This window comes from Setaria viridis, chromosome 5, assembly GCF_005286985.2.
Source record: "Setaria viridis chromosome 5, Setaria_viridis_v4.0, whole genome shotgun sequence".
Taxonomy (NCBI): Eukaryota; Viridiplantae; Streptophyta; class Magnoliopsida; order Poales; family Poaceae; genus Setaria; species Setaria viridis.
In genome coordinates, this window is record NC_048267.2 from 28789432 (window position 1) to 28850379 (window position 60948).

The 60948-nt window shown below is 48.9% G+C and overlaps 6 protein-coding genes and 1 long non-coding RNA gene across 9 annotated transcripts; 6 read left to right on the forward strand and 1 right to left on the reverse strand.

The window, feature by feature from the left end:
• Window positions 1-26410: 26410 nt before the first annotated feature.
• On the forward strand, window positions 26411-30011 carry LOC117856120 (vacuolar protein sorting-associated protein 32 homolog 1). Its single transcript, XM_034738557.2, has 8 exons — window positions 26411-26634; window positions 26980-27093; window positions 27446-27545; window positions 28061-28146; window positions 28225-28316; window positions 28402-28516; window positions 28607-28799; window positions 29653-30011. The coding sequence occupies exons 2-7, from the start codon at window positions 27010-27012 to the stop codon at window positions 28793-28795; spliced, it is 666 nt and encodes a 221-aa protein (XP_034594448.1). The 5' UTR covers window positions 26411-26634; window positions 26980-27009; the 3' UTR covers window positions 28796-28799; window positions 29653-30011.
• Window positions 30012-31231: 1220 nt separating this feature from the next.
• LOC117856119 (zinc finger CCCH domain-containing protein 8) lies at window positions 31232-38530 on the reverse strand. The gene is made up of 12 exons (XM_034738555.2): window positions 38078-38530; window positions 36627-36868; window positions 34218-34271; window positions 34048-34146; window positions 33899-33958; window positions 33605-33814; window positions 33169-33206; window positions 33014-33060; window positions 32221-32354; window positions 32038-32088; window positions 31786-31929; window positions 31232-31639 (listed from the first exon to the last, which is right to left on the reverse strand). Exons 1-12 carry the CDS (start codon window positions 38415-38417, stop codon window positions 31469-31471), a joined length of 1590 nt encoding a protein of 529 aa, XP_034594446.1. The 5' UTR covers window positions 38418-38530; the 3' UTR covers window positions 31232-31468.
• A 1511-nt stretch (window positions 38531-40041) lies between these two features.
• On the forward strand, window positions 40042-42632 carry LOC117858555 (uncharacterized). Of its 3 annotated transcripts, XR_011898166.1 has the most exons (4): window positions 40042-40268; window positions 40692-40774; window positions 41118-41277; window positions 41742-42632. It is a non-coding gene; the product is annotated as an uncharacterized lncRNA (long non-coding RNA). The 3 variants fall into 3 exon arrangements; XR_011898167.1 differs by having other exon boundaries at window positions 40687-40774; window positions 41118-42632; XR_004640990.2 differs by having other exon boundaries at window positions 41118-42632.
• Window positions 42633-43988: 1356 nt separating this feature from the next.
• LOC117856399 (uncharacterized) lies at window positions 43989-45833 on the forward strand. The gene is made up of 3 exons (XM_034738775.1): window positions 43989-44192; window positions 44310-44814; window positions 45073-45833. The coding sequence occupies exons 1-3, from the start codon at window positions 43989-43991 to the stop codon at window positions 45831-45833; spliced, it is 1470 nt and encodes a 489-aa protein (XP_034594666.1).
• A 1699-nt stretch (window positions 45834-47532) lies between these two features.
• Window positions 47533-48555, forward strand: LOC117856400 (uncharacterized mitochondrial protein AtMg00810-like). Its single transcript, XM_034738777.1, has 2 exons — window positions 47533-48028; window positions 48503-48555. Exons 1-2 carry the CDS (start codon window positions 47533-47535, stop codon window positions 48553-48555), a joined length of 549 nt encoding a protein of 182 aa, XP_034594668.1.
• A 531-nt stretch (window positions 48556-49086) lies between these two features.
• On the forward strand, window positions 49087-50556 carry LOC117854908 (small ribosomal subunit protein mL103 (rPPR7)). The gene has a single exon (XM_034737170.2). The coding sequence runs from the start codon at window positions 49152-49154 to the stop codon at window positions 50262-50264; it is 1113 nt and encodes a 370-aa protein (XP_034593061.1). The 5' UTR covers window positions 49087-49151; the 3' UTR covers window positions 50265-50556.
• Window positions 50557-52580: 2024 nt separating this feature from the next.
• Window positions 52581-55029, forward strand: LOC140222872 (uncharacterized). The gene is made up of 4 exons (XM_072293998.1): window positions 52581-52780; window positions 53771-53940; window positions 54037-54464; window positions 54727-55029. Exons 1-4 carry the CDS (start codon window positions 52581-52583, stop codon window positions 55027-55029), a joined length of 1101 nt encoding a protein of 366 aa, XP_072150099.1.
• Window positions 55030-60948: the final 5919 nt, after the last annotated feature.

The window sequence follows — 60948 nt, forward strand, 5'->3', positions numbered from 1 at the left end:
TTAAAATTTAGCACCTAGGGTGTTTGAATAGGAGGCTAAAATTTAGCACCTAATAGTGAAAATGACTCCCATGCCCCTGCTTTTCTCCTCCCGCCCTGCCCCTCCCGCCCTCGCGCGCTGCCCCTCCCGTCCTCTTGCATGCATGCGCTGGCCCCCCTCGCTGGCATGTGTGTTGCGCTGGCTGTCCTGGCCCTCCGTTCTCCTCCTTGCACTGCATGCATGCCTCCGTTCAAGCGATATGCACTGCACTGCATGCATGCCTCCCTTTCTTCTTGATTCTTCTCCACTCTCTTCTTCTCAACAGTGCATAAGAAGGGAATATTATGTCTATTACAATGTCCAATAACTCCAAAATTAAACTAAAAATACATTATCATTACAACATTGAAATCAATTTATTTAAGACCTATTGTATAAGGCATGAGCTATTTCATCTCGAAATGCATTCATGTTGCTATCTTCATCTCCTCCTTGGGTACTTGTCCCACCTCCTCCGCGGTTTGAAGTTCCGGGCATTGGAATAAAATTTTCATCACAATCGTACAAATCAAATTCCCTATCGGCAATACTATTCTCTCGAATAAAATTGTGAATTGCCATGCATGCCACAATAATTTTGCTTTGCTTGTGCAATGGAAAACTTGGTATACCCATCAGTATCCTCCACTTCATCTTCAAAACTCCGAATGACCTCTCGATAACATTTCTAAGGGATGAATGTGCATAATTAAAGGTCTCTTGCATACCTTTGGGCATTGGACCATTACGAAACTCCGGTAGATGGTACTTCATACCCTTGTAAGGTGCTAGGTAACCGGGACGGTTAGGATACCCCGAATCAACTAGGTAAAACTTGCCTACAAATGAAGGCAAACTTGTTAGGTAAAAAAACTAGACAACATATAGGTAAAAAAAACTATCGTATAGAAACTAGTGTACCTGTAGGAGGATGTGGAAACTTGCCACCGTATTTTTCTATGGCATCACTGAACACTCTCATATCATGGACCGATCCAGGCCATCCACTAACAACAAATGTAAACCTCATGTCGAAGTCACAAATAGCTAGCACATTCTATGAGGTATACCCATGCCTCCCTGTATATTGCATGACCTTTTCACTTGGCACCACGACTGGAACATGTGTGCCATCTATAGCTCCTATACAGTTGTTGAAATATGGAGCAAACCGAGGGTTTAGTAATCTCTTGTGCACCGTATTAAATTGAGGGTCGAGTGGTCTAATATTATCTACTGCTAGCTTAAGAATAGTGCATAACACTTTATCGAACGTACGACTTATTATCTCCAACGACCTCACAAATCGATCCTCAACTTGCCTAAGTGACTGCGGTGCACCAAGTATCCATAGGAACATTCCTAAAGCCTCCACTGTTGACATATCTCGAGTCCCTCTCAAACCATAGGAGTCAACCAATAAATCATGAAGTTGATGAAATAATGGGCAACTCATCCTAAACATGTTATAACAAGAGGTCGTATTTGATAATGTTTCGTTTACCCATTAAAGGCCCGTCACTGTTGCAACCCTCCTTGGAGCTTTGTGTATGTAAGATTCATAGTACATACCGAGGGTTAACATCATTTCGACGAACTCCCGATTCCTCTTACGACAGTGCATTATGAGCTCCATAGTTTCATCTTCACTAGATAATTCTTCCATAATATGATTATCCTCATCATCACTTGAAAACTCAGTTGAAGAACTAGCATCCTAAATCATAAACAATGCAAAAGGTTAGTACTATTTCATCATAAATCAGGAACACTACTCATTTTATTCAAACAACTCGGTTCAAACACAGACAACTCAGTTCAATCAACTCAATCAACTCAGTGCAATCAACTTAGTTCAAACACACTAAGATAGCAAAGTAGCAAACAACTCAGTTGAACAGGCCCTAAACTAGTACATCTTGTGTTCCTCGCACCATCTCTTCAAGAAAATTAGCCTAGCTTCAGGACTTGGGATATTGCAGAAGAACTCCCTGTGCATTCCATCTTTAAAAATGCTCAGGCAAGCATAGTACTCAATACTATCAGCAGCAGCACCACATTCTAAGGCCAATTCTTGACACTTCTTCAACTCTGCTCTTTCCTGCATCTCCTTGCTCATTTTGTCGTCCACCTTCTTCTTCAATATCTTGTGGTGCCTAGCATCAGATTCAACCCATTTATTCAACATCTTGTCCATAACCTGAACCATAGGACTCTTGGACTTCTTTCCAGGACTTGTGGCAGTGGACCTAGTGCTAGTACTACTAACCCTCTTCCTGCTATTAGTACTAACTGGGCTGTCATCACAATCAAAAGGGAGCCCCTGCTCTCCAGGAAGTTCTTCATCTTCTTCTCCAGGTTCTTCAGGAAGTTCTTCATCTTCTTCTCCAGGTTCTTCATCTTCTTCTCCAGGTATGAAGGAGGTAGACCCATCTACTACAACCTCATGGAATATCTCCTCTAGCTGATCCATATACTCTGGAACACCATATCTGAACTTTTTACATTCTGATTTGGGACCCTGCAAAACAAATGCAATGGTGGTTAAGCACATAACTATCTCAGAGCATAACATAAGACAGGAGCACATAACAGTACCATTTGAAGCTGTGACTTACCTTTGTGTTTTTCTCCCACCACCAATCTGGAGCTGTGACAGAACCATTTGAAGCCCTTCCCAAGCCACTTTCTGTCTGCAAGCCCCTCCATAAGGTGTACAATGTTTTCAATCCATGTAGCCTATTCCTGAACTGCCTCTTTTTATGTCTCAATCCAGTTGCAACAAAATATTTTTCTTGCACTATTTTGTAACCTCTTGCGGACATGGTAGCTTTGTCACAATTCCCTTCTCTAATTTGCTCAACGCACAAATTACAGAACAAATGTGTATTTGGTTCTGACCAATATGCCTTGTCATAGGTAATCTAGTGCAAACACACAAGGATATGAAAAAGTCATACAAAACAGCTTAGCCACTCTTACTAGCTTAGCTACTGCTGGATTACTCATACATATGCCAATGAACATGTCTAGAAAATAAGCTTAGCTACTAACTTGAATTACTCATACATATGCCACTGGGTTACTAGAAGAATCAGGAATCAAATGAATCAGCAATCATCAATCAAATCAACATGTCTAGATTACTACAACAATCACCAATCAACAATCAACAATCAACACATTGCAATCAGTACCTTAGAAGTTTAGATCAGTACAATCAACATTCAACATGAGTTTAGATCAGTACAAGTTTATCTCAGTAATTGCATACAAGCTTCACAAGTTCATACATCTGGCGCAATTCAAGTTCATACATCTGGCCCAATTCAAGTTCATTGCATACAAGTTGCAGTTCAAGTTTAGAAAATTACCTTTGAAGAGCCAGGAAAGATCACTTCGACGCCATCAGCAACCTCTGGCGCGTTTCCTTCGTCAGCGTACAAGAAACCTTCGTGGTCACTGCCTCCACGTCGACGACGCCCACCGGCACGTCCACCGCCGCGTCCACCGCCGCCGGCACCACCACCATCAGACGCGGAACCAATGAATAGGTTCCTAGTCGCACGCCCACCACCTCTGCTACCGCCACTGCCGCCGCCACGGATTGCGCCGCCACCTCTGCTTCTCCCGGCGCCGCATCCTCTGCTCCCGCCGGCGCCGCGAACCTTGCTCCCACCTGCGCCGCCACCTCTCGTGGCGCCTTCTCCTCTGCTGTCTCCACCGCCATTGCGGGCCACGCGAAGCTCGGGGGTGCGAGCACCGCCCCCTCGAGCAACTCCGCCGTCTCACCCCGGAGGATGTTGGCGTACGAGCTGAAGGCGGGGAACTTGTCGAAATGCGAGTTCAGATCCAAGGGCTGCATCCCGGATCGTGGTCCTTGGTACGAATCTGCCTGGGAGAAAAGGTCGAAGGCGCCGGAGGGGAAGGGCGGATCCGGCTGCGAGAAGTGGTCGTCACCGTGGCCGTCCATGACGATGCGCGAGTGGTGTCTCTGGATCTGGATCTGGAGCGGCGTGGGGTGGGGACGCCGCCGCCGCACGTGGTGGGGAGGGACGGACGGCGGCGGGGTGGCAACGCAAGGAAGGCGGCGGGGTGGGGAAGAAAAGGAGGGCGACGGCTGAGAGAAGGGAGCTGCGGAGGCGCGTCGGCGGAAGGGGCACGGTGAGGGAAGGGAGCGGCGGAGGGGGCGCGGTGAGGGAACTTTTAGGCGGAGGCGCGTCGGCGGAGGGGGCGCGGCGGAGGGAGCGGCGGAGGCGCGTCGACGGAGGGGGCGCGGCCGAGGGAGCGGCGGAGGCGCGTCGGCGGAGGGGGCGCGGTGAGGGAAGGGAGCGTCGGAGGGGGTGCGGTGAGGGAAGGGAGCGGCGGAGGCGCGTCGGCGGAGGGAGCGGCGGAGGGGGCGAGATCCAGACGGGAGTGGATGAGAAACGGGAGTGGCGGCGCGCGTGCGGGAGTGGGAGGAGAGAGGATGGGTGCGGGGTACCGGTGGAAAAATGGATGAGAGGGACCACTTTTAGCACTTCTAGTCCATTTTAGCACCTCTTGAAGGGCTAATGGATTATGGGGGGCTAAAATTTAGCCCCTCCATTTTAGCCTAGGTGTTTGAGAGGAGGAGGGGCTAAAAGTGACTAAAATGAGGGTGCTAAAATTTAGCACCCCCCTCCCAAACACCCCCTTAATTTGGTTTTGGGTCGGTGCTTGTGGTTGCAGGCGTTACGAGTTCAACTTCTTGTTCTTCTTTTACTTGATGCCGCTGCCGCTCGAAAAGGAGAACGGCCTCGCGTTCAAGAGTTGTCCGTGTATTTGCTTTCCTCCTCGGTATGCTTCGACTGATTATGGTGCTGCTACGATCTGCATGCAACCCTCTGAAAAGTTGGTACCTACTGTTGCTGCCCAGAGCAGTACTAACACGGTAACGCTCAACGGCGCATAATTAAAATTGTTTACCTACTACTCTTATTTATTTAATATTCTAACACAAGATTGACTTTTAATTGGTAATTATTCCATACGCTTTTTCATCCACATTTATACTTTTTCATTTTACAATGCTCCTTCATACATTTCGTTTAATATGAAAATTATTTTTTTTCATTGCTTACTCCCATACATGTATAAATGGTTACACGGTGGCACACATCATACATATAGAGGCTGCTTGGTTGGTGGCCACTAAATGCCACGCCAAGCCTGTGGCCGCCACCAACCTGTGGCGCAGGAAATTGGCACCTCAAAAACCTGCTCCAAATGCATGTGGGCACTCTTCCGTGGCAGCCATCATAGTCGCTATGGCAAACCGTGACTGGAACCAAGCAGCCCCATATACCTTAACTTAGTATTTCTATATTAATTAAAACATAAAAAAGATAAATTAGAATCATATACAGTTTACTTTTGGATATTTATGTATAATGAACATGCAGATATTTAGATTGAGATTTAGCTGTTTACTTTAAGTTATTTTTAATAACAATGTACGTGAATAATTTAGATACAAATTTAGAAGGGTATTTAAATTAATTTTCTATAATGATATGTACGGATAATATAGCTTAAGATTATGTGTTAACTTTAATTATTTTTCATAATGCAAAGGTGGATAATTCTGGTATGGGTTTAGAGGTTTACATTAGAATATTTTTATAATGATAGTGGTGGGTAATTTTTTTAGAAAATATAATAAACTAATAGCTATGACTATTAGAGTCTACCGGATTGATACCCAGATATTTTTTTTATTTTTATTAGAATTTTTAGTATTTATATTTTTTCCTAGCGCATCTAATGAAAATTAATGTGGAGTCTCTAACTGAAAAATAGCTAATAATCAAAATTGTTAGCTTGAGCTCTCTCATTTGTTAAATATTCTAACACAATCCTTATATAGATATATAATTATTAATAATGGTATATGTAGATAATTTTGATGCAAATTTAAGGGTTTATTTTAAATTATTTATAATGTTAGCGGTGAGAAATTTAGATGCAAATTTAGAGGATTATTTTAATATTTTATAGTGGCATAAGTGGGTAATTTAGATGAAAATTAGGGGGTTACCATAGTTTAGTTTATATAATAGTAGAGGTGGGCAATTTAGATATAGATTTAGGGGTTACTTTGGGCTATTTTCATAGTGGCATAGGTGAATAATTTTTTAGAAAACATAATAGGTCTAATGGCTATGATGATTTGAGCCTACTGAATTGATGGGCAGATGTTTTGCTTTTTTTAAGAGAATTTCTCTTTTTCTAAAGTATCCACCTAGGATTTCTAGGTGGCTTCATGTGGAGGAAAAGGAGCCTCCAATTAGTAATAGCTGGATAATAAGATGTTAACGGCCTAGTTTTCCTTGAACTTTGCTGCATTTTTCTTCTGTTGCGTTGCTTTTTTGGAAACGAACTATTTTTGAACATGTTGTGGGCTAGCTGGTTTATTATTTTTTTATGTTGCCACAGCTTGGTTAGGAGTATTTTGGTTGCTGCAATGGCTATGCTATGCCTGCTTATATTTTGGTACTGAAATGGAGGTTAGTATAGTACCAGTCTACCTGATGCATGACTACCATTACCGAAGTGTGGCAATCTTCGGCAGACCATACGCATCCTTGTCCCATAGGTGAAAGAGAGGTTCGTGCACGCTCCAGGCGAAGACGATGACGCAGGGCCGCGGGGGACGGATACCTGAGCGTCCGACAGAGACGCTGTGCATGGCTCATTGGGATCGGAGCTAAGCTAGCCTGACAGAGGCTCAAGCATGCGAGCTGGTACATCCAGGTTCCTGGCTCGCCTGGTCGGTCGCTAGCCCGGCGGCTCCATCTGGCAAACGGCTCCCTGCATCATCAATCAGCTCTCCGATCCCCTGGCTGACTGGCTCTCGTCATGTGTCCCCTGCACTGCACTTTTCTCTTGCCTTTTGCGTTGCCTCCTTGTCTATCCACTCACTATCTTCTTCGTCCATGGGGACGGCCATCACTTGCTTTGCGTCGTCACTGCTCATCATTGTCAGAGAGGGGGGGCTCCCCACCCGACGAACGGCTGGTGCTGTGATGATCGGGAACGAGTGGAAAAGCTGCAGGAGCCAGACCGGGCCGGGCTTGTTTCGAAACCGGCACATCGCGACATGCCTTGTGAGTACGTGACTCCGTGTAATGTGCTTGCGAGTCAGCACTCAGCAGCTGGTAGGTTTCGCGTGGAGAGACCGGCCGGTCGTTCTCGTTCATGTACGGAGTCCAGGCGCCGCCGACCCGGCCACCCGGGGGTCCATCGGCCGCCGCGTACGGCACCCTCTGTCTGTCAGGTCCTCGCCGTTTGCCGCGTGATCCGGTCCTGCCGCCCACCACCGCGCGCGGGTCCGTTCGGCGACGCCCTGCATGCCTTCCCTCGTTTTATCACTCGTTGAGGTCTACTCCCCCGAGCCCGTCGTCCGTCGACCAATATGGAACGGAAGCATGCTGATCCTGATCGATCAGAGCTGGCCCGTCGTGCATGCGGCGATTATTAACGTGTCGAGGAGGACGATGGACGAGTGTGACCGGCGACCGTCTCAGGGAGGCCCTACAGCCTACGCTCCTCTCCTCCCATCATCTGGCCTCCGTTTGATTCTCTCTCTGTTGCTTTTGCTTCGTCGATTCATGTACAGCGAGGACGCTAGCTTCTAGCTGCCGCGAGCCGATTTTACCATCGCTTTCTCCTTCCCGGATCCCGACCGAGCCTCCAGATCCTCTCTGCGTCACCCACTGTCCTATCCTACTCGCTCACTGCCGAGTTGGCGATCCGATGCAACACGCCTCGGCGACGGCGAGTGGCGCTAAATTTTAGAAGTGTCACATCAAATATTTGGATGCTAATTAGAAGAATTAAACATAAGTTAATTATAAAACTAATTACAGAACCTTATACTAATTTGCGAGACGAATCTATTGAGCCTAATTATGAATTAATTAGCATATGTTTACTGTAGCAGGACTAATTAGGTTTAATAGATTCGTCTCGTGAATTAGACTCCATCTGCGCAATGAGTTTTATAAATAATGTATATTTAATACTCCTAATTAGTATCCAAAACATCCGATACGACGGCGCCGTGTGTCGGCCGTAGGGCAAGCGCAGGATGACACTTGCGGCCACGCAGGACGGAGCCCGTGCGTGCTGCTGCCGTGCCAGCCCGCCGCCAGGCCCGTGCCGCGCCGCCCGGCCAGGGTGGCCTGGCCGCCACCTGCGCTCCTGCCGCCGCGGTAACCTGCCGTACCGTACGCCCGTTCGCTCCCGCCTGCCGACCGCACTCCCTGAGCGCTGCGCTCGTAGCCGTCTTGCAAAGCTGCGAACCGTGCTGACGAACGATCGGTGCCGGTCTCTCCTCCGTCCTCCCAATGCGAGGTCCCGCCGGCGAGAACGCCATGCCCAGGCGCACCGCCACCCGCGCGGCCACCGCGCCGAGCCGCCATGGCACCGCAGCACGTCCCGCCCCGGTGCGCCCCCCCACGGCCGCGCGTGTCCTGGCCTTGCGCGTCCCTGTGTCCAGGCCTTGCGCGTCCCTCGCGAGCCTCCCCGCGGCCCGAGCTGAGCGCGGGCGAGCCCAGGCCGACCTCCGCGCCGAGGAGCAGCGGCGCCCGACGACCGGCGAGCTCCCCCACCGGTGCCCCGGCAGCCTAGCCCCTGCTAGCAGCGCCGCGCCGGATCTGGGCCGATAGCCACGCCCTGGGAGCACCGCCTCGGATCTGGGCCGGCGCCCGCGGAGGACCGGGTGCGGCACCCCGCCGCCGCTGCTCTAGACCCGCGCCGGAACCGGCCACCGCCGGTCGTGCCCTCGCCTCACCAGCCGCCGGATTTGGAGGAGAGAGAGAGGGAGAGAAGGGAGAGGAGAGAGAGGAGAGATTTTTTTTATTCATTCTGTACCTATCTGATGGTCTCACGTACACAATACAGCGACATGACTTTAATTCTGCTCACCTGACATCACGCACAAATCTCGAAATGTACATAAAGTGCCTGCATCTCGGGAGAGCGGCGCTAAATTTGATACTAATTAAGAGTATTAATTAAAATTATTAAGTATAAATTAATTATAAAATTAATTGCACAGATGGAGTTCTAATTCGCAAGACGAATCTATTAAACCTAATTAGATCAAGATTTCTATAATTAGTTTTATAATTAGCTCATGTTTAATCCTTTTAATTAATCGTCCAATGTGATAAGTTAAAGTTCAATGCGAGGATCAAACGCTCATAGAATCTGACCAACTTCCATGCATGCACGTTGCTCCGGCATGGGTGACTACTACGTGCCGCAACTAGCGGGTAGATGGAAGGCTAGTGCTGCATCGCATATTCGCATCCAGATCCTCCTTTGCAGTTCGTAGTAGCCTGCAGGCTCGAGGACGGACCACTCGCTCTCTCTATCGCTGTCAGCCAGAAAGCAGGTGACGAGGCACACAGTGGCGATCTGCCCATCTCAGCAGGCGCCATGCCGTGCCGCCATATGTACGAACCGGAGGACGCGGCATTGCGGCAGGCGGTAGCGCAACCCGGCAAAGCAGGCAAACTGGGTTGCTGCCGGGCCGCTGGTGCTCTGCCGATTTGACCGCCGCGCCCGCCCATCACCCGTTCAGACGTCCAGGGCAGGGGAGCCACTTGGAGCTGCGCCGACCTGGCCGCCCTACGCGTGTACACGACACGCACATTGCGCACGGCGAGTGTGCCCCGGTAGGTATGGTCTCGACTCTAGATCGGGCTGGTCCGATCCAGCTCCAAAACCTTCATCGGCTGCGGCGCGGGAACCGGGAACTGCTGGAGCAGGCGAGCAGCTGCGCGTGTCTGCTGGAAGAGGCCAAGGAAGCGTTAGTTGCTGCGTGCACTAATAGGCAGCCTCGACGGAGTAACATGACTTGACACCACCACGTCGTCTCTAGTACTACTACTAGTAACTAGCCGTAAATACCACCGGCGCACTGTTCCGATCCGTTGAAACTGTACTGTTCCGGTGGTGGCATCGTACTTTTCCAGGTCAGCCGTGGCAATCAAAGCGCCGCCGGATCGGATGTAGCCGCGCGCAGCGTCGGTGGCGCCGCCACTGGTTGCGCGATTTGGGAGTTGGTGCTTGCCATTGCCGGCGTTATTACAAGTTATCTTTACTTCAACTCCTTTTTTTTTCCTTCTCTCACCTGCTGCTCCGAAAGGAGAACGCCTTCACGACGTACGTGTTAATTCGTTTGGACCTGCAGGAGCTAAATATTGTCCGTCATATGCTTTGCTCCTTAGTACTGTTGTGCGCCGCTGCATGCACCGTGGAATCTATTATTTATCTTGATACAATAGTAATACTAAAGAAGTCACCATATTCGTCGAGAGGGTTTACAAATTCCTACGTTAATTGAAAAAAAGAAAGGAATATACATCGTCGGATTTTATGAAGATAGTCTAGCCTAACCTAAAGAGTCCATATCAAATACGACTAATACATATATGAATTTGAAATTAAAACAAAGGAAAGTATCTACCAGATATGATAGCTAGGGTATAGGATTGAAATAGACATCCTTGAGCTCTGCCATCCTACGTTGATTAGATATGGTATATGAGATGGAAATAAAAATGTATTTGGAAATAGATTTTTTGTTGGATAAAGAAAAGAACCCGAGAAGCAATCAAACACGTTTTCAAATATTTTTTAGGCCTGGTTTGGTTAGTTTGCTTATTTTTAAGCACCCGTCACATCGAATGTTTAGATACTAATTAGGAGTATTAAACGTAGACTATTTACAAAACTGATTACATAAGTGGAGGCTAAACGGCGAGACGAATCTATTAAGCCTAATTAGTCCATGATTTGACAATGTATTGCTACAGTAAACATTTGCTAATGATGGATTAATTAGGCTTAATAGGTTCGTCTCGCTGTTTAGCCTCCACTTATGTAATGGGTTTTGTAAATAGCCTACGTTTAATACTCCTAATTAGTATCTAAACATTGATGTGACACTTGCTTAAAAATAAGCAAAGGGAACCAAACGCCCCCTTAATTTGCCTGTTGTATGCGTCTTGCATTCTTGCAAGGCCTACGTATATTCTTTTCATACCAATATTTTTTTTCTAATTTATGTGTCCCAAACACTTTCTTTTTCAGCAAAATAGCACGAACACCTTTCTTTTTTAAAGGAAAAGCTAAAGGTCACCGGCTATTTCTCCCACCCTCATCATCCGAATTTCTGTCCGTCTGAACTTTTCTGCATGTCACCTGTGAACGTGTGATCCAGCCTTGCTCTGTCTCTTGGCTCTTTCCTTTTTCTTGCAGACAGTCTGGCCCTGCATGTAAGCACTGACTATTTGATGTGTTGTCTCTTCATTTTCCTCGTCGCCATCGCAAGAGCAGAGACACGAGGCGACCCTAGGGTTCGAAAATCCCTCCACTCAATCCGTGTGTTCTTCGTTGATTTCTGACCGAATCTCTTGTCCTTGTTTGTCAGTCCTGGTAGATCTGCATTTTTGCCTGGTATTTTTCTTTGAAGAGATGTTCTAGCAGGTGGAATCCTGGAGGTTTTTGTGTCATACGTGTGACTAGCCTTTTGATTTGCCCGTTTGCTCAGATTTTAGTTCGAAATGTGGCCGAATTTGTGATTGGGTATCTGGATAGTAAGGTCGCAAAGCCATTTACTAGGGGATTTGAGAGCTCCCTATTTTGGAGCAGCAGCTAGCTAACTAAATTTTTATTTAGGTTTTCATTTGCTTGTTCTCAGTTTTGTATATCTAGATCTGCTTGGTGCATAGTTTGATTTGTTGGATTAGTATTTGATATTTTCTTTTTATTTCTTCAGAAATTCAGTGTGTCGTACATACATTTATGGATCTAGTAGAAGGTTTGGATAGTTCTAGATATACGGCTGGACACCGAGACGTGTCAGATATGGAGACTACGGTGCAGGACGGCGTGGTCTACGTGGCAAGATAGGAACTAGTCGAGGATTAGGAAACTACTCGTAGCAATTAGAGTAGGACTCACTAGTCGAATCCGACTAGCATTCTTGTAAACAACCGACCTGTAACCTAGCCCCGATAATATAAGGCGAGGCAGGGACCCCCTCCAAAGCAATTCAATCCAACTAATACACAGGACGTAGGGTATTACGCAATATAGCGGTCCGAACCTGTCTAAATCGTGTGTTCGAGTTCACCTTTGAGTTCCCGATCTCGGGAGCCCCACGCACTAAACACTACCTCGGGCATCCCCTCGGTAGGTTGCTGGGTCTAAACACTGATAGCTGGCGTGCAAGGTAGGGGATCTCGCTGAGAATCTACTTGCGAACTCGATGCCCAAGTCATCATCAAGTCAACCGTCGCGTTCGAAGCGGGCGCGACATTCATCTTCAGCTCATGGGTTTGCATCGCAGATGGGGTTGGAAACTTCCACCACCACATTGCGCCGGTCCTGGAAAAGAAGCAGCACGCCATGAAGTTCCAACGTCAAGTTCTGGAGGATTTCGTCGAGAAATTCGACAAATTTTCAATTTCTGACCTAGTCAAAGTGTTGGGGGGAAGTATTAACGACCCCCTTATGCTCCTTAAACAACGGTCATAAGGGCCTGGGCCTACCTACGGCGACAGTGATCTCCGCCGACTTGGCACGGACAGGAAATATTCTACTTCGCCTCGCCGACCCATGGTCCTAGGGTCCGACGTGCCGACCCCTCACCGCAAGGCTCCGCCTCGCCCGACCCCGGGCGCAAGGGGTCGGGCGCCGCAAGACTCCGCCTCGCCCGACCCCAGGCGCTAGGGGTCGGACACATCCGGGCCCACTTCGTCTCGCTCGAGGGCGGGTGCGGACCAGCAGATGAGGGTGCAGATCTCGTGAGCCCCCACCGATCTTGCCATAAATGCGACCCGTGGGGCGCCTACCCGAAGCGCGGCTCTGACGCGCAGAAAGGCGCCCGCGCTCCTCGACGTGACCCGCCATAGTTTTTGGGTGGTACACTGTAGCCACGACCGCATGGGGCTACAGCTGCACCGTCCTAACTTTCCACTGTGACGTTCGCCATAGGGCACTCATTGCCCATGCTGCCTAACAAACGAAGGAGCGCCGCCCGGTCTCCCGCTCGGCCTAACGGCAGAGGCGTGTAGCCGTGCCTCCCGGTCAGCACGCGAGGCTATAGAGGCCGACCATCCCCCACGACGTGCACAGCTGCAGCGGCCGGTCATCATCATCATCATGCATGGCTACAGCAGTCGAACGCCGCGTATACCTCGCACGCTCGACTACAGCGGCCGACCGGAGGGTCGTCTATAGGGCTCAACGACAACCATCCCCCTCCAGCGGTCATGCTGATAGGAGACAAAGATAGTTGGCGAAGGCGGCGACCCCGAGGACTCGGTCCTTCTCCCTGTGCTTTACTTTACTTTACTTGGTTATCTCTTTTACTCCTCCTGACTCCTGGCTCAATTGTAACTCCTGTGTCTTCCTTGCGCTATAAAAGGAGGACCAGGAAGCCCGAGACAGGGACGGCTCTCGAGCAACCCAAAATGCCCAACTCACCATCCCTCCAGACGAGCATCAGTGCACACCCAAGAGACTTGGGACCAGCTTCCCCCTCTCGCCCGTTTGTAACCCCTACTACAAACTCTGCACGAGTAACACGAGCTGCCTCTCATACTGGACGTAGGGCTATTCCTGCCCGAACTAGTCTAACCCCGTGTCCTCTCGTGCAAACCATTCGAGCCTTACGCGCATAAAAATAAATTCACTCACCGTTGTCTTGACTCGTAATTGTTGACAACGACACAAAGGCTGGGGGATGAGTCTGAGTACAACTTGACTTCTCCCACTAGTCGGACTGGTTCTCACGAGTTGGCGTTTAAGCCATCGTGCAAATCGGACTTCAACCCAAGTCGATTCCCGTTCGGACTCTGAAACATGGGTGTTGCCTACCAAGCTACTCTGTCTAGATCATAATTCAACTCGGATTTGATCAAGAACCTTGACTACTACTCGGATCCAGACGACGAGACTCCATTATCAGGTCCACAACAAGGCTTGGTGATTATCTCAACTCCACAAGGTAGATCCGTCTACTGGCCTGACATGAAGCCACTTGCTCTCGCCAAGGATGATGAGTCACGCCTTGTCGCCTACCTTGATACCCCCTACTAGGAGGGAACTCCTCTGTCACCTATCTATGAAGAAGACGGCTCCATAGAGGTCATCACGTCAAGTTCGGGAAGCTATTCTCTGGAGTGGGAACTCTTCTCCCTTGTCGCTGCGCGAGAAGGCGAGGATGAAGAGCAACCAGAGAGAAATCTGCAGCATGAACGCCATCCAGATGATGTCTTGCAGGATGAACTCACAGCCAACATAGTCGGAGAAGAAACTGAAGCTCAAAGAACTCGACGACGAGCAAGGAACGTTGCAAGAGTAGAGTGTCACCGCTGTCTTGCAGCCAACTTGCCAATTATGAACCATGATCATGCATTTGAAGCAGTTCAATAGCGTCAACACTGTACTCCTCTCGCCACCGTCGCATCCATTGATCTTATGACCCGGGCAATGCCGCTGGACAAGTGTTGAGGGGAAATCTTAACGATCTCCTCTAGCCCATGGAATCAACGAAACGTAAAGGCCCAGGCCCACCTAAGATGGCAAGATTGCCATCGGCCCAATATGGGAAGGAGAGACCACGTTCCGCCTCGCCCAACCCGGAGTCCCGGGGTCGGACGTTCCCGACCCCTTGGAGACTAAACTCCGCCTCGCCCGACCCAGGGGACCGAGGTCGGGAGCGCCCGGCCCCTGCCACAAAACTCCGCCTCGCCCGACTCAGGGTGCGGGGTCGGATTCATTTGGGTCCACAAGACGAATATCCGCTGCAGGTGCAGATCGGAGGATCACGGTGCTGATCTCGTGGGTCCCCCTATCGGCCTCACCATAAATGCGCCGCGGCCCTGGCATGCAGAAAGGGGGTGGCGCCCCCAGTGTAACCTGTCATTAATATCCATGCGCGACCGTGCGGCGCGAGCTGCAGTGGCCGCGGCTCACTCTGATTTGTCATAGGATACTCATGGCCCGCGCTGAACGGCACAGGAGGGCGTTCCGCTCGTTCTCGCGCCCCGCGCTTCCGATGACAGGGATGCGACGTCCGCGTCTCACGGGTGATCAGTGGGGTAACGGAATCGGCCATCCTCTCCAGTGGACACAGATGCCAAGGCTGAACATCATCATCGTGCTCCGCAGCAACGACGACCGGGGAGATCGACGACAGGATCTGGAAGAAATCACCTCCCCTCGACGGCCGCGCTGATAGAGATTGGAGGCCGGAGCGAGGAGTGGCGGCCCTGGGTCCCTCTCCTTATGTCATATTTTACTTAGCTTATCTCTTTTTACTTCTCCTCATGCCTGGCTCATCTGTAACTCCGAGCTCCTCCTTGCTCTATAAAAGGGGGACCGGGGGTCCTAAGACGGGGGACTCTATCTCAAGCAAGCAGAAGACACCCGCACCCACTTAGAGCACCAACGCACTCTCAAGAGACTGGGGGTCAGCTCCCTCTCTCGCACTCCTGTAACCCCTACTACAGAACCCCGCGTGGGTAACACGAGCAGCTCTCGATACTGGACGTAGGGCGTTCCTTCGTCCGAACCAGTCTAACCCCGTGTCTCCCACGCCACCATCCGAAGCCTTACGTGCATAAAACAAATTTACTAATCTAAGTCTTGATCCGCAAATCTTGACAACGACAAAAGTACACAAGACAACTGGCTGAACTGGCGGAGCGCGCATACGAAAAACTCGATCAAGAAAATCCAATACATTCAGTTTCTCACACCCCATCCCACCATGACAGTAGCCATAGATGCGCTCCATCCAAACCAAGTCAAATTGGAGGTGCTAGACCAAGTCAAGCTGGAGCAGAGGGTAGTCGGGCGGAACCCTCGGGAGGCCGTAGCCACCGTGGGCTCAACCCAGAGCCTGAACGCCCTGTACGGGATCTCCGTCAAAAGATCAATGCCACTCGTGACGCTCGTACAGTTATTGACGGGTGCCACCGTGAGCGTGAAGAAGAAGTCGAGTACCCGGGAGAGGATTCTAACGGGTTTCCCGCCTTCTCGAGAGGAGTAAGGAGGATAGTTCTCTCCGAAAAATTGAAACCTCCGGGTATCACCAAGTATGATGGCAAGCAGGTCCCAGTCCAATGACTGCGGTGCTACTCATTGTCAGTACAAGCAGTTGGAGGAAACGATGACACCAAGGTCATCTATTTTTCCATCTGCATGGAGGCAGCGCCACTCACGTGGCTCGAGTCATTAGACAAGAACTCCATCGACACGTGGAAGGATCTCAAGGTGGCGTTCACCAACAACTTCGCAGAGGTAATGCAGCGTGTTGGTAATAGGATCGACTTGTCTCAAGTCAAACAACAACAAGGCGAGACCCTGCGCAGTTACCTACATTGATTCTTCGACAAGAAGGCCACAATCGTGGATATCACAGAGCGCGATGCCATAGATTGCTTCCAGAATGGTCTCTATGACTGCCGGATGTTCCAAGATTTTGGTAGGAGATGCCTCAAAGATATCAAATCTCTTAAGATCATGATACAAGTGTGGGAAGATGAAGAAGACAAGAAGATCGAGAGGTTTGAGTTTAGTCACAACAAGAGCCAGAACAACAACAATCAAAGTAATGGCCAACGCAATGATAAGAACCGCATTGATCATCCCAACAATGACAACCGTAACAACTACTCGGGAGGTCAGAATCGCAAGAGAAAGCCAGACAATACTATCGTGGAAATGTCCCAGTTATTCAAGAAAGGCAGCAGGAATTAAGAAAGGACTCCGTTCAGCGAGCTCCTGAAGAAGCAGTGCCCATGGCACCCGTATCATGAGCACTCTGCGATGGATTGCTACAGTCTGCGCAAAGTCACAAAAGATCTTCCGAAACCTTCTGAAACAAAGGACAAGGGTAAGGCCAAGGAAGACGAAGACAATGACGACAAAGGCAAATTCCAGAACCCGTCCAACACCGTCAATGTCATCTTCGGCGGCACACCGGGTATTGCTACTAAGCGGTCTTAGAAACTAGCCCTCCGAGAGATCATGTCCATCGAATCAGCGACACCTACATTCCTTAAATAGTCCAAGGTGCCAATCACCTTCTCCAGGAAAGACCAGTGGACTAATTTCTCAGACCCAGGATGGTACCCTCTCGTCCTGGACCCAGTAGTCGTAGGTTCCGGACTCACCAAAGTACTCATCGATCGCGGTAGCGGTGTCAACGTACTCTTCACCAAGACATTGAGGAAGATGGGTCTCAACATTTTACGGGATTGTCTCAGGAAACATGGTTGTACCCCTTGGTTAGGTGGTTTTGCCAGTTACCTTCAGAACCAAAGAACACTACCGGACAGAGTACATCCATTTCGAGGTGGCAAATTTTGAAACATCCTATCATTCTATCCTCAGAAGACCTGCATTGGCCAAATTCATGGCCATCTCACATTACATGTACCTAGTACTCAAAATGCTGGGACTCAAGTGAGTACTCTCTCTGTGCAAAGACTTGAAGAGATCATACGATTGTGACACAGAAGCTGTGGAGCTAGTAGCGACTACTCAAGTGCCAAATTCGATGATGCAAATCTTCGCCGCTTCCAAGAAGCTGTCTCCATCAGAACTCGAGATCCCACAAAAGAAATCAGAGGCAACCAAGGTCAAGCCGGGAAGTGAAGTCGACATCAAAGCCATTGACCTTGAGACTTGCGACATCTCCAAGACAGCCGTGATTGGCTCAGGTCTAGATCCTAAATAGGTAGCCATGCTTGTCAGCTTCCTCTGGGCCAACCAAGACATCTTCATGTGGAAGCCATCAGATATGTCGGGGGTACCCAGGGAGTTGATCGAGCACTCACTGAATGTGGATCCTAAAGCTATAGAAAAACGACTACGACTACGTCAATTCGCCCAAGACAAAAGAGAAGCAATCAAAAAGGAGTTGGCCAAACTATTCGCGATGGGCTTCATAAAGGAAGTCTATCATCCAGAGTGGCTAGCCAATCCTGTCTTGGTGCGAAAGAAAAATAACAACGAGTGGAAGATGTGTGTCAACTACACAGATCTCAACAAGCACTGTCTAAAGGATCCCTTCGGGCTCCCTAGGATTGATCAAGTCATCGACTCGATAGCTGGATACGCCCTACTCTGTTTTCTCGATTTCTACTCGGGGTATCACCAGATAGTTCTTAAGAAAGAAGACCAAATCAAGACCGCGGTCATCAACCCATAGGAAGCCTTTTGCTACACAACAATATCCTTTAGGTTGAAGAACGCATGCGCTACCTATCTACGGGCAATCCAGGAGTGCTTTAAAAAATAACTACACCGCAATGTAGAGGTGTACGTGAATGATGTGGTCGTAAATACTAGAAATCTCAACGACTTGATTGCGGATTTAGAAGAAACCTTCGCAAGCTTGCGAGATTTCTGGTGCAAATTAAGCCCAACAAAGTGCGTTTTTAGTGTACCCTTCAAAAAACTACTCAAGTTCATCATCAGTCATCGAGGGATTGAAGCTAACCCCGAGAAAATCTCCGCCATCACCAATTTGCACGCTTCATTAGTCACCGATGTAATCTCAAGGCTTGGAGAACGGGGACTACCCTTCTTCAAACTACTCAAGCGGCAATACAAATTCCAGTGGACCGAGGAGATAGATCAAGTCTTGCAACCGTTAAAGGAGTTCTTATCAAAGCTACCAGTCCTCACGGCGCTAAATCCCAATGAAGACTTGATGCTCTACATCACTGCTACCACTAATGTCGTCAGCACGACGATTGTGGTTGAAAAACCAGAACCAGGTCATGTATACACCATTGATCGAGGTCAAGATGCACCAGACCGAGAGGTTATGATGATCGATGTAGACTGGAGGACACCCTTCATCGACTACATCAAAGAGCACAAGTTACCTCCAGACAAATCAGAAGCAGAGCAAGTCTTATGCGTGGCAAGAATTATATTCTAGTCAGAGACAAGCTCTACAGAAGAGGCGCATCATCTGGAGTACTCATGAAGTGCGTCTCATAACAAGATGGCAAGGACATTCTGGAGGAAATCCACAAGGGCATCTGCAGCAATCACGCATCCTCACGAACGATCATGGGTAAAACTTTTAGAGCAGGATCCTATTGGCCTATAGCTCTCGCTGACGCCGAGGAACTAGTTCGCTAATGTCAAGGGTGTTAATTCTTCACCAAGCAACAACACGTCCCTGCCTACAAGCTGATCACCATACCACCCTCTTGGCCCTTCGCATGCTGGGGGCTAGACATGATTGGCCCACTGCCTACAATGCCTGGAGGATTTAACTGAGTACTGGTGGCGATCGACAAGTTTACCAAGTGGATCGAGGTGAAACCAGTGACCTGCCCCAAGGCAGACAGGGTACTCGACTTCCTCGATGAAATTGTCCATCGATACGACTTCCCGAACCGCATTATCATAGACCTGGGCTCCAATTTCAACAATCACGAGTTCTAGAAATATTGCGAGAGTAGTGGGATCGACGTCCAGTATGTCTCTTTTGCTCATCTGCAGGCAACCGGCCAGGTTAAGCATGCCAACGAGATGTTACTGGAGGCTCTCAAGAAAAGATTACACGACATTGGAAACACCAAAGGGGGCAAGTGGCTCAAGGAACTACCCAATGTTCTTTAGAGGCTTCGCACCGAGCCGTGTAAGCCTACAGGGCAATTGCCTACTTCCTGGTCTACGAATCAAAAGCCATCCCTTAAAAGGAAAATTTGGAATCTTTTAATTCACTCAGGGATATCTCTCAGGGTAAAACTCACATAGGTCAATTAAGAGCACTTTTGGTGTTGTCAATTAGCTAATGTTGCATCCCTCTTGATAGTACGGCATACCTATACTCAAGGGTAAATATAAATACCATAACATCCATTGTAAGTCTTCATTCTTGCCATACTTTGATCTTTAGATACTTGAGGGCTTTCAACCTAACCTTCAACTTGAGCACATCCAACTTGATCTGGTGACTTGAGACTCTCCTTTGTCCATGATAAAGTGTGCTTGGAATCTTAAGTCACTCCATTTCATCAACCATGATAGATTAGATGTGTTGCATTGCTTCCCTCGGTAAGGCCTAGAAATGATACCTCGAAATTCCCCGGATACTAGCTACTTCACCCTAGCAATATGCACATGGCACAAGCCATCACTTATCCAAAGCTTGCTTAGTCCCTCGTCTCTAGTACCTCATTTGATTTCTTTACCCATTCTTGCCACATTAAGTTTAGCATTGCTTTTGACATCAACAAATGAAATCTCATTTGAAATTCTCTTCAAATGCTTGATCTAAGTTGATGAAGAATCTCTCATGACTTGCAAGCATCCACTAATAAGACCAATGAATAGATCATAGGCTCGTGTCTTTTAGCATGTCCTCGTGAAGTCTTGCAATTTTCCTTCTTATGAATATTTCATACTTTTCTTGATGACCCCTTTTCTCTTGGTAAGACAAGCCATCAAGTTGCTTGGAGAGTTATAGATCAACCTATGAAACTCATCCCCAAGCTTCATTCAACTCTTGCTTGTTGTTGTTCTTTTATTTGTCTTCAAGTGATCACATACTTGCTTGCTACCTTCATTGTGACCATATGATACCCATTCACTTGATGAGTTAATATTACAACATGAGTATAATAATATAAACCTGCTCACAATCTTAGGCAACAAGTTAGTCCTTTAATCGTTTTGTCATTCAATTCACCAAAACCCACTTAGGGGCCTAGATGCACTTTCAGTTGGCCATTGGCGAGTAGGCCTACTAGTTAGAGCCAAACTATGAAGGGAAAATTTGCACCCGCGCAGGCCTAGTGGTCATAAAAACCCACAGAGTGATCATAATTATTGCTAATAATTGGGGGATAGTGTGACAATGGGACACAGAGAGCGCATGAGTTGGATCTAACAATAGCGTTGTTGATTTGCTGGTGGAGCAACTTGAGGCGATAGCACTAGCTGCAAGGTGGCGATTCGAAGATTGGAGAGGAGATGGAGGGTAGCGAGAGCGAGAGGGCTAATGTGTGGTAGGGCTTAGGAGGTGTTGGGATACGAGGTAGGCTACACTAGCGCAATTCAAAAATTCTACCGCGTATAACCATGAAGAACTGCCGTATAAGGATCACGGGATTACCACTCGACGCACTACTGGTGCGGAAGATGTAGATATGTGTCGATGCAGTGAAGACGATCACGTAGTCGTACGTAGTCGATCACGTCACGTCCAGCAGCTCTTCAGCAGGTCGTCCACGTGCAGCAAGATCGCCCTCGTGCCGCGGCTCGTCGTCGGCTCGTCGTGGCTCGTCGGCGGCTCGTCCAAGTGCTGCAGGCGCAACACCTCCAAGGTATCCACACGTGCAGGGAGGAAGCGTCGCAAGCCAGACTGCTAGATCCGCGAGTTGCAACAGGCGAGGGCGTGGGAGGCGCGGCAGATGTGTTTCGCCAAAAGGTGTAAACCCTAGGGCGCCCCCACCCCTCTATTTATAGAGGTTCCTAACGGGCCTCTGGGTCCGAGGCCCATTAGTACTTCTAAACCTAATCCAACTCGGATCAGATCCGAATTGGGCTTCCAACCCCTTAAGTGTGTGACCCTATGGGTTCGGATACGTATAGACATGGCCCGAGTACTCCTACTCGGCCCAATAGTCGGTAGCGGCCTCTAGCAAGACGTGCCAACTCCTATACGCACACGAAGATCATATCAGACGAACCATCACAACATAATATACATGCTATTCCCTTTGCCTCACGATATTTGGTCTAGCTTCAAGCCGACCGCTCTTTCTCGATCCTGTGATTCGGAATCCCTTTGTAGGTTAACTCTTAACCGTACGTAGCATGGCCATGCATTTTCGGATCCGATCACTCGAGGGGCCAAGAGATATCACTCTCAATCAGAGAGGGGCAAATCCCATCTTGATTGACCATGTCTCATAGCATGCTTCTTGACAAACCCGAAAGCTACCTTTATAACTACCCTGTTACGGCATAGCGTTTGATAGCCCCTAAGTAGGTCGATCCACATCTAGAATACATGCGACAATCTCAGGTCTAAGGACAAAGCGTATATGTTGTTTAAAGAGAGAACTACTTCTCGTGTTGGGTCAGTCCTAGCACATGTCTCCACATGTGTCCACATTATTAGTTCAACATCTCCATGTCCATGACTTGTGAAACATAGTCATCAACTAATACATGTGCTAGTCTAATATTCATGTGTGTCCTCACATGAACTCTGACCAGGGACAACTTTAGAATAACCATACAAGTAAAGAGTTTCACATACAATTCACATAATTGCAAATCAATTCAAGTAGCCTTTAATGGATATTCAATGAACACAATATACAAATCATGGATACAAATGGAATATCATCATCTCCATGATTGCCTCTAGGGCATACCTCCAACAGGAGGTGTCATCATGTACAAGCGAGACAAGATGTGGAAGCTGATGGTATCGTGGAGATGAGAAATTGGAGAGTTAATATGCAATCACATCCACATGCATGGATGCCAAGATGAGAAACATAGATAGATATAGCTAGATGCCTATATTTGGTAGCGAGAGTAGAAATTCCACATAGCCCCAAAGTGTACTAGGAGAAACAAGCATAGAGAAAAATGTGGAAGCTAAGGGTTGGTCACCACCATGGAGCAATAGAAATTCTAGGCTATTCTTCTAACATTATTGAAGCTAAGCAACACGTTATTAGGTGATCGGCGGATGAAGTAGAACCCAACCTTCTTGCGCAACACATAAGGAAGATTGTGTTGTCACCGGTGGAAACAAAAAGTGGAGCGTCTGTTCATACATTAACAAATGTGGTAGAGGTAGAGCGATGGGTGTACGTCAGCCATCTGATGAGTTACTGCGATTTGAGGTACCAACGATGATGGCCTTTAGAGATATGAGTAACTTTAAGAAAAATCCTTATTTAAAAAGAACATAGAGCTGCTATGATGCAGAAGAAGACATAACAATTGCATGGTGGGGACATCATGTAGATGCAATGCGTTCAAACTAAAATACGATAAGGTAGTGCATAATTTAGAGAGCACGATGACGACCACAAGGAAAAGTGTTAGGGTAGCCATGGAGAAACACAACTTAACACATACTGGAATAATTATGATCAAAAGAAATAAAGAGAAGAAAATTAAGATCAACATAGGTGACATCCCGAGTGGATTGTCATGAAGGAGTTAGCGTATCAGCATCCGAAGAACAAGTGTGCAAGCAAAATATAGAATAGAAGAGAGGCAGAGCACTATGAGCCCATTTGGATGGGTTTTCCCATGGCAAAGCTCCATAGGAGCGGAAGTAGGAAAGAGAGGGATGAGCACAAATGATAAGGCTATACTTGGCTAGCCACAACAAAAAAATTGTTGACTTGAAGGCAAAGTTCATGTGTGAAAAGGTGTAGCAGTTGTAAGACCATATGGAATCATTTATGTATGGGTTATAGAAACATGTGATTAGTGAACAAAGAAAAGAGAGGATAATTGGATATGATAAGAACTAACGAGAATACATCCATATCTCATTAGTGTTTAGATTCAAACACAAAATTAAATTCTAATTATTACTTTTGGTGGTATAAATTGAACGATTCATCCAAAAAATATATAAGAATAATCTACAATTGTAACAAACACTCACGAACAAAAATGTACATCGCCATAAAGAATATAAAAATATATTATGTTAAAAGCATATAAATTTTTTATTGCTTCAGCAGATAAAAAACATCTCTTAATAAAGTATTCCTTTTTCTTTTGAATTCAAGTTTGTCAAACAATGAGACGACTAAACACAACTACTTACATTCTTTTATTTTGAAATAAAACGCCTAATATTGATATAGAAAAGCCCGCCTGCTATTTTTTGATACGCAAGTGTTTTCTGGTAAAGACTGTTGCTGTCGAAGGTAGTCACACGGTATCATACAAGTGCCTTTTGGAAACGAATTTTCTACTGTTAACGGCTAATTTTTCTTGAACTAAGGCTACATTTTCCTTTTGTTGCATTGGCGAGTCATTTCTGGATACTACATTCCTACTCTAGGATTTGCAATCTTATTCTTTTTTACCCCACTTAGCCTGTGTCGTTGTGAGCTAATGAATCATTATTGTTCGTTCTGTTGCACTTTTGGTGCTAAGTTGCATGTTTGTTTTTTCTTTTTGCTAATGTCGTTGTGGGTGATTCTGTAGATATTGTGGAGTATGTTTTGTCGCCCCTTTCGACTAGTAGAATATTTACTTTCTTTCTATTTGTTCAGATTTCAAAAGCTAGCATACGACGGTATGTATTTCCTTGTTCTAATTGGTTCATGATGAAGAGATTCCCCTTGCTGAGCAAAGTTGTGCAAGTATGCAACGAGGCCGGTTTATTCAAAAAGACAAGGAAAATAAAAGATCAAAATATTTTGAGAGTGAATCCTCAAAAGCGCTTGTGCACATAAACTTAGCATGGCAATTAAATTGAATGCCATTTCTTAAGAGAAACAAACCGAATCAACCACGTTAAACAAAGACAACAATAACTTAAGTTGGGAAAGTATTATTAACTGGTTAATAAAAGACACATCTTTTTTTAAGGTAATAAAAGACACATCTTTGATAGTCTACATAGGCAGAAATGAAGAGGACTGTATACGATGGTTAAACGTTATATCAAAATCTACTGACTTCTTTCTTAGATATGACAAAGGCACATCTAAGTTGGACCCTCGTTCAATCTCTCACCTATCCATTGCCCCTGCCTCCTTGTTATGAGGTGCCCTCTTGCCTTGCCACCCCTATCCCAACCAAGCTCGTCGCTAGCAGCACCTTGCCACCTTGCTTCGACCACTACCTTCCATAGAGGTTGTCACCCACCGTGAAATTCAGATATGAGAAATGAAAAGGCCGCTAGAACCCAAAATCTCTCCTCTCTAACCTAGCTGGCAATCCACTTCATCGCTGGTGTTGGCCCGCAACAACAACACAATATGTGTTTCTTTTTCTCTTCTTCTCTTTGCAGAATCAATCTCCAATTGTTACGCAAGAGAGATTGACCACTAGAAATTTGATTGAGCAGTTGACCAATGCATAGTAGTTGCCAGGAGAGCAGCTTTGTATTTTTAGTCATCCTTTTCTCTTGGAAAACTGTTTGAAAACAAATGTTTTCACCCTTTAATTTCCTCCTCACGCAAAAGCGATATGAAAATTTTGACTGAATTGAAACAAAACCAACCTTGTTAGCTAGACAATCCCGGGAACAAATGTATGTTCTGCGCCTATGGGACACCTTTATATAGGATAATATAGGCTACTTAAAGTCTAAACAACATGATTTTTTTTTCGAAAGACACCGTAACGGTGCCTCATATCTGATTTATATCATGGAAAACAAAAGGTGACAAAAGGTGACGCAAATGAAGGACAACTTAACACAAAACGACCTCTGAAAACTAAAATTACATTGAAGAGCTTTCTGATTGTCTTCTTCCTTCGATTGTTTGTCGTCCATCGGAGCTTGAAAAATGCACTGGAAAGACAACAGGAGAAAGGGACACCTGCGAACGCCATCACCACACAAGGCTTTGAAGACTAAAAAACCACTCGCTGCTAACAACGAGATCTTGAAACCATTGGAAAAAAACATCGGTTGGGGGAACACCCCAAGCAACGCATGCTTGCAATCCATCACCACCAAAACAGAGGGTTGAAGAAACCGGATCTTGTCGCAAAACAAATCGAAATAAAAGGTCGAAGTCGCCACAACAAAAGACAACCAACTGCATCTCCTGATTGACACACCAACTGCAAAAATCTGGAGAGAACCTACAGATCTGGCAGAACCAACTCTCACTGGCCCTTCATCGGATCGGACATCGTCGAGGTAGGAAGAGGCCAGAGAGACCTTATTCCACAACGTCATCGTCGCCACCACCTCGACAATATTGCTAGAGAATCAACCCTAAAAGAAAAAAGATAAGACTAAATCTGTGAAGAAGATAGGTCCCCACTCATCAACCTACCGACGAGGCCGCCGGAGGGACGGAAGAGGGGACCGAGGTGGCGGCGACGAGCGTAGGATCGAATCTTTGATTGATATTTTTTTAAAAAAAAATTGCAACAGCAACAAAAACTCCATCACTACCTTTTTCAGAAGTTACATTTGAAGAAAAAATTTGGGCCCATCGCTCAATCTACCTACACACACGACTATTTACAGCCCAAAACGGGCCCGCCCAATCCAAAATCCATCTCAGACTCAGAGACGGAAAAAGAAAAACAGAAAAAAAAAAAATCCCAACGGCAACCGTGTTTCCGTTTGCTTCGCCCGGTCACCTTCCGCGGTTGTGTGCGTACGCGGTCGTCTCCATCCAACTCCAACTCGTCTCCTCCTCCTCCCCCTCCCCCAATCATCAAAAACCTAGACCAAATCTTCCCCATCGATCCCAACTCACCCCACCCAGAGCCGCCTTCCAACCAGATTCCTCCTGTCCCCTCTCGAGTCGCGCCCGCCCAATCCAGTGGCCGCCGCCGCCGCTTCCGCCGGCGTCGAATCCGGTAAGCCTCCTCGCTCTCTCTCCTCCCTCTCCGGCTAGATCCACCACGCTCAGATCGTTGCCGCCCCGCGATTTGAGAGTAGAGGGGTGGACTGGCGATCCGCGCGCGCGCCCTTATATCTGGATTAGTTCATCGCGATCGATTGGTCCGCGTTCTCTGCTCGGATCGCGCCCGCTTCCACACTAGGGGTTTTCGTCGCGTCGGGGTAGCATAGTGTCGGGGGCCCCCGGGTGCGCGCTCACGCTTTATCACTTTAGTCGGGTGGTGCTCGCTGTTGCTACTTCTGAGTTTCTCGAATTGGCCTGTGAATGATGTCATGTTGCCCGCTGTTGCTTTGCCTCGCAGGTGTTTTGAGTTTCGGTTGCGAGTGCAGCCATGTCCATGTTCAACAGGATCTTTGGGAAGCCCAAGGAGCAGGCCAACTCTAATGCGTTGGCCACTCTGGACAAGTTAAATGAGGTGACCTTTTTTTCCTTCTATTCCATGACATCCGATTGCTTTCATATGTGTATTGATCATTTTTTTCGTAATTACGGTAGCCTAAATATGATTGTAACCTAAGAGTATCCTTCATTTTGTATTGAATTGTTAAGGTTCATTTTGTATATGATCGACTCCATGATAGGTTGATCATTCTTTGTTTCAATGTATTTGCGACACAACTTCTAACATTTACCTCTTAGGAAGGGATAGGGGTCTTTAGGTCTTTATATGTTTAGCCAACTATTGCACTAACTGACAATATGGCAGATCTTAATGCCTATACAATAGTGAATTAGAGGTTCTAAAAGCTGACTTTATCTATATTCAGACTCTCGATATGCTGGAGAAGAAAGAAAAGGTGCTGGAGAAAAAAGCGGCTGCCGAGCTAGAGAGGGCCAAGGAATTCTCGAAAGCAAAGAATAAAAGAGGTATGAGTCAAATCATCGTATTGCCATTTGTAATATATACTTTCGTTAGTGCACCTAAATTTGCTCTGTACATGTGTTGTGCTGTAAACTTAAAAAGTATCAAAATAAATTTCTTTTGGTGCATATACATTGGATCAACAAATGTGTGTATTCCTTTGGACACAGTTTTATGCTTATTGTTGTTAATATGATCGTGTCATCATGTTGAATTGCGTTCTATCAAATCAAATTTAGGTTTGTATGTACCTGCATTGTACTTGAGGTACATAGTATGCAATTTGCATATAGCATTATTTCTGGATCAATCTTCACCATTTTTATTCACAGACCTCATGATATGCATCTTATTATTAGCCAATACAGCTTATATTCACTGTATCTTTTACTTCTTATTATTTTGCTTTCATTTAAACTATTATTGATTATATTAAAATGTCACTAACTTCCTTTTTTATGCGATGAAAACTAGATTTATAGAAGATTGTGCTAATGCGAATGATTCTTGCTCTTAACAGCTGCTATCCAGTCCTTGAAGAGGAAAAAACTTTATGAGCAACAAATTGAGCAGCTTGGAAATTTCCAGTTGAGAATCCATGATCAGGTTAATAGTCCTATTCAAACATTTGGAACTTTTGTTTACTATATATTATGTGTGCTAACTATATAACACCTTATACAGATGATCATGTTAGAAGCAGCTAAAGCTACAACAGAGACTGTCGATGCATTGAGGACTGGAGCTGCAGCTATGAAAGCAATGCAAAAAGCAACGTTAGTATTAGTTTTGAGTCTATTTGAGGGTTTTCCCACATAATCGTTGAAGGTATCTAAATGATTATTTACCATGCCCCTGCAGAAATATTGATGATGTTGACAAGACTATGGATGAAATTAATGAACAGACAGAAAACATGAAACAAATTCAAGATGCTTTATCAGCTCCTCTTGGAGCTTCTGCTGATTTTGATGAGGTAATTCACTATAATGATTTAATTTTACAACATTGCATCACATTGTTTTCTCTGACGTACTTATCACCTATTGCACCAAAAAACTTACAGGATGAACTGGAAGCGGAACTTGAAGAACTGGAGGGAGCAGAGTTGGAATCTCAGCTTCTGGAGCCTGTTGCAGCTCCTCCTGTGCATCCAGTGCATGTCCCTACCAAGCAACCAGCTCGCCCTGCTCCACAGAAAGCTACAGCTGAAGATGATGAGCTTGCTGCACTGCAAGCTGAAATGGCGTTGTGATGAGGTTAGTGTTTGATCCATTTCTACCTCTTGTTGCTTTCATGGGATTGTTTCACCACTACCTGTTAGCTATGCAAAGTGGTCAACCGGTTGTATATTGATCAATGGTACTACTTTGTTAATGGTCTGATGTCGAAATGTGCATAAAGTAGCTAGTTGTTAAATATACTTACGCTGTGTTTATTCCTTGAATATTTTATAAATCTTTGATTGTTCAGTTGCTGTTGTAGCTCCAAAGATATCCTAATGCATTAGGATGGTAGGAATGTTCTGTCACTTGGAGTACTGTACAATGAAACCATCTAGTACTTTACAGTTGCTGTTAGGATAGTTTTTGAAATAATGCTGTTAGGATACTGGCCTGAGAAAGAGAGGTCAGCAGTTCTGATGAGGCAAGTTGAATGCTGGAAACATGTGCATGACAGTTCTCTGTTTGATGGACTTCTCAAATAAAGAGGCATATGCTTAATGGAGAAATTATATCCATCCAGTTGTCCAATATTACTAATGCTCCTTAGAATTGAAATGCCAATTTTGTCTGACCCATTGTTGATTGTAAAGTTTGAAAGTTCTAATGGGCTGGGAACCTAGTTTCATATAAGTTGTCCTGTGTATGAAAAAACTTATTGCGTCCACATTAGTTTGCCTCCATTTTCATTTGGCCGTTTATTACTCAAAGGTTATTGTAATTTGGAAAATCAAATATTTGCAGAATTTGCTTGGAATTTAGAGTTCAGTTGTTCATCTTTATGGTGTATGGAATAGAGAAGAAATTTGGACGTTTGGTTTCTGACTTTCTGTTTTGCATGTGTCTATGTTACTGTTCGTTCATTATTAACTGAACTGAAAACCTGCAGGTTCCCAATGAAGAGGTGAAATGTGTAAATGATTGGCGTTACACTAAGAAGGTCCAAGCGAGTCTGGCTATGATATATTTGCCCATGTGTGTATAATCTTGGGGGTGTATTTGGCAACCGAAGCAGAAAAAAGGCTGCTCCAGCCAATGTTTGTTTCAGTGGTTTTGGGGTCTGTTCTCAATAGACGGTTTCATTTAATGTGGCTCGGTTTGCTCCATCCATGCTAACCTCCCACATCAACGTGCATTGTTGTCATACAGTATTTTTCGTTGACCCATATTGTCTGGAGCCATGTAAAAATGTTATAAATCCCCAGGGTTCACATTTGATGCGCCAATAAGCAGCTCTCAATTTTTAAAGCAAGCGTGTGTTTTCTTGTGCCCCATGTACCAGTAGTCTTTGTTACTGCTTCGTGCGTTTCGTTGAAACCTGAACTGGTCAGTAGTAGAACGGTAAGCGATGCAAACCATCATTTGGAAGGTTGCACCTCAGGTCGAAAACACCAATTAAAAGATATTCGATGAAGTATGTGGGCTATTAAAGATCCAATTAAAAGATATTCGATGAAGTATGTAGGCTATTAAAGATGTAAACAATGCCGTCTGAGTGCTATAGTTTGAATTTGTCTCTTCTTTTTCTTATGAGTTTGAATTTGTCTCTTCTTTTTCTTATGTCCCAGATGGGATCCAGTTTTCTTTTGAAACTTCACACGGATAAACAACATGACACCGCATACAGCTGTAACAATGCTTTATTCTTTTTTTCCTTTCAAAGATTACTTTTGTTTAATTTAATCTGAAAATTTTTCAGTATTCTTGGCGTTTCCACCCTTCTCAAACGATGTGTTTCCGCCCTTCTCAAATGATGTGTTTTCACCTAAGTTGCACTTGCACTCCCCTAATATTTGGACACAAGAATTTACCGTTAGCACTCCCCTAATATCGGAACGAATCATGTCTTGAGAAAAATGCTACTGCTACATACACGATTTGGGAAACTTGAAACCAAAGGCAGTTAATGTGAAACTGATCTTGAATTTTGTAGTTGTAGGTTAATGAGATTGATTCAAAGCATTACAGACGCTCTCGATTCAGATGGATGAGGGTATTGCTGCATCCTTTTGGCAGAAATGCAGTGGCCTTTAGGATCAAGGACCAGCCTGAGCAAGCGAGATGTGACGAAGCACACAGTGGCAACAGCAGGCGCCACACCCAGCGGAGGACGCGACAATCAGGCAAAACCCAGCGGGCTGCTGCCGATTTAATTTTGACCGCAGCGCATTCTGAGCCGCCTCCTGCCCATCATCAGGCCATTACCCTACTCAGCCGTGCAGCCTTCAGAGCGCCACATGGAGCCAACCGGACACGGCCGCCCTACGCGTGTACGAGACGCGCAGCACGGTGTGAGTGCGCTGGGCACCTCGGCATGGCATCGATCTGGCCTCTGGCAGCTCCAGGTCCGGCCCTCACCATCTCTGCAATGCAGCTACAGTGCCCTCATACTCAGGCAGAGCCAAAGAATGCTCTTCAATGCGAAGTTACGTACGGCCGGGCAATGCGTACAACGAAGCACAGGTGCGTAGTGGCAAAGCCAAAGAATGCGTTGCTGCAATATGGCAACATGACCATTATGTGCCAGGTTACTGTTATCTACGGCAACAAACGAAGGTAACTCGCTAGTACCACCAGCACTGCTCCGATAGACTCTTCTTCCGGTGGTACTCAAACTTCACAGCTCAGAAGCCCATCAAGACCCAGACAACCATCAACCCGACAGCGCGTTTCGCTATGTATTACAAGTCCGAGGCAGGTGGCAATCACGGGACGACGCTCCCTTCCTTTGCTTCACCTTCTTTCTTCTCCTCATCTTCTTTTCCGGCTGCCTGCAGCTTGGCAATAGCCTCCTGTGGGGGAGGGTGGTCGAACTTGCAGTGCGCGCCATACCTGCACGTGCCAGACCTCATGTAGAAGGCACAGGCCTCGGCGCCCTGCGTAGGCACCAGTGAGCGTCAGTTTGAGTTAACATTAGAAGTCCCAGCTGAGAACCAGCGTACAACACAAAAGCTTTCTTTCCGGTGAGAATGAACATAGAGGTCACAACAATTGATGCTGTAATATAGTCTAGCAATGTTACCTCTCTCCTTGGAAGGCCAGCAAGAGTAAGTGTCACAGGCTGCTCAGGATCCCAGTTTCCGTTGGCACCAGGTTCAGAGCGGTTCATAGGATGGTGAAACTTGCATTTCTGAGAATACTTGCAAAATCCTGTCTTCATGTAAAACTGCAATACACCAAAATGAGAAAAGGACAAAAAGCTCAAATAAGCACAATAAATCAAGCACATAGATGAACTGAATTAGACATTTAAGGAGATGGTCATGCCACATACATCACAAACAGTCTCTCCAGGTCTCTGAGGATATATTGGCACAGGTTCAATCTGTGTTTTACAAAAAGATAGCATATCTTAGTCTGCACTAGGTCATTTTTAGATTCTTATAGGCTATACAGTAGCCCTGTATGGAACATACAGCACCACTTTGCCATTTTTAGATTCTTAGTCTACACTTACCGGCACATGAGTCACATGAAAATCAAAGCTTTGCAGAATATTTGTAGCCGGGTTTAACATCGGCGCCGAGATAATGGGTGCTGGAGTAGGAAGAGTAGTTTGAACCAGTGGAGCTATCAATGCTATATCCACAACTGTGCATGGCGCAAAACAATATCAGAAAAAAAAAGAGGGTATAACAACGATTCCAGATGTGTAAAAAGTTGCATCAAAATTGGATGCCATGCAATTGAAGCACTAATGCTGCTGTGACATTGAAGTTGATAAGTACCAGTCTAAACATCGAAAATGGAATGAAAAATTATCTTGTAATCGCTGTCTGAAATTTTGTGGTATAAGGTCAAGATGTTTTATCATGACAACCAAAAGCAGCTAGATGAAAATGGCCACAACCGCAAGAGACTGTCAGTGTCCACAAAACCTAAGCTAATGAGTAACAGACACTTAAGCAAAATTTTGAAGTGTTCCTAGCATAACTTCATGTGTTTTTATCATAACCTCACAACAGAACATATAATATCAGAAGTTCCGGTTCTGTCTTTTCTATACTATTAAGACTTTCTAGAACCTCTAACTTAATGTCAGTGCAAGCTTTTGCTTTCAGCATGATCTGTACATGGCAAGGCTTCTGTTCAACAGGGTCAAGCCAATACATTGCAGGCTAAGTTATGACATTGATTAGAGTGAGCTCCTCATGGTTTTTCTCTATCCTCCCGACAGTAACACAACAAAAACAGAACAAAATGACCCATAGCTTAACTTGAGCAAATGATTAGTTATGAAAAAAATGAACCTGGCCGATAAGGATGGTTGAAGCGACAAATAGAACCATATTTGCAGCTGTAAAAGCACAGCAGGAAAAACAGTCAGATCCCTCCAAACTTTTATTCGGAAGAGGCAAAGGCAACTAAGATGGTGAATTAGTGATCCTGTTGGAGAAGAAGGTACCTGCCTGTCTTCATATAAAACGAGCAGTCCACTTCACCCTGCAATATGGGAGAAGAGGTATTAAGCAATACAAGCTACTTGGGTAGTCAATGTAAAATGTAGTATTAAACTTTAGTTTAGTGACATGTGAAAAGATACTCTAGCAGACGGTACTTTGAGAGAACTAAGAACAAGGAGAGTTGTAGAGAGATAACAATTTGCACTCATCAAAACCTCTAAACCGAGCCTGGATTACCGACAGAATCTCCAGTAGGCATAGAGCATGTTTTACCTTGTTACTTTACTGCATATTTTGCGACAGACTTATTGATACGGTTTCCAAATGAAAAACATGAATAAAACCGGAACTTACTGTATCTAGTGCCACCATAAGACAGGTACAGAAATAAAGTTTACTGCTCTAGCTAAAGTAAAACACCACTTGGTAAACACATACTGGTCTTATAGGAAGCCCCTTTGGGTTATGTGCCTCAGATGGGGCAGTTGGTGCATGCATCTTTGCTGGAACCAGATCATCAGCTGCACCAATGTGTGCTGCTGCATCAGTTGTTGCTGTATATATGGTTTCCTTTGCAATCACGGATGGCATTGGATGATTGAACTTGCAATTTGCACCAAATTTGCATTTGCCTGTTTTTGCATAGAACTGAAATGAAGGACACTTAAGCATTGCACAATGAAAACAATAAAGATAATTGATGATAATAAAAGATGCAAAGGTAGATCTTACGGAACAAACAGGCTCAGAAGGCCTCACTGGTAAGATGGCGCTATCGGCGATTAGAGAATGCTGTATTTCAGGAAAGCAGAGTCATTGAGACTTCATCATGGAGGATTAAAAAAATCTAATAGGCTAGTCAACAAAAATAATTAACTTACTTCATTGTCTGTTCCAGCCTCTAGTGCATTCACCTTTTCCTTTGGATGGTTGAACTTGCATCTGGATTTAAATCTACATGTATTAGACTTCACGAGATACTGCAAAGTCAAGAACAATATTATGAATATCAAATCAAACAGATTCTAAAACAAGAATATGAATTGCTTACAGGACAATCAGGTTCCCCTGGTCGCTCAGGATAATAATCTTCAACGTTTGGGACCTGCAAAAGTAATCCAGGAAAAAAATCATTCAGAGGATTACAAGACAGAAGGCACAATTACATAAAATTATGGTGATTATTCCAGAAGGCACCAAATAAATATGGAAAGGGAAACCAAGTAATAGTCAAGGAAATTTCAAAAAGTGACTCCAGAAACAGCATTCCCATGAAAGTGCGACTGTTTTTAGCTACTAGGCATGCCCCCACATAAATAGTTGCTTTTGTCAATGTTTATCAGCACTTCAGCTGATTAAGTATTAGTTAAACATTGTTTAATGGAAGCGACAGCAAGAATTGTAGTAGTGAGAGCAAGGCACAGGCACGCAGCTTTGTAGTGCAGATGCAAATGCACAAGGAGTCACTTGTCCAGCATGATGAAGCTAGAATAAATGCATAGACTGGAACCAGGTCATGTTGAACCAAAAGTGACAAAAAGACAATGGATGGCATGTAATGATTTTGAGTCAATGTTCTGCAGCACAATGGTGAGGAATAAAGCCAAGGCATGCAATTCAGAAGGAAATAAAACAGCAACATGGAGTTGGAGGAATACACATGGTAGGAGTAGTGTACCATGGCTCTTACAGCAATAAGGTGCTTAGGCAAGGAGATTCCATACATGATGGTACACATGCTCACTTGTCAAGAGAAAAGAAAATTAATATAGAAAATAGAGGGAAGACTGGGCTTTCCTAAACTAGTCCAGCCCACCACCCTTTCTAAGAATCCTAACTCATGCACCTATTCTGAGAAAGAGATAATCCAAGCCTTGCGATCCACCCATCCCAATTGGGCAAATTGCTAGCAGCAACGACGCTATAGCGTGTCGCCAGCAGCAATCGAACACAGAGAGAGGGAGCTGTAGCAAATCTGCCATGCCTATAACAACTCCTGCCACCGTCCCCGTCCAGATCAAGCATCGCCACTGCCCCATCCAAATCGACGACCACTGAAGCCGGCAGGGACAGGGGAAACATAGGTCGATTGGCCCTGCTGAGTAAAGATTTCCTGGCCGGTCTTTCTCTCTTCTCCTTCCCTCCCACCCCTGCCCACTCTCACTGTTTTTGGCAAGTTTATTTTATTTTTCTAGAACATCCAGAAGAGCAGCATATCTCCGTATTAAAGAAAGAGAGCATTGGACAGATTATATGTACCCCTCCGCAAGGAAGAGTACATACACACGCACACAATCATACACAGGCACACCACACACTCAAGTGAGGAATTTCGGAACATGATACAAACTATATTAATCTTTTTATTCATGAATTAAACAGAGACATCTCCTTTTGTCGAAGAGAATAGAGGGACAAAAGTTATTTTTTCCTTTTTAAAAATAGAACATTATAAATCAAAATATGGACAAGCCTACACAGAAGTAGGCTTGACTGAACTATGGTAAGAACTTGGCTTCTTCGCCGTACAGGTCACCAACAACAGTACTAGAGAGGGAGAGAGAACGCGAATAGCTCAATATACAAAAAAAAAAAGTGAAATGGAAGTTAACTTAAACACAAGCACAGCACCAAATGCATCCTTAGATTGTTGATTAGTAAACATTTGCTAGTGGCATAGCATTGGCGTAGGCATTACTTCAATCTCAACCTAGATTACTGTAGAAAATAAGCAATGTATAGAGTATATATATTCAGTAACGAACACTGTACAATATTTCAAAAAACTACGAGTTGGGGACCATGCGTCAAAGAGCGGTGCTTCAATGCTATTCTATAAATGCTGACTTGGGGATACTTTAGTCACTTTTGCAGCTTTCATGATTGTGCATAAAAATCCAAACCAAGTATTTTACCAACCATATGTTCCCACTTTGCATACTACTACTCACAAGGGATTGGTAACAACTCTATGAGTCTATGTGAAAAATTCTTTGCTAAGAGAAAATAACTCTTGAAAATCCACGCGGGCCCTCTTGACCATCGAGAGGCTACCCTGCCAGGTGCAGCTAGATGATCTAGCTTGTTTTATAAAAAAAATATCTTGAAAATCCTTGTGAGCTCTCTCGACCATGATTGAATGGCTACCCTGCAAAGTGCAGCTAGATGATCTAGTTTGTTTTATAAAAAAAATGTGTTGTTGCAATGCATCTGTTTAACACTTCAATGCAGAAATAGAGGCCAGCTACCTGTGTAACCTTCTATTCATGTGGCCATACCTAATTCCCAACTAACAGTAATGCAAGCATGGTTTTGCAAATAACATGGATAAAGCCATAAAGATTTTTTTTCTCAAACGATAGAGCCGTAAAGATACGCACCACGAAAAAAACATACCAGAATTAACATTTGAAATAATAAAATATATAGATTGCTACAAATAATAATGACAGATAGTCACCTCTTTCCAGTTTGGAACCCCACCCTCTGGAACCCATTGTGGATGGTCAAATTTGCAGGCCTCTCCATACTTACAGGTTCTGGTCCTCATATAGAAGGCACAGTCCTTTTCCCCTGGTCGTTGTGGATATATAGGAAGGCTGCTTTCGAGCCTAGGGCGTTTAGCCATAGTATTTGGTGAATATAAAGCCTCATTCTGGGCAACAGTACTATGACTTCCCATAAAAGATTGATGATAGAGAGCTATAGTACATATACAAAAGAACTTTATAAGCCATCTGTATTAGGCAACCATATACTGAAAATAATCACAAAGTACTTACATGAATGAAAGCATAGCTATCCAATGTAAAAGTAATACTAGTATAAGGGAAAATCCTAGATCTAATGCTATGTCTGAGAACCTCTTGGTATCACTCACTTTAGAAGTACTCCAATAGTGTAACTTGTTATGTTTTGTTACAGTAGAATAGCAATAATCAAGTACGTTTATAGCTGGTAGCTAACCTCAAAATTGGCCTGGATTTATTCAATAGAAAAAATGTGATAGCTTTTTCAAATTCAAAATCACACGCCCAAAGGTCTAAACTAGATTCAAAATCACATGACCAAAGGTCTGAACTCGCAGTATTCTGTTTTCTGGTACAGTTACTACCTAGCATTACCAAGGCTCTTCCCTGTTCGAATATTATTACCATTGTTGTTCTAAGCTTATTCCATACACAAAGGTCTCAGATAGTCAGATGTTTGCAAAGGACAAAACTAAAACAAAGTTCAATGCAAACAAAACTGATCTCAGCCTACTTTGGAACTCCTTTAGAAGCTTCGCGACTCAAGCACCTTCAGAGAACTAGGCTGGTGATCCTCTTGTCCTTAATTGCTCAGATCATTCGCAAAGGACCCTTTAGATCCATGAAACTACAATCTACACAACATTTACATAAATACTTTCAAACAACCCAACACCTGAGAGGCTATAAGGCTATGAGACAAGCAGTATATATAAGTCGAAGGTAATGGCACTGCTGATACTAAATTGTGCAGTTACTGCCGTTCTCTATTCTCTGCTGTGTTTCAATGTAAGTTTCATGTACCCTCGCAATTCCACGAAGCATAATATACTGTTGGTAATTACTTTATATATTTAGTAGATCAGTACGAGCTACATTAACGCTAACAACACCTGACCGATAATTCATAGGATCCATAACTTATATACAGCCTACCAACATATGCTCCAAATGCCACTGCCAATGGTCAATGGATCATCGTACATTCGTACTACAGTAGTAAGTTTCAGATTAACAAAGCAGCCATACGTTCATACACCACGGTAACCACGACCAGGAAACAAATCGCCCACGCCCCTCCCGTACATCGGCCAGCATTGTCCGATGAGCACACTGGGAAACGCCTTACACCAACCGAAACAGGGGAGATGGCAGCTCTCACCTTCCGCGGATCGCCTCGCACCGAAGCGCGAATCGAAAGCACCAACGCGCGAGTCGAAGGCGCCGATGTGCGAGTCGAAGGCGCCAACGTGCGAGTCGAAGGCGCCCACGCCAGAGTCGAAAGCGCCGACGTGCGAGTCGAAGGCACCGACGCCATAGTCGAAAGCGCCGACGTGCGAATCGAAGGCGCTGACGTCGGCGGAGGAGGGGTAGGGCGGCGGGGTGCCGGTGTAACGGGCCGCGATGAGGTCGACCTCAAGGTCTGAGTACCGCGGCGGCGGCAGCGCGCCGTCGCCGCCCGGCAAGGCGCCGCGGGAGTACGGGTAGAGGGGGTCCGACATCACGGGCGGCTAGGGTTTCCTCTCGCGCCGCGGTGTGGGGAGGGAGGCGCCGCTCTGCCCCTGAGAGTGGAAAGCCTTTATCAGGCTCGCGCTTGCGCAGGCACGCAGACGCACTCAGCACTCACACGAAAACTGTTCTGCTCCTTTCCTTTTTTCTCTTCGCACAATCACCCCAATCCGGCATTCCGGCGTCCCTCGGTAATTTACTGCGGTTTTCACTAAATAAAACATTTTCTTAACTTTTTTTATCATATTAAATTTTGTGAATGCATTTTTTACTTCGTCTGCTCCAACTGAGTAGAATCATTTGATTAATGTTGTTTGGTTGGAGGTAAGTAGGAGAATGGAATGGGAGTTTGTTTATAAATCGGAAAATTATAGCGTATATCATAATAAGCAATGCAAATGCAAATGCATTTATCTTTCACTCAAAACACATTCCCCAACCAATTATCATTTCTCCAACGAAATGATGGGTGGTAGTTGACCCTCTGAACTTTCATACCCACCTTCTTCCAAACCCTCACCAAAACTCCTACTACCGTCACAAAATATTGGATATATATTGCTTCTTTAAACTCCCAATTTTAATTCCCTTCACAAACAAATAAGAGTTTGGGACTAAAAAATCAAAGTCTCACCTTAATTCTCTCTATCAACTAATATCGATAATTTCCCTCCTCTCTTTCCAAGTGGTTACCAAATGCTCTCTAAGATAATTGTTGAGAGAGGATTAAAGTTTTATACAAACCTAGAAATCTATTCGTTTGTTTGGTGGGACAAAGAACAAGTGGAAGTTTAGAGTGACAATTCCCACTAATAACTTACTGAAGTGGTAATTGGAAGGGTATCATGATTTAAGTGAAAGGTGACCATTCATCCTAACTTATATGGTATAATTTCCATTCTCAAACACACGACTAAATAAAGGATTAGAATCCTCCTTTAAACTCTCCATCTTAATTTCATCGGAAACCAAACAAGATATTTGGACTATTCCCTCAGCTGCACCTTTAATTTTTAATATCTTTTCACGTTGCTTGCCAACCACGTCATTAAGATTTTAGGATTCTTGAGTTTGCGCTAATATAAAACTTCAAGAAAATTTCTCGGTGGAAGATTGACCAACAATGGATGCAAGTACAAAGGATGACAATTGGATCCGTGGTTGTATGCACCAAGAGGTTCCGCACTGATGGGTATAGGTGTGGGTACAAAATCATGCCCGCGTACTGGTAAGATCGGGTATAAGAAACAAAATCAAGCTAGAGTAGCTGTAGTTGCCACTGGTTATTTGGTTATATTGGTTAAAAGTGCATTTTAGTGTTGTTAGTATGATCTTATTTAGATATAGGAGTCAAAAGTGAACTTTAGTGTTGTTCAGTCTCACATCGTTGATCCATGATTTATGATAGGATATATGAATGGTATTTGAAATATTATGCACTACTTATTTTACTAATACGGCCGAAGCTTCATGGGTTTTTTTTTGATAAAGCTGCTGAAAGAAAAACACAGTCACACCGAAGATTTTAGGCCATGCAACTTTGCTCGGCCCACCGCAGGAGCCCACCCGGCCACAGAACTACACAAGCAACGGCCAACGGGCCCAACTCAACCGGGATCCCGTCCTCATCCCTCCTGTGACCTTCCTTCTCCCTTTCTCACTCGATAGGCGGCGGCGGCGGCGCGGAGGCCCGTGGCGATCATCGGGCATGGCAGGCTGGCGGGTGGCTGGTGCTCGCGCCGTTCTTCGTCGGCTTAGCGCGGCGTCGAAGACGGCGGGGAGGCGCGATGGCGGTGTACTCACAGCCATCTGTAGCAGCAGCGAAAATGCTCCGTCCGGTTTGGGTGCGCGCGTGATTTCCCTCTAACTCTAGTGCTTCATGATGTTCTTGTATTCATACCACCCTAGCTTCGATCTGAACCCTCGGCAACTTAGGCTTGCTGTAATTTGAAGATGCTAATAGTGTCTGTTTGGGCTGATAATAACTATATCAAAGGATCAGGCTTTCCCCCTTCGGATTCTGTTTATTTAGTCAGTTGTTGTTCGGATTGTTGATGCTTTGAAATAAACTTTGTCCTTATTTCACCATTTGATATGGGTGCTATGACCCTTATAGCTTCAAATGGTACCGATCTCTCCACGAGAAGTGAAATGTTATTCCAATCTATCCATCAAGTACTAGTGCTGGCTTATTTCACAGTTTCTTAGTATGCGTCTTTGTTCAGAAATATTTTTTAGCTAATCTTAACTATGTTGCATTAGTGCAGGTCAATGTGCAAATTTATTCAGGGCACAAGCCTTTGCCTCAAGGAGTATTCCAGTAAACTTACATCAGCTGATCCGCAATGCTGTAATTCACTTGTCTCATGTTGCTTTATATGGTTATGACTATATATTTTGTAAGGATAATAAGAAAGGAACAGCCATACTAAAGGATGTGTGTTTCTCTTTCTGGTGCAGCCAGATGTCTTTTATATAAGAATTAATTTGAACTTTGCAATCATTTCCGTTTGATACCAGCAGAAAATGCTTAACAAAATACTTTTGTCATTGTTCAGTTATGTGGTGGGTGTCATATTGGTATTCCCATCACTTCGCTTGCATCTCCTACATGTTCTATGTATGGGGCAAAAATTACATTGTCATTTTGTATTAAGTTTCTAGCTAACTATTTATATGGACTTGGCATTTAGTTGCAGGGAATATCAACTACAAGGAACTGCTTGCAGATGATGCTATGGTTCCTATTTCTTCTCCTTTGACACCTCAACTGGGTGACGGTGAAGAAATTGACAAAAAGGGGGATGTGGTTAAGCGACTAAAGGTCCAAGCCATAAAAAAGATATCAAATAGGTAACAACACTGTAGTACTAGTTATATCTTTCCATGAAACTATTTATTGGCTATGTGAGTATATTGCTGATGGCATATCTATTAATGTGGAAAATATCATAAATTTGCTGCATTTAGACTTTGTGTTCTTTGAAATAGCTAAATATGGCTTCATGAGGTATCAGTGGTTATGTCATCATCAACAACAAAAACATTTTGTCCCGAGCCTTTCAATGGTCACAGGGATGCAAGTTGCTGATTCTATGTTGCTGAGTGTCTGTTTCTAGAAGCTGCACTAATGGCTTAACTTCGGTTCAATTTGAATTACTAAAAACACTTGACAATAGTACTAAGCATATATGGTAACAGAGAAGGAGGTTGCACAAATTTCATCAATTGATACACCGCATGTTACTTTTACTGTAATTTATATCATTAAGAGATGTTTTTATCTCTGATTTTCTTAAGCTTTTTGGCTGTTTTAGAGCCCAAAGAAGGTGAATCTAGTAGCAAAGCTGATCCGAGGTATGTGTGTGGAAGATGCCTTGTTGCAGCTGCAAGTGACAGTTAAAAAGGGTTGCCAAAACTGTTTACCAGGTCCTCTTTAGTGAACGTTTGACTGCTCAACTGCTTCCCTTGGTACGTAGTGTCAGAATGACCAAAGTCGTCTTTCATCAGTATTATATCGTACTAATTACTGCAGGTGATCCATTCTGCTCGTGCAAATGCAGCCCACAACCACGGATTGGATCCTGATAAGCTTATTGTTGATAAGGTTTTTAAACAAAGCATGTGCCATCCCCTATATTTATTATAAACTAAGTACTTTCCTGTAACCTTTCAAAACTGCAGAGTAGGCCTTTGTGGAAAAGGGATTTTACCTGAAGAGGCTGTCTTACCATGCCAAGGGGAGCTGTGGTGTTATGGTGCGACCAAGGTGTAGATTGACAGTGGTGGTTAGAGAAGCTACAGCCGAGGAAGAGGGAAAGATTGCCAAACTCAGGGTGAGCAACTACAAGAAGCTAACTAGAAAGGAGCGGCAGCTTATGCCACATCGGCTCATCGAGGTTAGCCCAAGGTGGGCCCGCAAGAGGAAAGAAGAGACTAGTGCTACAGCGTAGTGCTAGTTTCTGTAATGCAGTGTCTGCCTTCATTCACCGTTTTGCACTTGGAAACAGCTAGAATTTGCCAAAGAACAATAATGTCTCTTACATGAGATAATTCAGGATCTGGTTTGCTTGCTGAGCCAGCCTTGTTCTATTTGTTTGTTTCATCTGCATGAAACCTGTCAAGATATTGCATGTTACCTTGACTGTAGGACAGTGTGTTTTACCAACGGTTTTCTTATACAATCAATTTGTTTTGTTTGACCGGTCTGACTCGGTCTGTTTCTCCTGCTTGCCCTCATTATCTGGGCAAGCGCCAATTTGTTCGTACTCTTTTCATAGCACAATCATTTATTCATCTGGTTGCATCATAAAGAGTTGATGACAGCCTCAGGACTCCTTGTTTAAGCTGTCCTTTTTTTTTTTGTCATACTTATCAACATGTATGATGTGAACCTTACCGAGTTACTATCTTAGCCACTAGTTAAACGACCTTGTGACTTGTGAGTGTATTGATGCTGGATAAGTCTTGTTGTTGGTCCTTGTGGGGCTGCAGCTGGTCCTTGTGATTTTTGTGGGGCTGCAGTCCTTGTGGGGCTGCTTGGCTAGCCCTTGTGCTGCTGTCCTTGAGGGGCCGCAGCTGTTTTTTTGTTGACTGGAGGACAGTGGGGCTGCAGCATATGCTTGCTGCAGCACCACTTTTGTTGACTATTTTTAGGGTAGGATAGTCCTAGGCATCTTAGACTAAATAGGACAACATCAAAAAGGCATCTTAGACTAGCATATGCCTTGATGCTTGGCTGGTTGGCTACTTAGCCAGCTATAAATATGTATCCCCAACCCTTGGTTGGATATGGTACTGTGGAAAGAAAACCCAGAAAATTGCCCCAACTCTTCCTAGTGCCATCCTCTCGATGAGAGTTACAGTTCAGATCCTAACAACTGGTATCAGAGTCGTACTATCCTGTAGCTTGAACATCTCCTACTCACAACCCTCCCCAGCCACCTTTCGTCCCCAGCCGGTAGCAGAAGCACCGGCTGTCCCTGCTCACTCCTCTCCCTCTACGCAGACGAGCGGCAAGCAGCCTCTTCCCCACGCAGCCCCCCGGTGACGCACTATGTCCGTAGGACAGTCTCAGCACTCGGTCGCCTCGAGCGCACGACGTCGGCAGGAGGCCGAGCTCGCTGCGGCAGAGGAGCGTACCCGAGTGGTGGCGGAGACCGTTGCGGCGGCGGCGGAGCTGGCTGCAGCAAAGGCGGAAAGCGGAAGCGGAAGCGGCGGCCGCGGCAGATGCCGCACGTGCGGCGGCAGCGGAGCTCGAGACTCTACGTGGTGGTAGCATCAGCAACGCTACCTCTGCCGATGGCGGTACCGATGTAGAGCTCGTGCTAGCAAGGGAGGCGGCATAGGAACAGGTGGCGCAGTGGGCAGCCGAGCACCCCCGCGGGCGCGGTGGCGGCAGCCCAGACAGGCGTGCACGCGCCGCCGGCGCTCCAGGCGGGGGCGCGCGCGACGATCGTGTTCCTGGCGGACATGGTGACCGCGACTTCCAGGGCGACCCGCACATCGACCTCGCACTAGAGGTCCAGCGATTGCGGGAGAGGGCTGCCCAGCTGAAGGCGGAGATGGAGTTCGATCGGCGGCGCGGCGGCCGGGTCAACGGAGAGTGCGGCCCTTACAGGCAGCGTGGCTCTCCCTCCCCGGACCGCCGTCATGGTCGCCACGGGGCCCATGCTGTTGTCAGGGAAGTCGGCCCCGGTGGTGGGTGGCCTACCCTCACCAAGACCAACTACGTCGAGTGGGCCGCGGTGATGAGGGTGAGGCTCCAGGTGTGGCACATGTGGGAGGCAGTCCGGTACGGTGATGTCGACTACAATAAGGATCGACGGGCGCTGGACGCCCTCATCACTGCAGTCCCACCCGAGATGCAGTTCTCGCTTTCCTAGAAGTGGACTGCCAAGGAGGCTTGGGACACCGTCGCTGCGGCACGCGTCGGCAGCGATCACGCCCGCAAGTCCACACTGCAGGTACTTCGCAAGGAGTGGGAGAACCTGGCCTTCAAGCCAGGTGAGGATGTTGATGACTTTGCTCTCCGTCTCAACACTCTATTGCAGAAAATGGTGCAGTACGGCGATGGCACCTACGGCGAGGAGAGAGCTGTCGAGAAGCTCCTCCGCTGCGTACTTGAGAAGTACAAGCAGATCGCTCGCTCGATCGAGTCTCTGCTGGACCTCTCCAGGATGTCGATCGAGGAGGCGATATGTCGCCTCAAGGTCGTCGACAGCGACGAGTCACAGCTTCCCTCAGGGCCTGTCATCATTGGCGGGAAGCTCCATTTCATTCAGGAGCAGTGGGAGGCCCGCCAGGGTGATCGGAAGAAGGGGGAGCCTTCTTCCTCGACAGGCGGCCGCAGGCGCGGCAAGCCACGCAAGGTGCCCAAGGCGCGGCGAGGTGCTGAGGGCGGCGCGCGAGGAGGCGCCCAGGGTGGTGCTGGCGGCGCGCGAGGAGGCGCCCAGGGCGGTGCCGCCGGCGAGCATAGGCCGCCACGAGACGACACGTGCCGCAACTGTGGTAGGCTTGGCCATTGGGCCAAGGACTGTCGACAGTCAAGACGCGGCCAGGCTCACGTCGCACTAGCGGAGGAGGAGGAGCTGGCTCTGCTCCTGGCACATGTAAGCATCGAGCTAACTCCAGCGGCATCGGCTGTAGCGGTTCTCCTCCACCTTGACGAGCCGAGGGCACACGCCTTCCTCATCGACGGCTCCAGCAACGATAGGACTGAGGGGTGGTGCCTCGACACTGGCGCTACCCAACACATGACTGGTCGGCGAGAGTTCTTCACCGAGCTTGACTCTAGCGTCCGAGGCACCGGCAAGTTTGGGGATGCCTCCGACGTAGAGATCAAGGGCGTCGGCTCCGTCATCTTCACCGTCGAGTCTGGAGAGCACAGGCTGCTCACCGGAGTGTACTACATCCCCGCGCTGAGGAACTCTATCATCAGCCTGGGACAGCTGGAAGAGAACGGTTCGCGCGTGGTGATCGACGACGGAGTCATGAGGATTTGGGACCGCCGTCGTCGAATTCTTGCCAAGGTAACCAGAGGCGCAAATGGTCTCTACATCCTCAATGTGCAGGTGGCACAACCCTTCTGCCTCGCTACTCGTCGGGACGACAAGGCGTGGCAGTGGCACGAGCGCTTCGGGCACCTTCATTTCGAGGCCCTGAAGCGGCTCAGTGCCAAGGAGATGGTGCGAGGCCTGCCATGTCTCGATCATGTGGAGCAGTTCTGCGATGTTTGTGTGTTGACAAAGCAGAGGCGGCTCCCCTTTCCCCAGCAGGCGAGCTTCCGAGCCAAGGAGCGGCTCGAGCTCGTGCACGGGGACTTGTGTGGCCCGGTGACACCGGCCACACCCGGAGGACGACGCTACTTCTTGTTGCTCGTTGACAACCTCTCCGCTACATGTGGGTGATGGTCCTCGGCAGCAAGGGGGAGGCTGCGGCCGTCATCAGGCGCACGCAGGCTGCTACGGAGGCAGAGTGCGGCCGCAAGCTGCGCGTGCTGCGCACCGACAACGGTGGCGAATTCACGGCGGCTGAATTCGCGTCGTACTGCGTGGATGAGGGGATTCAGCGCCACTACTCCGCGCCTTACAACCCACAGTAGAACGGTGTCGTCGAGCGGCACAACCAGACGGTTGTGGGAATGACTCGGGCCCTCCTCAAGCAGAGGGGATGCCGACTGTTCTCTGGGGAGAGGCGGTGGTAACGGCTGTCTATATCCTCAACCGCTCGCCCACCAAGGCGCTCGACGGTAGGACGCCATACGAGGCTTGGCATGGGCGCAAGCCGGCGGTGTCCCACCTGCGGGTCTTCGGCTGCCTCGCGTTTGCCAAGGAGCTTGGCCACATCGGCAAGCTTGACAACAGGAGCATTCCAGGAGTGTTCATTGGCTACGCGGAGGGTTCGAAGGCCTACTGCATTCTCGACCCGGAGACACAGCGTGTGCGCATAGAGCGTGATGTTGTGTTCGACGAAGGGTGAGGATGGGCGTGGGACAAGGCCGTGGACAACGGTTCGACTCCGACGTACGACGACTTCACTGTCGAGTACGTCCACTTCGAGGGAGATGGGGGAGTAGGCAGCTCTTCTTCGTCAAGCATGCCTACCCCGGTCCCCGAACCTCCACCAACTCCGACGCCTGCTACTCCGGTAGCGCCACGCTCTCCAGCCGTGACTTCGGCTGCGACGAGCTTCTCGCCGGCACCACCACAGCCGGCGACGCCAAGTACTCCAGCACCGATGGCCACTCCTCCGGGCACGTCTACTCCGACACCAGCTCATGTCGAGCACAACCCAATGGAGTTCGCTACTCCACTCTCTCACGACGAGGAGCGCATCGACGCGTACCACAACGGCGAGCAGTTGCAATACCGTACGATGGAAGACCTCCTCGGCGACTAGCCGGTGCTGGGACTGGTGCCTCGCGACCTGGAGGCACAGTTGCACCTTGCATGTGACGACGGCGAACCTCAGTCTTTCGCGGAGGCTGAGAGACACGCGACATGGCACGCTGCGATGCAGTCGGAGATGGACGCGGTTGAGAACAACCGCACCTGGGAGCTTGCTGACCTCCCTCGTGGTCACCGCGTGATCACCCTTAAGCGGGTGTTCAAGCTGAAGAGGGATGAAGCCGGTGCCATCGTCAATCACAAGGCTCGCTTGGTGGCACGCGGGTTCGTGCAGCAAGAGGGGATCAACTTCGACGATGCTTTCGCCCCCGTGGCACGGATGGAGTCCGTGCGACTCCTCCTTGCGCTGGCTGCCCAGGAAGGCTGGCGCGTTCATCACATGGACGTCAAGTCGGCGTTTCTTAACGGCGACTTGAAGGAGGAGGTCTACGTACACCAGCCGCCAGGTTTTGCGATCCCTAGCAAGGAGGGCAAGGTGCTGCGCTTGCGCAAGGCCCTCTATGGCCTGCGGCAGGCTCTGAGGGCGTGGAATGCCAAGTTGGATTCCACGCTCAAAGGGATGGGCTTCGAGCAAAGCCCGCACGAGGCGGTCATCTACTAGCGGGGCAATGGAGAAAATGCCCTGCTGGTGGGTGTCTACGTCGACGACTTGGTGATCACCGGCACCAAGGATGCGGAGGTGGTGGCGTTCAAGGAAGAAATGAAGGCCACCTTCCAAATGAGTGACCTGGGGCCTCTCTCCTTCTACCTGGGGATCGAGGTGCACCAGGATGATTCCGGGATCACGCTTCGACAGACTGCCTACGCCGAGCGCGTCGTGGAGCTAGCCGGGCTCACCGACTGCAACCCAGCTCTCACTCCGATGGAGGAGAGGCTGAAGCTGAGCCGCGACAGCACGACGGAGGAGGTAGACGCTACGCGGTACCGGCATCTTGTGGGGAGCCTTCGCTATCTCGCCCACACACGGCTGGACTTGGCATTCTCCGTCGGCTACGTCAGTTGGTTCATACGACGACTGACGATGGAGCACCAGCAGGCCGTGAAGAGGATCGTCCGCTACGTGGCGGGGACCCTTGACCACGGTCTCTTCTACCCGAGGTGTCCCGGGGCGGCACACTTCGTCGGGTACAGCGACATCGACCACGCCGGCGACATCGACACCAGCAAAAGCATGAGCGGGATTCTCTTCTTCCTCGGCAAGTGCCTCGTTAGCTGGCAGTCGGTCAAGCAGCAGGTGGTGGCGCTGTCCAGCTGCGAGGCCGAGTACATAGCGGCCTCCACTGCTTCGACTCAGGCGCTTTGGCTTGCCCGACTGCTCGGTGATCTCCTTGACAGAGACACTAGAGCGGTGGAGCTCAGGGTGGACAGCAAGTCCGCTCTGGCCCTAGCAAAGAACCCCGTTTTCCATGAGCGGAGCAAGCACATCCGGGTGAAATACCACTTCATCCGAGGCTGCTTGGAGGAAGGAAGCATCAAGGCGAGCTACATCAACACCAAGGATCAGCTTGCGGACCTACTCACTAAGCCCCTTGGGAGGATCAAGTTCCTTGAGCTCTGTTCCAGGACCGGGATGGTCCAACCTTCCCACAAGACGACGCACAAGACTTAGGGGGAGAATGATGCTGGATAAAATCTTGTTGCTGGTCCTTGTTGTCCTTGTGGGGCTGCAGTCCTTGTGGGGCTGCAGCTGGTCCCTGTGGTCTTTGTGGGGCTGCAGTCCTAGTGGGGCCACAGCTGCTTGGCTAGCCCTTGTGCTGCTATCCTTGAGGGGTTGCAGCTGTTTTGTTGACTGGAGGACAGTGGGGCTGCAACACCACTTTTGTTGACTACTTTTAGGATAGGACAGTCCTAGGCATCTTAGACTAAATAGGACAACATCAAAAAGGCATCTTAGACTAGCATATGCCTTGATGCTTGGCTGGTTGGTCAGCTATAAATATGTATCCCCAACCCTTGGTTGGACATGGTATTGTGGAAAGAAAACCCAGAAAGTTGCCCCAACTCTTCCTAGTGCCATCCTCTCTACGAGAGTTACGGTTCATATCCTAACATGTATATTGATTTGCTACAGTACTGTTGTTCCAAGCAATTACATGGTAAATGTAGGCCCAGCAGAAATTTGGGCCTACCTCTCCAAATTCGTTTTCTCCCAAAGGGCCCAACCCGCAAAAGAACCGCAAAAGAAGTTTTTGGGCCTACCTCTCCAAATTCGTTTTCTCCCTAAGGGCCCAACCCGCAAAAGAAGCCTGGAAACTAGCAGAGAAGTCCTCTAAACCCTAGGGAGCGATCGATTCTCTCCAGTTCCGCACTTCCGCAACCATGGCCGCCGCAACCTTCTCCGCCGCCGGCCGCCGGCTCCTCTCCACCGCCGCCGCGGCCGCTGAGAAAACCGAGCTTCCAGTACCTATCGCCCAGCTTCGCCGGCTCGCCCGCGCGGGTCGCCTCGCCGATATCGACGCGGCCCTCGCGCCGCTGCTCCCCTCCCACACCGTCGCCGCGCTCTCCGCCCTCTCCTACGTCGGCCTCCCCGACCGCGCCTCCGCGCTGCTCTGCACCGTGGCGTCTCCCACCGCCGCGCACCTCAACGCGGTCCTCGGCCCGCTCCTCCGCCGCCGCCGGCTGGCGGGGCTCGTGCCATCCATCCTCGCCGCGCACGCCTCCGTCCCGCGGGACGCCTCCACGGACAGCATCCTCGCCAAGTCCCTCTGCCTCACCTCCGGCGCCGACTCCGCGCTCCACCTCCTCCGGGAGCCGTCGTCGGGGGCGCCGCCGTCGCTCCAGCTCTTCACCGCCCTCATCGACTCCTTCTACAAGCAGCGCCTCCCGCACCGTGCCGAGGAGCTGTGGCGCGCTATGGTGCAGGACCACGGCATCGCCCCCGACGCCGCCGCCTACAACTCCCGGATCACCTACAAGTCCGCCAACGGCACCGTCGACGAGGTCAGGGAGCTGATCCGCGTGATGCGCGAGGAGGCCGGGCTCGCGCCGGACGTCGTCTCCTACAATGCGCTGGTGCGGGCGATGGCGCGGCACAGGAGGGTGGATGAGGCCGTGGAGGTGTACCGCGGCATGGAGGCCGGGGAGGTGGAGGGCGTGGCGCCGAACTGCGCGACGTACACGTGCGTGGTGGGCGCGCTGTGCGGCGCGGAGCGGTGGTCGGAGGCGGAGGACGTGTTCTACGAGGGGGTGAAGCGCCGGAAGGTGATCGACCTCGGCACGGTGCGCTTGCTGGTGCTCGGGCTCAAGGGCGCCGGCAAAGGGCGCGCGGCGAGAAGGGTGGTGGTCGGCCTTCGCAAGAAGTTCCCCGAGCAGTTCGACGGGCCGTGGAGGGAGCTCGAGGAGGCAGCCGGGCTGCCGGCCTCTGGCAAGGAGGATGACGGCGAGGAAGACGGCGCCGACGAGCAGCCGGTGCCGACGACGGCCGCGGCGTGAGCTGCTTGGTGGCAGCGTTGGTGGTAACTGGCGAGGCTCCAAAACCGGTGGCGAATTTGGTTTAGAAAGGCAGATCAGTCGAATAAGCGAATTGACAGATTACAAGAACCACTCGAGTCTTAGTTACTTGTTTATCCTCTTTGGTGTTCTGAAAAATTTTGCTCGTTCAGTAGCACCTCCAGCGCCGTATCTTACCGATACGATCAAACGCTTGATTTCGTTGTTCCTGAATAGTCCTATTGATGCATTCCGATGCTGGCATGTTCGTGCTTATAGAATTTCGAATTGTGAAGTGCCCCGCTGCAATTTTGGGAGTGACCAGCAGACACTTGTGTTGAGCACCTGATGTTTCTGTGCCCTGGAATCGAGTACCTCGAGCAAAATTTCGTTCCGAGTAGTAAACTTTGCCAAATTGTTAACTTTATCATAATAAGCAAATATTGCGAAATGCTTCAAACTGCCATCCACTATTCCCAATTTCAGCCAAACGATAAAATGGACATAATCTCAACGGAAAACTCCACATCACCCCCTTAAATTTTGACTTGATCTTCAAATTTCACCATAAACTTTTTTTTTTGGACCAATATCGGGGGAAGATCCCACCTACTGCTTATATTGACGAAGCAATGTGGCATTTGATACGATGGATGATCCTGGCATTCTAGGATAAGATTACAGCGAGCTCAGCCAAGCGGCGGGCTAAAGAGAAAATTACAAAACCGAGAGGAGAAGTCTCGCCAAACATGAACGCGAGGCTTTAGGTGTGTTGGGGAATCGACCATGGGTTACGGGTTCAAGGGACCATGCGATCCGTAAGAACCCCGAATCTACCAGGGCCTATCCGGACGCGAACAGACGGGGCTCTCCCCCTCTCTCTTCACCAGGAAGTCCCAGATAGCATGGAAGGATGCATACTCAGGGAAGGTACGCGCAGGATGCCGGAGGACTCCCGAGAGGGCCGGAGATCCCCCGACCCGGAAACGATTGGCGAGATGGATGGGACCCAACCATCAGCTTCAGCAAGGCCCACGAGTACGGTTGGGCCAGGCATGCGTCAGCCCTAAGGTGGGTTTGTTGTACCGACCCCACCTTTAGTACGGAAGGTCCCCGTACAAGGCCGCCACATCCGTCCTAGTTACGAAAACCCTCCGTACCACAAAAGGCAAAGGTATAAGACCAGAGTGCCCCTAAAAGGGGGGCGCCAAGGGTGGGAGGGGCTGTATCGGGGGTAGAAGGGTCTCCTACCCAACAAAGTTCGGTTTCCCAAGGCTATAAATTGGCAAGCCCTGGGCTCGTCTAAGACACAACATTCTAGCTACTCAGTCCCCTAGAAGCTCTTTGGACAAGTGATGTGTTCTAGAGCCACCCTCTACTGTTTGGGTATTTTGTAACCACCAACAATTGGTGCCATCCGTGGGGACAGCAAGTGACTGAGAAGCCACATGGCGCCGCAGCGATGGAAGGGGAAGGGAGCCTCCGATCCTCTAGCGGATCCCCTCCCCATGACAACCAACGACCCCTCCGAGACAGCAGTCCGGAGGGCGGGGCAGCCACCGGGGCTGACTCGAAGGGGTCAACCTTGGAGGTGATGAGGAGCTGGTGGGCATCAACGACGACGACCCGAAAGCTGGGGAGGACTTGCCAGCCTGAGAAGAGGAGACTGGAGATGCCTCCGGTCTCGAAGCAGCCGGCTCCCGGGAGGAGCGATTGACACGGGAAGCTGAAGCGGAGGCGGACGACCTGCAGGCCCAGCTGGGAACAGGCTCGGAGGGAGAGCGAGCAAAGGGAGACAGCCAGCCGGGAGGCCATCAACAAAGAGGCTCGGGCCAAGGAGGAAGAATACTTGCGCAGGAGAGTTGATGCCATGCGACGGGCTAGGGAGCTCCGGAAAGAGCTAGAAGCCTTCCAGGTAGCCAAAGCTTTCCAGGACGCGTCGGGAAAAGGGAGCGTGGGCGAGCCGGAGCGTCCCTCCAGTCAGGTCGTGTCCGACGGCCACATCCGAAGGAGTACCCTTTACGACACTAAGTCCCCCCTGTCCCTAGGCCTCCAGACCATCAGCTAGCCATGGGGATTCAAGATGCCGTAGATCTCCCCCTACGATGGAAAGACTGACCCCAAGGCTTTCGCCATGAGTTTCGGGGCCGCAATCCAATCGGTCAGAGGCGACAAAGCCATTATGGCCAAGAGCTTCGTGATGGCTATGACGGGCATCGCCCATACTTGGTACACCACTCTCGAAGCTGAAAAGATCTCCTTGGAGCAGTTGCAGGAGGCTATGCTGAGAACTTCCAGGAAAACTACGACGACCCCGTCATGTCGGGGCACCTCTTCGCTGTCAAGCAAGGGAGGACGGAGACGCTCCAAAGCTTCATCAACGTGAAGTGCCAGACCAATGGCCTGAGTGAGAGAACCATCATCGATGCCGCCCAGGAGGGGCTGCGGCACGTTTCCCTCAGGTCACGCTTCTCCCGGCACCCTCCCCAGACTGTGTCCGAGCTGATGCGCAAGATGGAGTAATACCCATGAGCGGAGGATGACGAGCTCCATGAGGCACAGTGGAAGCCCCCAACGGAGGGACATCCCAAGAAACCGGAGAGGAGGCATCATGATCCCCTCTCGGAACGCCCTCAGCAAAGGAAAGAACAACACAAGTGGTGAAACCACCCCCGCCACCCGTAACGGGAGGTCCAGACAGTGGAGGCCTCCTGAGGAAGGGAAGAACCCCAAGGAGAGTGGAAGCGGGAGAGGGCTTCTAACACCCGGAAGCCCTCCACCGGCTCCCGGGGTGCCAAGCCTTGAATGGGACTAGGGCAGACTCGTTACGGGGACTTGTCGGAACCACACTGCATCATCCATGAACATTGGGGGACGGGGGGCACACCATCCGGGAGTGTCCCTCCATTGACGCTGCCAAAGCAAAGGTAGCCGCGTCTGCCCGAAAGGCTTCCGCTCAGGGGAGGCCTGTCATGCACACGGCACCACCTCCGCCCATGGGTTGGATCAGCGCGCCCTCTCCAATGATCCCACACCACGCCCAATCATGGCCGCACATAGTGGCATACGGGATGCCGCCGCCGCCGGGGCAGCCGCAGATCCCCCTACCAGCCCTGAAGCAAGAGGCTCCAATACGGGACGTATAGTACGTGGTGGTATCTCACCGCGTGGTCCTCCCCATCTCCGGGGGATCCACCCTCTCCTTGGACTCCAAGCGACAGAGCGCGCGAGTACATCTGGGAGGTCCACCACGTGACCTCAATGCCGTCGTCCCCCCTCCCCCACTACGCCACTGTCCCGATCACCTTTGGAGGATAGGATTGCAACGCGCCATTTTACCCTCACGCATACGCCTTCGTCATCTCAGCCAACATCATTGGGGTGGAAGTCCAACGCATCCTCATCGATGGACGGAGTTCGGCAGACCTCCTCTTCGCCTCGACCTTCGATCAAATGGGGCTTTCCCACACCCAGCTCATTCGCGTTGGGACCCCTCTGTGTGGTTTCAGGGGACAGGCGATCGAGGCCCTGGGCCAGATCCAGCTACCGGTGTCCTTTGGCCATGGTGACTACGCCCGCACGGAGGACATTTCTTTCGACGTGGTGGACGTGCCATACCAGTACAACGCCATATTCGGGAGGCACCTGCTCAACGCCTCCTACGCCGTTCCACAACACGGTTTCCTATGCTTGAAAATGCTGGGGCCAAGAGGGACCATCAAAGTGCTGGGAGACCAAAAGTTGGCCCAGTTCATTTAGATCGGGTGTGCCCTAGGGCAGCGGGAGGTTAATGAATTGGCCATGGCGCGACCGGAAGATAGCGAGGGGGGGGGGGGCTCGTCCACCCGCTACGTCCTGAGGGCCTGCTCTGAGGGGAAAACAAAGACCGTGTCGCTCCGCTCTGAACAGCTGGAGAAGATGGTGCAGCTGGCAGCTGACCTCCCGGAGCAGATGGAGTTCGCCCTCCTCCCTTTCCTCCGGGAGTATGAGGACGTGTTCGCCTGGACCCCCTCCGATCTCCAAGGCGTCGACCAGAATCTCATAGAGCACCACCTGAACATTGACCCGAAGAAGAAACCCCGCAAACAGAAGGTGCAAAAGATATCGACGGAGTGGAAGGAGGTGGCACGCGTGGAGGTGCACAAGCTACTCGATGCGAACGTGATCCTGGAAGTCATCCACATAGAATGGCTTGCCAACACGGTTCTGGTGAAGAACAATAATGACAAATAGTAAATGTGTGTGGACTTACACCAACCTCAACAAGACGTGCCCGAAGGATGATTTCCCACTGTCTCGTATCAACCAGATCGTGGACTCCACCTCTAGAAATGAGAGGCTCAGTTTCCTAGACGTTTGCTTCGGTTACCATCAAGTGTGGATGGCGGAAGACGACGAGCCTGGGATCGGTTGCATCACCCTGTTAGGGATATATTATTTTGTGCGGATGCCTTTCGATCTCCAGAATGCTAGGGCAAACTTCGCGCGCCTGGTGCAGCCTGTGTTCGATGCCCAGGTAGGAAGGAATCTGGAGGCCTACATTGACGACATCGTCGTCAAAAGCAAGAATGAGCAAGACCACCTCCCCGACCTATGGGAGACCTTCACCAACCTACAAAGGACGAGCCTTCGACTCAACCCGGAGAAGTGCACATTTGGGGTGCGCTCCGGAAAGCTTATGGGCTACCTCATCTCCCAACGGAGGATCGAAGCCAACCCCATAAGATTCAAGCCATCCGGGGAGATGGTGCCCCTGAGCAATGTGTGAGAAGCACATCACATGGCGGGATGGCTCGCGACCCTGAGCCATTTCATCGCAAGCTCAGCAGAAAGGAGCCTCCCATTCTTCAAGGTGCTGAGAGGCTCTGACCCTTTCCGCTGGACAGAGGAGCAGCTGCAAGCCTTCCACGAGCTCAAGGTATACCTAGAACATCCGGAGATGCTCACGAGTCCCACCCCAGAGGCCCCGCTCCTGCTCTACACAGCGCGGTCCTGGTGGAACAAGTCTCCTGTAATGGGAGGGAGGAGCATGGCCCTAGTGTACTACGTCTTCGAGGCGCTCGCGGTGTACTAGCGGTGTCTTTTGGCTCACCGCTAGGCTGCCGGGAGCCCCCAACATGTACCAGCTCCAGTGTGCTGATCCGAAGAACTAGGAATACTTCCTTCGGCTCATCCTCACTGTTCTTCTCTAGAAGTGATGCATTCCAACGAGTCGGACAGAGCAGCTAAGGGCTGAGGCCCTCGAGCGCCGGCGTAGCACTGCACGCCCTCTCGATTTCCAGAAGTGATGCTTTCCAATGAGTCGCACGGAGCGACTGAGGGCTGACGCCCTCGAGCGCAGGCGTAGCACCGCACGTCCGCTCGTTTCTGGAAGCGATGCTTTCCAACAAGTCGCACGGAACGGCTAAGGGCTGAGGCCCTCGAACGTTGGCGTAGCACTGCACGCCCGCTCGATTTTTGGAAGCAATGCTTTCCAACGAGTCGCATGGAGCAGCTAAGGGTTGACGCCCTCGAGCACCGGCATAGCACCGCATGCCCGCTCGTTCTCCAGAAGTGATGCTTTTCGATGAGTCGCATGGAGCGGCTAAGGGCTGAGGCCCTCGAGCGCCGACATAGCACTACACGCCCGCTCAATTTTCGGAAGCTACGCTTTCCGATGAGTCGCACAGAGCGGCTAAGGGCTGATGCCCTCGAGCGCTGACGTAGCACCGCATGCCCACTCAATTTCTGGAAGCGACGCTTTTCGACGAATCGCACATAGCAGCTAAGGGCTAAGGCTCTCAAGTGTCGGCATATCACTGCACGCCTGATCATTTCCGAAAGTGATGCTGCATGATAGTTTTGACAGAAACCGATGCCTTTCGGTGAAACGAGATTCTTCTCTAGTTGGAGGCGCTGCACTCCCAGAAAGAAAAATTAACAGTACATACATTTACAGATTATGAGCCGCGTTGCGCACAAAAATCACCTAACCTAGATCTCCATGGTTTAGGTAGTCTAAAAAGCTGTGTACAGCACAGCCACGGGCACGCGCCCCCGATCGTGGCACAGATCGGCTCCTGACAGGATGACGGCGGGCCGGCCGGCGCGTCAACGCAGTAGAAGACTCACCGATTAGAACGTTTGGCCCAAGATCCATGGAAAAGGTGGCCCAAGCAGCCCTCTGGGAAGCAGCAGCATCAACAGCTTCCAAAGACACTCCACCGCCCAGGATTTCTTCCACAGCAAGACGTCTCACCAATGCAGTGTCTAATTCCACCTGGGGATTGCTCTCGGAAAGATCCTGCTCCGACTAGTCGGTAGCGGATGACGATGAGAAAGACAACCCGAGTGCCTCCTATTTACCCTTCTTCTCTACGGAAAGACAACCTCTTCGGTGCCCCTCCGAAATGGAGAAACCACACCCAGCTTGGACAGGAGCAGCAGTTGTAAGGTAACTGTTGTATAAGGGCAAATACATTTTTTTCGGCTCCCACCCGGCTCTAAGGGAGGGGGAGGACTAGGAGGACACACCCCTACTCCGGGCTCCACATCTGAACACAACATAGACTCGGAACGGAGCCGAGGAGTTTTGCAAGGTGGAAAATATACATAGCTATTCTTTACTGATCACAGTAAGAAGGGAAAAGAATTACACCTCCCGATCGGAAGAATCCCTGGCGGAAAAACTCTCTGCTCTTAACGAAGGGGACGAGGAGGGCCCGTCGCGGCCGCCACTAACAGATGCACCCCATCTAGCATCTCCTGCCGGGGAAGCCGCGGGAATGGATCCAGAAGAATCCAGGCCCCCCGAAGGGGGGCATAAGCGTGGAAGCCAGTCAGGCTTCAACTGGTCTGAAAGGTGGCCGCATTCTTTGACAAATTTGGAAAAGTCTTCTTCGGGGTGATGCTTGCGATCAGGTTGAAACGTCTGCCTCTCCAACCACTCCGACCAATCCTGCAAGAAGGAGCCTCTAACCAACACCCCGCGGTGAAGGAAAGCCTCCGGGAAAACATTCGGAATGGCTGCTGCCCGGATTTCTGGATGATTGGGGAATCCTTTCTTGGAGCGTGGTTTTTGTCAGGGGTGGGAGGAAGCCCCCTCATGGAAGGAACCTTCTGACAACGCCTTGGTGGATGGACAAAACAAAATCATGAAGAATAATGGTAAGGAAGACGCCAACCTTCTTTCATTCATTAACCCTGAAAGGGTGCTGGGCCGGAGGCTGGGTTTTCCGATAATTTTTTACAAAGTGGGAGCTCGCACAAAAGCTAAGGGAAACCATCAAAAGAAGCCCAGGCTAACAAAAATAAACACCCGGAGAGAGCCTCGGGCACCAAGGGGCTGGCTAGGGAAGAGTTCAAACCGAGGGATCGCTCCGAAGGCTCTTACTCCCTGCTGCGCACTCATATCGGCTGGGGCTCACCCCTGCGACGGCCATGGAAATGGCCTGGGCCTCCGTCATGGTTAGGACGCGGGCCAGTTCGCTCCCACGGATTAGCCAGTACTCCCCGAGGGCCTTTGGTAGGGACTTCATGGCCCGGATCTGCTCGAGGAAGGCTACCGCATCATCGGGTAGGTCTCATATCCTCTCCTTCGCGGCTCGGAGATGTTCGCACCCGGCTTTGTGAATCGCCAGGAGGGCCACCCGCCAAGAGGTCTGCGCGCAAACGTTGGTTAAACCGGTGGCTCCGGGGACGATGCTCTTGATTGCGCGGCAGAGCCAGCCAATGCTCTCTGCGAGATCCCGCCGGTCGTGCAATAGAGGACTGACGTTGATGCCGATTGAGGGAAGAGCCTCGCTCATCTCCTTCACAGCAGACCAAGCCCCCAGAGCCCCCTGGCGGAGTTGCTCCAAGACCGTCGCTGCTCTCCGGTCCGCCTCCTCTCAAGTGGACTTGTCTGCAACTAAGTCCTGGAGGGCCGCATCTCGAGCCGCCTCAGCTAATGAAGCCTTCTCCGTGGCCTTTTTCTTCACCTCATGGGCCTCTACCAGTGTCGCCTCCAACTCTCGCACGCGGGTCTCGGCGGCACTCTCTTGGGAAGCAGAGGAGGCTGCGAAGGCCACCTGCACCAATACGGCCACCTGAAAGGAGCGTGTATCCGAGGAGGTAAGGAAAAGAGGGGGGAAGAGAGAAGAGGTGGCAAAAGATCATACCTGCACGCCTAAGGCAGCCAACACCTCATGCACCTCCTCGACCGAGAGGTCCCGGGTCAGTCCCTGGAGGGTGGGAAGTCAAAGCCCCGATGCCATGGAGGCCAACCCTTTTTGAGGACCTGGGTGTCCCATCAGATCCTCCAAAATGACCAGCCCTACCCCGTGGATGGAGCGTAGAATAGATCCTTCCCCCAGCCCGGGCAGGGGGCCAAAACATCTTTAGGAACGGGGCTCCTTCCCTCCCCATCGTCACCGCCCGTCTCCTCGTCGGAGCCGATCGCCCTCTCCTCCTCCACGCCAGATGGATCAGCATCCCCTGCAGGTGACAGCGAGAGTACCCATTCAACCATCCATTGAAGAAGCGGAGACAGCATAGCCAGCGATTGGGAATCAAACAGCTTACAGAACTCCTCCTCATCATCATCACTACTAAACTCGGGGCTTTGCCTTGGGACTCGGAACGAAGGATGGGGCTCACGGGAGGTGGAGCCCTATCCGCTTGCATGCGATACCGGAGGAGTGGTGTGAAGGGGGGCAGCCTGGAGCCAGGGGTCCATCCCCGTAGGTCTAGGAGAAGGAGTGCCGCGGGAGGACTCCTCGGCGTGCGCCTTCTCTTCTGACTCCCCCTCTTCGCCCCGCACCTCTTCCGTGCAGTGAGAGGAAGGAACCGTGCCCCCAACCTGATCGTGCGACACTGTGCTCGCGCCTCGGTTGCAACCCCTCTACCCCTTCAGAGGCTTCTCCGGAGTCGCCATGCCCCTAATGGTGAGGATCCGGTTCACCCGCAGGCCCAACACCAGCGAGGCCTAGGCGTTGTGCTCCAAAAGTAGGTAGGGGCCCAGCATCTTAATCACTTTTTCCTCCACCTCCTCTAGAGTCAGGTCTGCAGGGATGAGCACTTGGGGGTCAACGTAGAGCTGCAGCAACTCCTGGAGCACGAAAGACGGGCACTCACCAGGAAGGGTCCACTTAAACCTCTTCCGAAAGTAAGAATTCACCTACGGGTCCCAGCCCACTACGAAGGTAATTTGGCCATCGCCGACCGCAGGAAACTTCCAGGCCAAGGGCCAAATCCCTCCCACGAGAAATTCCTTGGCAAGGTCCCGCATCGTGAAACATCTCGCAATGCTCCCCCAACGCGATTCGAGTGCGGAGGCTGTCATCAATGGTGAAGGAGGGAAGGGACACGAACTCCGGTTTCTGGCAGGTGGACCTCATTTGAGAAGAGGACGTGACCTCCTAGTAGAACCATCAGGACAACCAAGTGGTCTCCCATCGGTCCATTTACGCCTTGACCAGGGCTACAGCTTGGTCCCGGGGATGGAAGAAGACCTGGCCACAGCACACCTCTTTCTTCACGCCTTTGAAGATGTGGAACTTCCGACAGACGAAGGCGGCGTGAAGGTGGGTGAAGGTACGGGTGGAGGGAATAACACCTTCCGCCCGGAACGCCTACTCGAAGATGCTGAGGTGCACTAAGGAGTTGAGGGAGATGTGCTGGATCTCGAGTTTGTAGTTGGCCAGCATGGAAGAGAAGATGTCCGAACACGGGAAATGAAACCCGCACTCATACTGCTCAATGAACACCACCACCTCATTAGGCTTCGGGGTGTGGACCCTCTCCAATCCGAGAGGCAAACAAGCCTCCAGTCCGAAACGAGCCCCCGCTCCACCATGACATCGAGAAGGTCGTTGTCGATCAGGCTTCAAGGGAGCTCTTAGGTCATCAGGCGCTCCGTCTTCGTTTTCTTCGTCTTTGGAGCCTCAGCCTCTAAAGAGGGAGTCATGTCGGGAAACGGGGAAGAGACTCTGGCAGAACCGCCCAACTTAAACTGGTTTAAATGCGCCTAATCCCTGTCGGAACAGCAATTATCCGAAACGCACTTAAAACAGCATAAGCCCGGTAGTTCGTCGAGTGTCCCTAGGACTCCTCGAAAGATCCGCGTCATGTCTCATAGCCATATACCAGGATCGCTTCCACGATGGGAAAGCATCAACAAATATTACATTTTTACATATATACAAGGGTACAACTTATTACAGAACATAGTTTGAAATAAACTTAACAGTGCAGGTTAGAGGGGTTCTAGGAGTTTAAAACATAAACTGGTCCAGGTGAGAGATAAACATTTAAGTTTTACTTCTAGGGTATTACGAGACTCGTAACAATACCCTAGTTTTTCGGGGCTTCCTCCTCTGCGGACTCCTGCTGTGGCTCTGAAACAGCAACAAGGGATAACCCTGAGTACGGGGTACTCAGCAAGGCTTACCCGACTAACCAATATAATAGCTTTTCTCAACTACATGATAGCTGCTTAGTGTACTGGCTGACTCACCTTTTGTCAAAAGAGCTTACTAAAAGTGAGACCTTAACTTTATCTTTTAATTCAATTAAGTTATTACCTAACCAATCTAGATGATGACAAAGAGATACTTTTGCAAACAGTAGGAAAAATTAAGTCATACAACGAATTAATATCGAAAAGATATTGCATTTATGAGATTTATACTACGATGCTCAAAAGTGATCAAGTGCATTCATAACCGAG

Coding starts and splice junctions, on each gene's coding strand:
- LOC117856120 (XM_034738557.2), top strand. CDS start 27,010: ATGTCCATGTTCAACAGGATCTTTGGGAAGCCCAAGGAGCAGGCCAAC. Junction 27,094..27,445: donor CTCTGGACAAGTTAAATGAG/GTGACCTTTTTT, acceptor ATCTATATTCAG/ACTCTCGATATGCTGGAGAA. Junction 28,517..28,606: donor CTTCTGCTGATTTTGATGAG/GTAATTCACTAT, acceptor AAAAACTTACAG/GATGAACTGGAAGCGGAACT.
- LOC117856400 (XM_034738777.1), top strand. CDS start 47,533: ATGAAGGCCACCTTCCAAATGAGTGACCTGGGGCCTCTCTCCTTCTAC. Junction 48,029..48,502: donor CGGGATTCTCTTCTTCCTCG/GCAAGTGCCTCG, acceptor GTGGGGCTGCAG/TCCTTGTGGGGCTGCAGCTG.
- LOC117856119 (XM_034738555.2), bottom strand. CDS start 38,417: ATGTCGGACCCCCTCTACCCGTACTCCCGCGGCGCCTTGCCGGGCGGC. Junction 36,869..38,077: donor TGCGAGGCGATCCGCGGAAG/GTGAGAGCTGCC, acceptor TATGTACTATAG/CTCTCTATCATCAATCTTTT. Junction 33,061..33,168: donor TTTTATATGAAGACAGGCAG/GTACCTTCTTCT, acceptor GTGCTTTTACAG/CTGCAAATATGGTTCTATTT.
- LOC140222872 (XM_072293998.1), top strand. CDS start 52,581: ATGTCGGGGCACCTCTTCGCTGTCAAGCAAGGGAGGACGGAGACGCTC. Junction 53,941..54,036: donor CTACGCCGTTCCACAACACG/GTTTCCTATGCT, acceptor GGTGTGCCCTAG/GGCAGCGGGAGGTTAATGAA. Junction 54,465..54,726: donor TAGAATGGCTTGCCAACACG/GTTCTGGTGAAG, acceptor TTCGATCTCCAG/AATGCTAGGGCAAACTTCGC.
- LOC117856399 (XM_034738775.1), top strand. CDS start 43,989: ATGGAGTTCGATCGGCGGCGCGGCGGCCGGGTCAACGGAGAGTGCGGC. Junction 44,193..44,309: donor TGATGAGGGTGAGGCTCCAG/GTGTGGCACATG, acceptor TCGCTTTCCTAG/AAGTGGACTGCCAAGGAGGC. Junction 44,815..45,072: donor GGTGCCCAAGGCGCGGCGAG/GTGCTGAGGGCG, acceptor CATCGGCTGTAG/CGGTTCTCCTCCACCTTGAC.
- LOC117854908 (XM_034737170.2), top strand. CDS start 49,152: ATGGCCGCCGCAACCTTCTCCGCCGCCGGCCGCCGGCTCCTCTCCACC.